The 72,089-nt window shown below is 36.6% G+C and overlaps 1 protein-coding gene across 1 annotated transcript; it reads right to left on the bottom strand.

The window, feature by feature from the left end:
- Positions 1–4,468: 4,468 nt before the first annotated feature.
- Positions 4,469–57,748, bottom strand: LOC113508835 (Kv channel-interacting protein 4-like). Its single transcript, XM_026891979.1, has 7 exons — positions 57,565–57,748; positions 16,657–16,787; positions 15,522–15,591; positions 12,870–12,940; positions 6,114–6,326; positions 5,027–5,166; positions 4,469–4,887 (listed from the first exon to the last, which is right to left on the bottom strand). Exons 1-6 carry the CDS (start codon positions 57,566–57,568, stop codon positions 5,056–5,058), a joined length of 600 nt encoding a protein of 199 aa, XP_026747780.1. The 5' UTR covers positions 57,569–57,748; the 3' UTR covers positions 4,469–4,887; positions 5,027–5,055.
- Between the last annotated feature and the right edge of the window lie 14,341 nt (positions 57,749–72,089).

The raw sequence follows: 72,089 nt of genomic DNA on the forward strand, positions 1-72,089 counted from the left end.
TTGGAAGTTGATCTAGAACTAGAAATTGTAAATATGTTATAGAGATAAATTTATTATCATGATTGTTCCAAGTTATCATTATCAATATTTAAGGGCCCTAATTCTGCTATTTACAATGGCCAATGAATTAATGAAATGGTACTTAAAATTACAATTTAGTGTTCGATTCAATTTTTCTACTCAATAATTTGAAATTCAGTGCGGGACGGTACACTCAAGGTCAATGCAATTAACTTAATATTATTGTATTGGCAACATGCTTGAGAGAATAGGAATAATTTCAAATTTAATCCAATTGTCATTCATTCATCGGCCATTGTAAAATAGCAGAATCGGGGCCAAGGACTCCCGAAATGATCGAACATTATTAATTTAAGTTTCAAAATAATAATTTGACATGATATTATATTCTTTTTTGCCAAATTTTCAATGTGAAATAGTTTGAAAGGTCACAAACAATTTCGAAAATATCTGATCATCTCGGTCCTTTACAATGCATTTTAAATCACTTATTTTTACTAGTGTTTGTCTAACAAAGCATTTTGTATCGAAATCACAAACTTACACATTTCCTCACAAGAAATAGGAAGAATAAGAAATTGTCTGATTAAAAATTGATCAACAATACTTAAAAAATATGTAGTTATGGAATATTTTGCACTTTGAGACGTCAAACTTGGTCGTGAAGTCATTACAGTTGTGACGCAGTCTTACTATGTGATACTGTGTTACAGTAACATGTGTTGTGTTGTCAGATAGACAGTCGCGAGGTCACATACTGGTGTTCAGCTGTCGGGGAGACTGGGAGCTAACACCGGCAAAGCCTCAAAGTGCATCATCATCATCGGCGTAGCCTTTTCCCAACTATGTTGGGGTCGGCTTCCAGTCTAACCGGTTTCAGCTAAGTACCAGTGTTTTACAAGGAGCGACTGCCTATCTGACCTCCTCAACCCAGTTACCTGGGCAACACGATACCCCTTGGTTAAACTGGTTGTCAGAGTTTCAAGCATAACCTCAAAGTGCATATAAGGAATATTTTTTCTTTTTGTTGGTGGAAAATTGTAATATTTATATTGATGTGTGTAAATACAGAATCTTGTTTATTTTGTGCAGTTATGTGCTATATAAATCTGTAGGAGAGACGATTTTAAACTTTCTTTTAAATTTTATTTCAAGTATCAAGAATTGTTGTGTTTTACTATACTTAAGGTATCAGTGCGAGTACAAACGAATTTGGACTTTGTGTCACAACGATTAAAGTTGAAAATCGCTTTCCCAATAAAGATAATATGAATAAGATATTTTTATCTACTTTAAATCTAGAAAATAGTTTATTTTGATAGAGTCGTAAGTTAGAAGCACATGCAGACTAAGTCGGAACCCTGTCACATTAACAATGGTCGACGATTGGACCTCGAGAACATCACTAGTCACACCTCACGAACTGAAACCCGGACAGTGGTCACCCATCCGTTTCCAAGCCGCGGGCAGCGCACCTTAACTTTATAAATCTTAAACGTAATAAACCTTAGGAGGTCCATTGGCGCTCATTCTGTAATCTCGAACTAAAATAATATCATTTTATCGCTCTATTTATCATTTTATTGGTCAAATAAGATTTTGTCTATTGCCGTCCTTATCCCACGCTGTATCTTAGAGAAAGATAACAATAGTTTAATATGAGTTTAGTTCGAGAAGTACACGCCCTACAACCTAAGGCAATACAAATAGAGTGACAAGGTTCTATCTCTCACAGAGTGAACAACATTATAGAATCGACGTAAGTTAATAGATAATACTTCATATTGCTTCTGTTTGGTTTGAGACTCGCCACTGTAGTGCTGATCACTGTAACATACTATGTTTGTATAGCTTTGCCCAGCAGTGGGAAACAATACCCTTCATCAGGACTATTGTAATTTGATTTTGTGTCGTGTAATAATCCTACTACTATTATAAAGGCGAAAGTTTGTAAGTATGGATGTATGGATGTTTGTTACTCTTTCACGTAAAAACTACTGAATGGATTTGAATGATACTTTACCACAATATAGCTTATGCATCAGAATAACACATAGGCTACAATTTTTCTAATGTGAGGTCGTAAAAAAACACATTTTTGCGCTTACATTGCAAACGCTGACTGAATCCTACAAGATAGATAGAAGGCAGATAGATAGATAGAAGGCAGGTATAAATTATAACTTATATCTTCTAACCACGCGGACGAAGTCGCGGGCAACAGCTAGTTAATTATATCCCATGTTTTATGTAAAATATTTTATCAAATTAAAATGTCAATTATTGTAAGAGTTTGTCAGAATATGTCAGATTTGACAGATGATAACAACTGCATTATTTTAGTTGAGTTTTTCTGAATACAGGTCACAACTTTAAAGTGCTACATTTTCAATTTACATGAAAACATATTTTTCTTTCGTGGGTCACGATTTTGATCCAACTTAATATTTGAAACGCGAAAGTTTATATGTATGGATGTTTGTTCCTCTTTCACGCAAAAACTACTGAACCGATTTAAACGAAACTTGTTACACAGATATTTTATAACCAGGATTAACACATAGGATATGTTTTTATCCCGATTTTATGTTCCCGTGGGACCATTTTCGATTTCTAGTCATAATGCAATATTGAAAGTCAAGGGCAAATTGAAAAGACGACCAGAACCGCAGGAAAAGTCTATGTTACAGTAATCAGTAGCACAGAGCTAAAGACAAGCCAAATATTATAATAATTAGATTTATAATAAAGTTCAAGCAATCACTCCAAACACACAGACAGACAGACAGACAGACAGTCGTAGACTCACAATAGTTATATATTTAATAATACTTATCGGTAATAATCTCACAAGTTTCACTTTTAAATATTAAGCATCGTTTATTTAAACGTCACTCTAAGTTGAGTAGTTCTTAAATCTGAGTATCTTTTGATGACAATCAGTTTTAAGTTGCTGAAGTATCAAGAGTATCTCAGTCATTTAAAGGTTTGATTAATAGGTATTTAAGAGCTTCTCAAAATTGAGTTCCGTTTGATTAAACGATTGTTTTAAGATTAAGTAAGATTTAATTGTAATTAGTAATAGGAATTAATTCTAAAATGTTTCTTTATTATCATAAAATTAACATATTTCGAATGGTTTATCTTATAAGCAGTATTGCAGTTTGAATATAGACCATTTTGCAGATCTAAAAAGTGGCAGATACATTGATGAAAATTTTATTTTACAAATATTCACTTTTGAAAATACAGTTGACATTTCTAGATGCTTTCTTAATGACAGTTCTCTCATTTGTATGGAAGTGACATTACTATTGAAAACTTACTGTTTCCCCACGTTTCTATACACTCACTTTTCTTGTTTGTTTGTCGTTCCGGTTGGGTTTTTGCAACTCAATTTTGAATCACTTCCCGCTAAGCTAGCAGGCTGAAATCAGGGTAGCTTCAAATCCGATGACAATGCAATTTACAACTATAAAGACGGCTTGACCGATTTTGATAAAATTTTAATGGACATTTAAAAACGTGAGTTTTTAGATTTTTTTAATCTATAAATTATTACATTAAAGCGATTCTAGAAATGTCATCATCGCATCAGGTATTGAAGGAAACTCATTAATATAAGTAATGTACTAAGAAATTAATAAAATTCAGCAAGACATATCATATTTCTCCTACCTTAGTCAAGTCATATTTAAAATCTAGATAATGACGTAATCTTTCTTAAGAGAGTTTCGTAAGGTACGTTAGAAGTATTTTCATAAGCACAATTTTCGAGGGATAATAAGCCTTATTTCGATAGACGTAGGGAGTGTTTTCGTTCACCGCGGCAGCTGGGGGGACGACGCGCGTCGCGAACGTCGCTTGGGCTTGCGCTGGACAGTCTCCTCCGTTATCTGGAGATGGAAATAATAAATAATAATAAATGCGGACAACATCACATACATTGTTCTGAAACCAAAGTAAGTTGCTAAAGCACTTGTGTTATGGAATCCAGATACAACGAAGGTACCACAAACAATGTAGAAACGTGAATTTTTACATTGACCCGACCGGGGATCGAACCCGGGACCTCAGAGCTAGCGACACCTTGAAACCGGTGCGTACGCCACTCGACCACGGTGGTCGTCAAGGTCGAAAAGCATGTTGGTATCGTGGTTAGTGGCCCTGACTGCGATATAGGAGATCGTAGGTTCGATTCCCAGTGTTTAAATAAACAATTAATCAATGTGCGAAATCAAACGTTTTGCTAGTCTTGTAGATGTGTTTATTTTCGTAAATGAATTATAAAGCAATTTCTTTAATTCTTCATACGTTTTTGTTGTTGTTCGTCTTCCGCCATTCTCCATTTACCCTTCTCTTTCACACTATCCCGCTCTCACTCAGTTTATTACCATGACACCTAGTCCTTTCATCCCCACATAAACGTGAAGATTCGTAGTTAAGAGTTCCTAATTTGCATGAAACCCACTACTCACACAGGCGATGACCCTGGCGGGCACGGGCGGCGGCTGCTTCTTCCTCTCGCCCCCCTCCACCCCCCCTATCCCGCTACTGACCGCACTCTTCACTCCGCTAGTGGACGAGCTCGCCGCGCCGCTATCTATCCCGCTCTCACTCTCACTCTCTCCAATACTCCTATCTTTGTTCTCATCGTGTGTCTCCACTGACGTGTAACTCTCGGCAGGTCGAGTCTTCTCCTTGTGCTGGTGTATCTGCGGGGCGTAGCTCTCGATGCTGGTTCTATCCTTGTCTATCTGTTGCGGCGGCGGGACGAAGCTGGAGGAGTGAGCGAGAGGTAGCGTGGTCGAAGAGGGAGAACAGTTATCTGCTGCTGTAGAGCAGGACGCACGCGCCGAGTCCGACCTGCGGACATGGCCCAAGTAGGTTATACATGAACATTTATGTATGTGAGTGTATAGATTGTGAGTACTGAGTGTATGTCTATAGGGTGTGTCTGTATTATTGTGAGAATATGAGTGAGTGTGTGTATGTGTGTGCGTACCTGTGCTCGGCGCTGCGTGTGTGCGTGGATCACAAGACGGTGTCCATGGTGTGCAGCGAGCTGAGCAGCGCGGGGTCGCGGCTGCACCAGCGCGCCAGCTCGTCCGGCGTCACTACGCCGTCGCAGTTTGTGTCCATCAGCTGAAATATAGCAGTAGAGGATAGGAGTACAATAAATGAGAGCAATAGCTTGTTGAGACATGAATTCGTGAATCACTTACACGCTTGTACTCAAGGAATCGAACTGCGCATAGGCAGAGGAGGATGTGGTGAGGTTCGGAATAAACTATTGACGAAACCTGAACGCCCTCCAAAGTTCATCAAGTTTGGTCTGTGCGTGGCTATGCTTAGCAAATCATCACGACGACCTACTTAAAATACTCATATAAAAATTAAATATTTAATGCATAATAACTATATGACAATAATTTCAAAATTATTAAAATACACTTCAATTAAATTGAGCTAACAAAAGTAGAATGATCATTTAGGAACCGCTTGGCTTTACACTTGAACAACGCCATCTCTCGAATACACATAAACCTTTAAAACCACCAACAGATGTCGCTTGTACCACTCTACGTAGCTCTCACCTATGATCATAGATGTCGCTACTATCATACATTTAACATCAAAGCTTTGTTGTTCTGAATGAGTATGGAGATGACAATGTGCAGTCGTGTCTCACCGTGCCCGGGTCGCACTAGACGGCGCACTCCAATTAGCGAAGCGATTGAGAACAACTCTGATACAGAACTGTTTGACTCCACAATGAATTGGATGGAAGATTTCACTTTTAAATATGGATCATGGTTTTTCACGCTTTTGAACCGGATTTTTAGCGTTAGGATTTGAGTTGACTTTTATGCAGGGATTTGAAGAAAAAGGGATTTGGAAAAAGTAATCTACTAGAAGGTTTTTTTTATGTCGGGGCGTCTTCACTATTTTGTTCCGATTGAATAGGATTGAGTGAGACTCAATCTAGTAATGTTTTAAAAGTAAGAGCCCTTCTGAATTCCTTCTAAATCAATCATTATTCCCACCCCATACCATCCCATCCTGAGCCTCCTCCACCACTACCAACTCACATGGAAGATCCTGTCCACGTGGTCCTTGGCGGCGGTGTTGTGCACGGGCGGGGCGGCGGCGCGGCCGAGCAGCTCGTAGATGGCCTGCACCACCGCCAGCATCTCCGCGCGGGAGATGCGCCCGTCGCCGTCCACGTCGTACAGCGTGAACACCCAGGACAGCTTCTCCTGGACCGAGCCGCGAGCCACGCGGGAGAGAATGTCCAGGAACTCCTGAAAGAGGAGGTAATTTATGAAATTATATGTGCAGTAAGGTTAGAAAGTAAATTGGGAAATATGGCCAAGATTCTGCTATTTATAATGGCCGATGAATGTACGCGAAATGTGTCAATGCCAATTTAATACAATTTCTATTAATTAATCGGATATTGTAAATAGAAGAATCGGGGCCCAGGGCAGTGAATAGGTTTTCCTGAATTTTGTTGTCAGTTGGAGTTTTGAGAATTAAGGTGATAAAGTTTTGTAAGTTAAGATGTATTTTGACGAAAATATGAGCGTGTATATTATTATATCTTATAAACTTCCTCAATATATCAACTATCTAACACTAAAAGACTTTTTCAAATCGGACCATTAATAAGGATGAGGACAATTTTTTTTTGCAGTGTAGGTCTTGTAGTTTTTTTATATAATAATGGATAATTGTCAATTCTAGTTTTCCTGAAAAAGGAAAAAATACGTGTCTCATACTTTTCAATTATCTAACTGAGGGACTAATGAGATTTTGTCTTTTCATACCCAGTCATCATCCCTATTCCTGAGATTAGCGCCTTCAAGTAAATAAACAAACACATAATCTCTACAGCTCTCCAGATAGATACGGACAAAAAGTTAACATATTATAAGAAATCACATATGTCCACATACACCCTACCTACACATAATATAGTTATATCTCATCTTGCAGGCTCTGACATACGAGCTCGACGTCGCAAACGTTTCATCTCGCCGTTAGGGTTCCGCAGGATATTAAGACCGCTAATATAAAATGCTTGGACGTTTCGAGTCGACCTGGCTAGTCGACGCGCGATTGCTTTTAAGGAAGTGCTTTTTAGACGAGATCTTGTATTGAGATCTGACTTCTATACAATTTTTAAAAAGGATGGTATTTTGTATTTTTGATTTTGCTGTATATTTAGATGATTTTATGTTAAAAAAAATAGTACAGTTTAAAGTCAACATAAATTAAGTTAAAAAAAAGTTCTAAGTTTTCTCGTTAAGTTCGGTGACAATAATTTATAATATTATTTATTATGATAGACGCTAAAAATATTAATTTGTTCAAAAATATCTACTCTGCATTTACAAGAAGTTTCAACATTATGTTGCATACATTCAAAACAAGAAATGCTGATCTTAGTTTTGATGTCCTCTAACGATTAAGCCCAAAAGTGGTTCGAAATCTGTTTTTGTGTTAAATAGACTATAATATATTTGACTGGTATATTGGTCTAGGGGTTAGTGCCCCTGACTGCTATACCGGAGGTTCTGGGTTCGATTCCCGCCCAGGACAAATGTTTGTGTGATGAGTACGATCATTTGTTCTGTGTCTGGGTGTAATTTATCTATATTATGTATGTATTTAGAAATATATAAGTATGTTTATCAGTTGTCTAGTACTCATAGTACAAGTTTTGCTTAGTTTGAGACTAGATGGCGTCGTGTGACAGTTGTGGAATATTATATTACAAATCTTTAAAGACTCATCCCGCTACGGTTTATAGCATCAAAAAGAACTCGGGTAAAATCGCGTGCCTCAGCAAGTATAACATCGTAAACCTCATTTCACAAATCCCTACTAATATTATAAATGTGAAAGTAACTCTGTATGTCTGTCTGTCTGTTACGCTTTCACGTCTAAACGACTGAACTGATTTTAATGAAATTTGGTACAGAGATAGAGTTGACCTTGAGAAAGAACATAGGATAGTTTTCATCCCGGACTTTTGAAGAGTTCTCTTGGAAACGCGATATAACCGACTTCGACGCGGGCGAAGCCGCGGGCGAAAAGCTAGTAGACTATAAAACTCGTCGCGAACGATAAGTATTATTAACAAGGTGTGAAGCGAGCGCGTCAGGCTCCGCGTCTAATCGCTGCGATTTATTTAACGAGCGCTGATCGCTGATACGACACAGCGCCATCTAGTGAACGAACACCGCAAACTTTCCTCAACCACCGACACTGTTAGAGGGAGATGGTGCAATACACGGCGTTTATATATCTCGCTCTAAAAACGACGGCAATAGTTCAAGAGCTGGTAGGTGGTGATGTTACAACAAATTGTATTAAGATTATAATCAGTTGATTTAAACAAGATTTCAGACGTGACTTAAGACGAAACTGAGAGCGGTAGATAAGAATTATAATGATCGAATCATAATTTTTTTGGTCCATATCTTTAGACATCATTACAGACAAACTTTCGCGTTTATAATATTAGTAGGAAGCTATACGTTATTGTTCCGAAGGAACTTGTGGCTAAGCTACTACAGCACAGATTATTTGATCACGGATTAAGCTACGCTTGATGCAGTCGGTACTTGGTTGGGTGATCATCCATGTCATAAAGAGTTCCTCCGTGATTCGGAAGTCACGTAATTGTGAGTCCCGGCTGTTATTCATATATCTTTGAAAGCCCGACAACCAGTCTAACTAGGGGATATCGTGTTGTCTGTAACTGGGTTGAGGAGGTCAGATAGGCAGTCGCTCCTTGTAAAACACTGGTACTTAGCTGAATCCGGGTAGACTGGAAGCCGAGCACAGCAACCATTTTTACCGTCGCCATGAGCTTCTCTGCAGGGACATGTATTAAAACGTGTATATTAGCGACATTTAAAGGCGTCTCAAATTTGAGCTATACTTAAATAACCATCGCATGTAAAATGCCTAACATTTTACGTCTAAATCAATAAAATGAAAGATCTTTTGTAGAATATATCTAGCAATAAATTGAAGCAAGCATAAAATTGTGTGAATAAGCTCTACCGTAAAACGATACTCAATTTGAAGTGGGGCTTAAACATCCGCGCAGAGTTATACTTTCCAGGTAAAGAAGGTATCTTTTTAATACACAAATGTTATCCAATCTTCGAAAGGACTAAACTGGTCTCTAACTGAACTGGGGAAGCTACGTTATCAACTTAAGAAAATTAACTGCAAATTATAATTAATAAACAAGTTTTAGGGAGTTTGTTGCTCTGTTTCTTCTCTCACAGCAAAAGCACTTAGGAAGCGGTGATAGTGGGCGAGACTAGGTGCTGTCCAATGTAATCTGACCTTCAGAAAGTGCTACTTACTAGCCTAATTTGAATAAATGACTTATGATTTTGTACGCTTTGCTAAATAAAGTGTCACGCGAAATGAAGCAAGACCTTGAACAATATCTTTATGTAAAAACAAGCATTTAAAACTTAAACAAAAAACATTACTTTAATTTTTTGGAATATTTAAGTAAAACCAGTTCTCTCAGTAGACTGCCGACTCTCCAACCACTGAGCCATCAGAACCATCTTAAACTAAACTTTTGCTCTTAAATAACAGTTAGTCCAATAACATCTATCCACTCTGTCACACACGCCATATATTGTATAGCACCGTCCCTCTCTACTCCGCATACTAATTTAATTAATTAGATTTTAGCTTTTGTTCAAAATTACTATTTGTATTAAGACTTAGATTTCATGAGACTAGGCATCGCCGATGGCTTCGTCTTTATTCGATCTCCGCGTAGGACAAGCATTTGTGTGATCCACGAATGCTTGTCCTGAGTCTGGGTGTCTTGTGCATGTGACGTGAATGTTTGTCAAACCCAAGAGACAAGGATTCAATTCCTTCCTGCGGGAGTCATATCTTTTTTTTAAAAATATAAAAATAAACATTGAGGTTAAGCAACGATTGCTAAGGTCATAAATATAACGGTGGTGGTGACCAATTTCCGGCAATTTTTTTTTTTGGATTTGTTTGATTTATTGACCGCTTTCTTTGTACACTTTGTAAAATGCGCTTAACCAAACCTCTCGAACTCGCTGTATCGCAAACAAAACCCCAACCTCGCAACCACTGCGCCACAGTACCTCCCCTACAACACAATTAACAATAATAATTAAAACTAACTTCCAAACTTGGACAGTTAACAACTAACTCCAAAGTTTAACTAATTACTTCAAAATTAAACTGATTTCAACCAATACACGGCTCAGCTTACAATGGTACCCATTATAAATGTATAGAAACCAGTGTATTTAGGACTGCTAACTATATTTTCAAAGGGAGAGGTCAGTTTGTACTGGTTTTAATGTAAGGTTTATGTTGAACTGGTGTTGTTAGACCTCCGTTATTGTTGATCGATCACAATAGCACTTGTAAGGGCTCAAGTTACCCTGGTTTGTTACATACAAGCTTATTTCGTTTACCGACTTTTCTAAAATAGGGTTTTCTCAAATCGTCTTATTTTTGTGGTGGTGGGATTGTCTGAAAGGGGTTTCGTGGCCCCGGTACACGACGGGCAAAGGAGATTTTAGTCAGTAGGAGTCTGCCACTGTCGAGTCTTCCTCTCAATCCTAAGTTGAAGGAGTCATTTTATGATTTCCCATCAGAAAAATGGGTTTTATTCGTCCAAAGAAAAAAAGAAAAAGAAGTAAGGTGTGATGTGATTTTGAATTAATTACACACAAGTTTTCAAATGTGATTCCCAAGTGTCTTGTATTCATTACGTAACGCGTTATTAGCGAATACTTAAAACTAAGTCCTCCTCAGAAAAGATAAAGCAAAAATAAATGCAAGAAATAATTGGTCACCAATAAATATAGTAACAAATGTTAATAAACTTAGATTTTTCTTTGTATCGTAAAGTTTTGGCAACAGAAAAGCGTAATATATGACAACTGTAACGGTCTAGCCACCAAGGTCCGCGAAATATAGCTTGGTGACCGTCGACTGTATTAATAGGCAAAACAGCAAAGTCTTAGTAATAAGGTCCGTTTTTAGGCCCTTGGTTACAAAACCCCAAAAAAAAAAAACTGAAAGACAGTTGAGAATGTTCTCCATTTTTACAATCGTTAATAACAAACTTATCTTAAAACCTAAAACTTTTCTATTCAAATGCCAGTGTACAACATTAATTTAACAATATTTCCAATTATCATTGATAATATACGCCTCACAGTCACTCGGTACACTCTATCGACCAGTATAAGTTGAGCCGCTTTCGCACAATGTATTGTGGGCGGCGCGTGTCTGATGACGTCACTCACATCGCGAACACTCGCCAATACCTGTGACTCTGTCTGTTTCACAATGTAAGGTTGAAACAGGTTGTGCTATAGAAAACATAATGGTTGACCATCGCAAGGAGGCAGCGGCCCATATTGCACCGAACTTTTAGAATTGGCTACTTAACAATAGAATATGAAACAGGTTTCATGTGATATCTTATAGGTAGACAGTCACTGTACACTACTTTTTTTCGTTTTGATATATAATCTGTGGATTACGAGAACCGAAACGCAGCGGAAATGATGAAAATCTATTAAATCAGTCAGAACAAAAAAAATTGAAAGAGATAAAGTTTAATAGATAGTAGAATAGATAGAAGTGATGTAACGAGTAAATTGTAATCATCCCTTCTGTAAGAATTTATGGAAAAATAAAAGATTTAAAAAATCTAAATACCCACGTTTTGAAATGTCATCCCATCAAAATTTTACCAAAATCGGCCGAACCATTTTTATAGTTGTAAATTGTCATCGGGTTTGAAGCTACCATGAAAATTTCATCCTGCTAGCTTATCGGGAAGTGCCTCAAAATCGAGTTGCAAAAATCCAACCGGAACGACAAACAAACAAGAAAAGTGAGTGTATAAAAACGTGAGAAAAACTAGCTATTACGCGCGGTTGCATAGCCCAACCGTCTTAGCAAAGTCACACTTCGACAATTGACAATTTTCCACGTTTCTTTAAATCATTATTGTCCCAAACATCCACAGTTAATTACATTTGAATCAGATCTCATTACTCCGCCCCTATAGTGAACCTTGAGGGCCTGTGAAGATATCGCTGAGCTCTCTATCTTGGGTCTCTCAACCCTCACTCAAAGCTGAGACATCTTTAACGTTTCTTGAAATTGAACTATATCTAGATAGCCGAGTGGCATAGAAAGGATTCAATAGGATATTTGACAAAATAATGTTGTTTTTTTTATCTCTTAAATTAAATGAAGGAGATGCAGTGATTTAAAATCTCCTGTGACGTCACTTACCAGTACATTTTTTAGTAGCAAGTGACGTTTTTAGCCCCCACTAACAAAATTAGGTGCTTTTTATATTCTTTATTTTTAAATAATGTGATGAAATAAAAAATAAGTTTTCAATAAATGTTAATCATTGTAACGGACTACACAGCTTCATATTACTAGATTTTGTGAAACCCAAGACACAAGGATCAAATTACTTACAGCGAGAGTTGCTAAAAAGGAAAGAAAAATGTATGGAACATGTATGGGGCATGTATGAGATATGTATAGGGCATGTTTGGGTTAAGAATGGGGCATTTATGTGATATGTATGGGGCATGTATGAGATATGTATGGGGTATGTATGTGATTAGTATGGGGCATGTATGGGATATGTATGGGGCATGTATGGGGCATGTATGTGATATGTATGGGGCATGTATGTGATATGTATGGGGCATGTATGAGATATGTATGGGACATGTATGTGATATGTATGGGGCATGTATGAGACACGTATGGCTCACCTCGAAGTTGACCTTCCCGCTCTGCTTGTGCTTGATGGTCTTGAACACGTAGTGAGCGTACTGCGTCGCGTCTGAACACACAAACAGATACATTGTTATTATTGTTATAGCAATATCGATCAGTTATATAAGAACAGAAGTGTGGAATTCCGAGATTAGCGAATATCATTAAAATTAATTCAATAGAAGTAGCAGCACATTTGACAAACGCGATATAACCGACCTCGACGCGGGCGAAGCCGCGGGTAGAAGCTAGTATTTCTATATGAAAGTATAATAATGTTATTACAATAATAGCGATATTCCGATAGTAAGTAATTGTTGTAACTATATTTATAACTACGTGTGTGCGACCAGGGACCGGCCGGATACTCATTGAAAGGGTTTTTGAAGGGGTTTTTTTAAGCGCTTCAAGAAAAAACCCTATGACATATGTTACACTTTCGAACGGATTACTGTAACCCTGTTCCGAACAGGTTACCCTTTACTACCCTGTAACACTGTAACAGGGTAACCCACTCCAACCTAAGACAATGCAATATGCACTCTTTATCATAGACATTAGTTTGAAAATAGTATAACCACGAGCGCACGTGACATCTTACCGCCCAGCGGCGCCATTGTTGCATTTACCGAGCGACTTGTAAACATGGAATAAAAATCATTGTGGATATGATCTTACAGTTTAATTTTGCTTGTCGCACTTTTCAAACGTTGTGATATATATTTTTCGTGTCTATACTTGTAGACCAGGGTCGATAATTTTTAAAACCAAAAAAAAAATAGTAGTATGAAACCCATTAGAAAAGGAGGGGAATATTATAAAAATGAAAGGAAAAATAATTTACGGGTGATCTGAGGTCGGGAAGGGGGTGGGAGTGACGTTTGAAGAGTAAAAAACGGTTTTTATCGATTTCCGGCAAAACTAAAATTCGTATCGAAAAAAGTCAAATGGCAAAGTTCTAAAAGAAAAAGATCTAAAACTTTTGTGTTTACATTTTTTTCACATAACCTCAAAATTTATGGGAAAAATCTAAAAAACCAAGATTGTGGTTTTTTATTTTTATTTAAATTTGGTGAAAACTTACTTTTTTGTGTCCCAAATACGCTGTAATTTATTTGATTAAAAATATTTATTTTTTCACCTTATTTTGAATTAATATAAAAAAACACTCTAATTTTCAATCGAAAATTCACCCGTCAAATCTTCTCAGAAAATGCAAAAAATGAAAAAAAACTTTTATTCGATTTTTTTTTAAATTATTATAAATAATTTCATCTAAAAAATTTGATCTCATTTTGTGTTCAATAGACCAATAATCGAGGAAGGTTTTAAGCTAGGTATATAAAATTACGCTGCAACTAATAGGAGCGAAGATTTAATGGAAAATGTGGCAAATACGGGGAAAAATATAAATCTTCGAGGGCTTTCGTTCAAAAATTCCTAACTTATATCTTCTAACCACGCGGACGAAGTCGCGGGCAACAGCTAGTTACCTATATGACGTTTCGCGCGTAGGTAGTTTGTCCGAGAGGCGCGAGTCGCGGCGCGACGCGTCGGCGATAGAAGAAAATCAGCTGTAGTCTTAGTAAAGCAATGAGGGGCCGCTAGGGTGCAAGTATGCAGCTCAAGTTTAGTGGGTAATTCAGGGTAACACGAATAAAAGCCTTTCGTGAAGGTAACCACTTCAAAGGGTTAAGTTATTGAAGGGGTTAACCCCTTCACGTGGTTACCATAATGAAGGTGTTAACCATTTCGCTGGGTTTCGAGGATGTAACTCGAACAAAAGGTAACACTGCGATATGAGTTACCCCGTGTACGGGTTACCCTGTCAAACGGCTTAACTCTAAAGTGGGGTTGTCCGGTCCCTGTGTGCGACCCTGACCGGCACGTGCAGGGCTAATATTAATATTATATCCGTAATAATCCAGTGTAAAAAACTATACCCTATAAGTAGAATTAATTGGTATGGATATAATGTTTGTTTAAATTAGGATTAACTAGCTGTTACCCGCGATTTCGTTCGCGTGGTATCATTGTCTGGTAAGTCAAATAAAAAGTGTGCTATGTGTTATTTCAAGCTATAGTCTATCTCTGTGACGAATTTCATCATAATAAGCTTAAGTTTTTGCGTGACAGAGTACAAACATCTATAGATTAGTATGCTAACAAACTTCATTGTGTGAGATATTAATAGCAAGGCTGGAGCACTTATTTTTAAACTGAGATATCCAATTTTGCGATCGAGATAGTTTGATGAAACTCCATACTATTATTATTATTATATGACCGAGTTCCACATCCTATAATGAAACGGTTATGAAGAGATACTTTCCTAGAAAGGAACTTTCTCTATTACAGGCAACTTCAAAACGATTGTACTCATTTTGATCAGATGATCATCATTTTATCTCTAAAGTAAATATTTTTTTTACGAGTACTGACTAATATGCAGGATACGTAAGCACTAGAACTACGAGTGGGACGTAGAGTCAGTAGAAATCTTATACTCACTGATGCTCAACCCAAAGCGAGAGGAGTCATTTAATGATTCCCCATCCGGGAAAAAAGATATGGCTTCTGGGACAAAACGTTCTGTAACCGAGACGCTGAAATCAAGTGTATCTAAAGTCAAGTGGGTGTTTACGTACCTCCGAGCGGGAAGAACTGGCAGAAGATGTTCTTGAAGGCTTCTTCATCCACCACGCCTGAGGGGCACTCCTGTAACAACACAACTATGTTAATTAACATTTTTTTTAATAATAATAATAATAAATCGTTTATTTGCATTAAACATGGTATACAAAGGTGTTAAATAGGTATATAGTAGGTACAAGCATGTTTAGCTAAGATGAACATAGCACGCAAATTTTTTAGGAAACTAAACTATTTATACATTAACATTTGTAATCCATAAATTCTTTTAAACTATAAAAATTACAATCACTTAACCATTTATATAATGCAATCTTTAATAATCTTATATTTTAATTACATTAAAATCAATACGTAGCAAAACATATTTAAAGACAGTAGGTTCCCCATATCACTCATTTTTTACCGCTTCCCAAGTACTCTAGTTGAGTAAAAATGGCGTACACTCCACAGCACTAAGTCATACGTTACGGGTAAAAAAACACAAACACAGCTTCCAGGCGAGCGTTCTAATACTTGTAGATTATCTGTGAATTGAATTTAAACTTTAAGGTATTCGGGCTTGATTTAACCCCCATTGATAATACGGAATGATATTTTGTCTGTATCCTGTAGCTTGTAGAGATCAGATATCCTCAACCAGTTATAAAAGATATATTTCTGCAGCTACGGAAGCGTGACAGAGCACAACATGTTGAATAGCTTCGTTCTTGCTAAAAGTTTTATTGCAAGAAGCGGTATTACCTCTGCCGAGGTTATAGTTCTGAACGCATCCCACACATAAAAACGAAATCTTTTCGTAGCAGGCAATTCTACAAAACATTTTTTTAACTAGCCGACTGTATCCCAATACTGGGCAAAGGCCTCCCCGAAATCCTTCCACGATTCTCTATTCTGGGCATCATGAAAACAGCCCGCGCGGTACGCGTCTCATTCTATTAATAATAATAATATTTCACGGCTTCCACACAACGCCATCTAGTCTCAAACTAAGCATAACTTGTATTATGAGTACTAGACAACTGATAAACATACTTATATCTAAATCCATACATAACATAGACGAACTATACAACTCATCACACTACCATCCAAGTCACATGCACATGTGTCTGGGTGGCCACACTGTACCTGCTTGAAGCCCCGGTACATGAGCTTGATCTCGTGCGCGGAGAAGCGCGTGGCCTGCGCGAGCGCGCCGGGCGGCTCGGGCCGGTGGCGCGCAGTGCCCGCGCTGTACACGGACTCCTCGCACTCCTCATCTGCAAGGCAAACAGACAGACAACGTTAGACAAGCATCAACATAATATATTTATCATGGTCATTAGATCTGAAGTAACAACTCGCTATGTCAAAGATGGTCACCCATCTGCGGTTGGTCCGTAGATGGGTGACCATCTTTGTCATAGCGAGTTCCTCCGTGTTTCGGAATGCACGTTAAATTGTGGGTCCCGGCTGTTATTCCTACATCTTTGACAGTCGTTACAGGTAGTCAGAAGCTAGAAAAGTCTGACATCCAGTCTAACCAAGAGGTGTCGTATTGCCCAGGGATAGGCAGTCGCTCCTTGTAAAACACTGGTACTCAGCTGAATCCGGTTAGACTGGGAGCCGACCCCAACATAGTTGGGAAAAGACTAGGGCGAAGAATTAAATAAATTATCAGCGATTTTTAATATTTTATACTATTTTTTTCTTAAGTTCCCCTATAACTCCCACCCATATGATTGCCTACACCAACATAATACTTTTTCCAAGAAGGTTGTATATTTCCATACACTACAAAATCACAATATAAGCCTCTAAGTGTCTGTCTTCACTATTCTATACCTACCTAGTCCACACTTACATACACAGAGAGACAAAGACGTGAAGTTGTAGCGAGTGAGCGCGTGACGTCACTCGTCGCTCACTTCACGACAGTGTGACACCCTTTGTGGTGTACACAGGTCTTGTTATAATGGACGCGTGAGGCGATGTGAATGAGTGACCGGTTTGGTAGAGCCGTGTGATTTGCTTTGTTTGGGAATATTTGAGGTTAGGATGATCGTTTTCTTAACAATGTAGTTTTTGCCAAAAATGTTTTGATTTTAGACCTAATTTTGTAGCTTAGATGTCATATGATAAACTTATGAACAATCAAGTATTTAGAAAGATAATTTTAAAAAGACGATCCAAAAAGGAAAGATCTTTTCTAAGGATTATTTGATATAATTAATTGCTTTATTAAAATCTATGCACTGATAGCCGAGTGGTATAGATCACCACGAAAACTCACTGTGCGTGCCATATCACAGGTTCGATCACCGCGTAAAACAGCTGGTTTTTCATGGCTTCCTCACCAACTCGGCCATCCGTGCAGACAAATTTATGAAAATGTATCTTTCTTTCTCTTTCACTCATAAACAACCGACAGGGATTTAGACAAAAGTTGGTACACTTGGTACACAGATAGTTTATAACCAGTAGTAATACGAATTATAGTTTTATCATAATTTTATGTTCCCGTTTGAATCATTTTCGACTTGTACCAGGCCTTCCACCCTCACACACAGTCTCCCAACACATCAGCGCTCTCAGCGTCTCGGAAGCTGCGCGGAGATGGACCCCTGAGAGATAAATGTGTTACTCGCTCGGCAAAGTGCACGCTGGTACTATGGACCTTAGAAGAACGTAGCTTTAAAGAAAACTAGCTTTTCGCCCGCGGCTTCACCCGCGTCGAGGTCGGTTATATCGCGTTTCCAAGAGAACTCTTCAAAAGTTTGGGATAAAAACTATCCTATGTTCTTTCTCAAGCTCAACTCTATCTCTGTACCAAATTTCATTAAAATTTGTTCAGTGGTTTAGACGTGAAAGCGTAACAGACAGACAGACAGACAGAGTTACTTCCGCATTTATAATATTAGTAAAGATAGTAGGTTGGTAGAGAAGAAAGGATTAGCTGTTGCCCGCGACTCCGTCCGCGTGGACCACAGTTTACAACGCGCAGTGGTTCAAGTTTAATATAATACTAGTATGAATTTTGTATATTTTAAGTAATGATTAATAGGTCTTTATTCACTCCCATTGGATACTCTTGACATTGAATTGTGACCAAACAGTTATTAAAAATATGTAGACGTTATAACAATTCATGAGCTATACAGCTTGGTGACAGACTTATGGACATGCCTTACAAATAAGGTTCCGTTTTTACTCTTTGGTTACGGAATCCTAAAAACTTAAAATAAAAATATATTTCATCGTCTGTCAATAAAAAAATAATATATCAATGTCAATTTATTTATAAGTATTGATTGTTTTAAAAGCAACTTTTACTCGCCCTTCAGTCAACTTTCAGCCTTATTAAAAGTACTTATTAAGTAAACACGGCTCCCCACACGTTAACAACTCCAACTTATTTATACTTTATATCAATAACTCTCTGAGAAGTTAGAAACCGCGATGACGTCACACACGCACACTCGTATACAAATAGGTGAAGGCTCACACACACACGCACATATAATTTTCTTCCCACGTTTTTATACACTCACTTTTCTTGTTTGTTTGTCGTTCCGGTTGGATTTTTGTAATTCAATTTTGAGGCACTTCCCGATAAGCTAGGAGGATGAAATATTCAGAGTAGCTTCAAACCCGATTGACCCGATACTGCAATTTGCAACTGTAAATACGGCTGGACCTATTTTGATTAAATTTGAATGGACATTTTTAAGGGGGGTTTTTCGTTTTTTTAAATCTATTAAAATAGTCTGCATTGTTAGAATGTAAAAATGTATCTACAAGAAAATTGAGAGTTTTCTCGAACGATATTTAGATTTCGTAGTGGCTCAGTGGCTCAAATACTGAAATTGTATGCACATAGTTGTAGGTTCATAATAAGTATAAACGTTGAAGTTATTTCTAATATGAATGTATTTCTTTTACAAAGTTAATTGTTATTGAAGTTAAATTCAAATTATAATTGAGAAGCGAAATTGAGAGGAAAACGGGCCTTTTAATGAGATGCTTGAAAATTTAAACTCAACTTCTGAGAGTTTTTAGCTTTTCTCATACAGATTCCTTTTTTTTGTAATATACCAGACCACTACAGATTACCCAATATATCTAATCCAATGTGAAAAGATATGCAACACAACATACAATTTTGTTCTCTTGCCATAAAAGGAAAGTTTGCCCAGCAGTGGGCACGTTAGTCTGCCATAAAAACTTATTTATTCGCAAAATCTATTTAAATAATTTTAGATAAAATCTCGTTCCGATGTTTAAGAAACCTTTGCCCGACAGTCAAGTACCAATCTTCAAAAAAAACTCATTAACTTACAAAATACCTCTTTACCAGACACCTCATAATTATAGAAACAGGAAAATATCCTAACAAAATGACAGTTCAGGCGAGACATCAAAAGAAAAAGCAAAACTCTTACAAAAAGATAAAATGTTTACCTTTTACAATAGCATGGTGTCAAATAAAAGATACTAGACACCTACCAGCATCTGTTAGAGTAAGATAGCACTGTGCGAAAGAGATGGCGCTATACGCAGTGCTATGCGCTGTCCTGCTTTATCAACTACATATCTATACTTGATACTAATATATAAAGCTGAAGAGTTTGTTTGTTTGTTTGAATGCGCTAATCTCAAGAACTACCAACTGAAAAATTATTTTTGTGTTGAATAGACCATTAATCGAGGAAGGTATAAGGCTATATACCATCACGCTGCGACCAATAGGAGCGGAGATACAATGGAAAATGTGGAAAAAACAGGGAAAATTATTCATCTTCGAGGGCTTCCGTTCAATTCCTTACTTATATCTTCAAACCACGCGGACGAAGTCGCGGGCAACAGCTAGTCTACGTACATACCTGTAGCAGGTACAGGCTCTGTGTCCAACATAGTGTGACATTGTGTAACGAGGGCGTCTCATTCAGTCATTCACTCGTTCTCCGTTCACTCCATTCACTTTCATTCATGGATGTCAATGTGACGGACCATTGGTTGTAAAAGGAATATAAATATACTAGCTTTTGCCCGCGACTTCGTCCACGTGATAGTAAAAAATCTTTGTGTTTATGATAAAACTGAAAAATATTGAATAAATAAACGACTGATATGTTTTAGTAAGTCGCATATTTGATTTGGTAATCTTTATTGTAGTTTTACATTTGTTTTTAGTCGCTTCAGATTTTTTTAAATGTAGATATGAAACTACAAAACCTTGCTTAAATGTAATCCCTGTAAAACTTGGCTAGCATTTTCATTATGTTTTGGAATAAAACAAAACATTTTTTTAGTCAAACGAAAATACTTTTATTAGTTTTATTCATTACACACAAATAGGTTTACTCGAACCGTTTTTTGTCTCATCCCCTTGTTAACGACTTATCAAACTATGAGTTTGTCTCACACCACCAAACCTCCTACTTTGAGTCAACCAGTTTGACTAAGTCCCTGCTCTAATATTTATGAGGTGTCATATATCTGGCATGTCTGGTAAAGCCTCTAATCTTCGCAGCCTCTCTCCGCGGACCTCACTAAGCTATGACTTATGAACAGGAGTTAGCGATAGGAGGAAACATTTTATGTTATAACTAGTTAGTTTCGCGGTTTCACCTGCGTTCTTTTGAAGTCATTATTCTTTTGGCGCGATGTAGGAAAATGATGGGAGTGATATTTTTTAGGAACGGTGGATTTATTCAAAATTATGTAGTATTTTTTTGAGGAAAAATAGAAAATGAAACTCTATTAATAAGCTTCCACGTGTCCGTCTTTCAACAGACTATATCTCATGAACTGTTAAATCCAAGCAGTTGAAACGAATTGAATCAAGAAGAAAATCGTTTTTATGAAACTCTATTTAAGGGTTTAAGAGAAATCGCTTATCAAAATAAGCAATCAGTTAATTCTTATCGCATTTATAACTCTAAAATGCATAACGTTAATGTTCTTAAAACACTTCAACATGCAAAATAATAGATTATAAAAATCTAAATACCCACGTTTTTAAATGTTTATGCATTGTCATCGGGTTTGAAGCTACCCTAAAAATGCCAGCCTGCAAGCTTATCAGGAAGTGCCTCAAAATTGAGTTGCAAAAATCCAACCGGAACGACAAACAAACAAGAAAAGTGAGTGTATAAAAACGTGGGAAAAATACAAGAACTGGAATCAAACTCCCAAACCACGAGACTGTCACTACTCCACACAACTCACACAACAACTTCATTTCCATTGTCTCAATGCAAAACACATTATTTGTTAAGAAGTTCTCCAAGCGAAGTAACTAGACGACTTCGTAAATACATGCACATAATATCTTGCTGAAACCAACAACTTGAAGTTGTGTGTGAGAGAGACAATGCTCTACGGTTTTGTAGTGCGCTGTCCCGCTTACACGAATGCAATTGTTTTACTTTAAGAGCTGTCATGGAGTTATAGAGAAAAAGATGGAAGTGAAAGTTGGGATGTATTTGTGTCACTATTAGGAGGTGATGATCAACCTTAATTTGAATACCTCTCTGATTCTCTTCGCATTTTATTGTCTGTCATATTTTAAAAATCTTTTTAAATGATGATTAGTTTTTCGGTTTTAGCAAGAAACATGTATATGGTTTACAAAATGGAACTCATTAAATTAAGTTACAAAAACATTTTATTTTCTGATCATACATACACAATAAGGCGGGCCAGTCTCGCTTTTTCCCTTTTATATTTAAAAATAATGATGAGAATAATGAAAAAAGAAAATACAACATATCAAAATAAATCCTTAACTATAAGCATTATAATAGTTATACCTAGGTCTCAACATCTAACACTAACAAAACCCTCCAAAGTCTTAAACCGACAAGCCAAACTCACGTAACTTTTCGAACAAATCATCATTCCCCTAAATTTCAAAATCAGATTCATTTCCTATTCTAATGCGTTGCTATTCTAGAGGCAGTTCCCTCTTCACCTCTGTTCCATGTTAAGCGGTAGTTTGTCAAAGGGAACAAGTCTGATTTGCAATGCAGCGGCCGCAGAGGATTGCGTTTGACTATTCAACAGATGGCGCTTTTAAAAATGGGTGGAATGACGTCACGTGACGACTTTCAGTAACATACCACTGCAGGTCTCTCAGTGAGAGTTTACTCAAAATTTTTAATACTAGACGACCTCCGTGGTCGAGTGGCGTACGCATCGGTTTCAAGGTGTCGCTAGCTCTGAGATACCGGGTTCGATCCCCGATCATCATCACGCAAATACGGCTGAACGGATGAAATTTGGCATGCATATAGCCATTGACATGGAAAAGAACATAGGCTACATTTTAACCCGATTTTTTTAAATATTTTAATAAGGAAAATTGAAAAGGTATTTAAAAGCTATAAAATCACTAAGGGGATGTATTTCGATGGAAAAGGGGACCAAAGAACGCTGTAAACTGAAGTCCACGCAGACGGAGTCGCGGGCAACAGCTAGTCATTTATATATCACCTATTGTAAGAGCATTCTTAGAAATAAAAAACATTCACCTTTATACAGCTATTATTTGTTCTAAATAACAAAATTAATGTCTAGAAACGAAATCTAATAATTAATAAACCAGTATCACAATAATAGATCGCGGTCGGCCTCGGCGCGACCTCCAGACTACACTAATTGATGCCCGGGAATAGAACTCGGGACCGCCTGTTGTTGTGAAACAAAAGCGACGTTAAGTGCCGCCGGGAAACGCCGCGGGGCACAACTAGTTGTACACATGAGGGTGGATACTGTCTTATACAGGAATACTGAGGTGTTTGAAACAAAGGACTTTTTTTGTAATCCCTACTAAAATTATAAATGCGAAAGTAACTCTGTCTGTCTGTCTGTTTGTTACGCTTTCACGTCTAAACCACTGAACAGATTTAAATCAAATTTGGTACAGAGATAGAGTTGACCTTGAGAAAGAACATAGGATAGTTTATATCCCGGACTTTTGAAGAGTTCTCTTGGAAACGCGATATAACCGACCTTGACGCGGGCGAAGCCGCGGGCGAAAAGCTAGTTTTGAATAAAATAGTATTTCATTTTTTTTCTTAATTCTTTTTTACGTGTTTAAATACGGAGGGAAACTGATTAAATAAACAATTCTTCAAAAAAAAATCAACGGAATACCAACTTTGTCATAGCGAGTTCCTCCGTGTTTCGGAAGGCACGTTAAACTGTGGATCCCGGCTGTTATTCCTACATCTTTGACAGTCGTTACAGGCTTGAAAAGTCTGACAACCAGTCTAACGTATAATCGTGTTGTCTATAACTGTGTTGAGGAGGTCAGAGAGACAGTCGCTCCTTGTAAAACACTGGTACTTAGCTGAATCCGGTTAGACTGGAAGCTGACACCAACATAGTTGGGAGAAGGCTAGGATGATGATGATTGTAGGAATATCATTCGCCTCGAGGCCCGGGTGCCTGGTCACCGATACGCTACAGTTTAATTCGGTCACGAGCGCGGCTGCCTTTGTCTTGTTTAAGCCGCTTGTAATTGGACAGTTAAATAACTGAAGCAGTTACTGTCTCCACTAGTTAGGGACACAGTTAATTTACTATTTACTTGTAATTTGTTGAGTGTACTTGTTAATTTAAGACGAAAATAAGTTCTATAACTTTTGGGAAATAGAACGAATTAATGCAAATACGATTTAGACCTAAATTGATTGTCTGTAATAAAAGTGACAGCTTTTTAAATGACAATGAACCATAAGAAAAGTGCATGATAAGCAGAACTTAAGCAGAGAACATGGATTAGTTTATTTCATTACTAGCTGTTGCAAGTCCGCTCGCTAAGAATACCTACTAATATTATAAATGCGAAAGTAACTCGTATCTGTCTATTTGTCTGTCTGTCTGTTACGCTTTCACGTCTAAACCACTGAACTGATTTTAATGAAATTCGGTACAGAGATAGAGTTGACCTTGAGAAAGAACATAGGATAGTTTTTATCCCGGACTTTTGAAGAGTTCTCTTGGAACGATGCGTTAATCGACCTCGACTTGCGGGCGAAGCCGCGGGCGAAAAGCTAGTTGGTTATAAACTATCTGTGTACCAAGTTTCGTCTGAATCCATTCATTAGTTTTTGCGTTAACGAGTAAAAAACATCCATACTCCATTCTATAATTAACCATAAATAAATATTGATTAACACAATCTCAAATAGCAAAAATATTCACAAATTCACATTAATAACCATAAAATTACAACTCGCTACTCAAACAGAATAATTAATGAAACTGATACAATTACTTGCTCCTACCAATAAGCAGGGCCGGATTCAGGGGTCCAGAGGCCTCGGGGCAACAAAGGAGTAGAGGCCCCCTTGCCCCAAATTATCTTCCAAATAAAATGATTAATTATGACGACCTCCGTGGTCGAGTGGCGTACGCACCGGTTTCAAGGTGTCGCTAGCTCTGAGGTCCCGGGTTCGATCCCCGGTCGGGTCAATGTAAAAATTCACATTTCTACATTGTCTCGGGTCTGGGTGTGTGTGGTACCTTCGTTGTATCTGAATTCCATAACACAAGTGCTTTAGCAAATTACTTTGGGTTCAGAACAATGTATGTGATGTTGTGTGCATTTATTTATTATTATTTTGTAGGTAAAAAATGGCTGTAGCTAAAAGCAAAAAAAAAATATCAAAGAACAGATGTTTTTTTTCGAAGTCTCTATTGTAGAGCCCCCCTGGTTGTGGAGGCTCCGGTTGCCCTCCCCTAAATCCAGCCCTGCCAATAAGGATTGCCAACATAAAGTGTCCGGACGAATGTTCTCATAAATTCCATTTACGAAGCACTAACTATACAATTACAAGAGAAACACAACAATACTGGAACTTGTAATTGTTTGAAAATAACAAATTTATGAACAATAAACATACTCTTATACGCTGACGCATCACTTTAACGTAATGACTGCACGGATAGTCGAGTGGCTGAGGTCAAAACGACAAAACTACTGAGCGCGATGTGTGGCGAGTTCGATCCCCCGCAGGACAAGCATTTGTGTGATCCACGAATGCTTGTCCTGAGTCTGGGTGTCTTTGTGTATGTGGCACTATGTGGGTTAAATATTTGTAGAGTTATTTTTAATATTTAGGATTAGCTTACTTAAGCATTCAAATTATATTTGGTCTGAAATCAGCTATATTTTAAATTTGCTATGTTGGGCCCTTAAGGCTAGCTTAGTATCCTTATAGATGACCTAAGCATGACAATAATGTATATAACTCGTCCATTCCCGACCTCAGTAACAAACGGTTGCCACAAGATTTCCATGTCGCGTGTTTTAAAAGTGTTTGAATAATAAAATTTTCAGTTTAATTAACTGCCTTTTTTAAAGACAAGTATGCGTGGCCGTATAACAGTACCCAAATGAGTAAAATCGGAACCCGATTCTGATTCCTGTTGATTCTTTCTGTCTACCAGTTTGTCCGTCCATCACTAGGCTGTATGTTAACAACTATGCTAGTCATATCTAAACAGTTGGAATTCGTACAAATGAAGTATTTCTGCCAACACAACAAGAAATAACAATACTCAAAATTGAGGTTAAGTAACGTTTGGTACAATAATAACTAAGATGGGTGACCAATTCTCTCTATAAATATATTTATCTTAAACTTTCTTGTACGGCATCATACGTATATTGAAATGAATATTTCTAAGTATCTGTTTCATGTAATAATCTTTGTTTCTTACCCTCAACAGCTTTCATACCCATACAGACTTTAATAAATCACATCCATGCGTAGCATATGCATGTATTCATGGGTTACTCGCACAGCATACTATATATGCGTCGCATATCATGGCAAATAACATTGAAAGCGAATGAACATGTTTTTTACAAAGATTCAGATCCGTGCTCCGAATGTAATAGGTTTAGTAGTGATGTGACACGCCGGGATCGCGGTGAGATACTGCGGGATTATACGGATTGATAGCCCGGGATCCCGGGAGACGGATGTGCGGTTTCATAAACCTATTTGCATGTTGAAAGTGAATTTGGTGCTGTAGGTTTGAATTTAAATAATATTTAATTTGAATGTAGTTTTTTGGATTTATAATAAGATACATTTAATCCAGGTTGAGTTATTTTGTAAACGAATTGAATCAAATTAATTTATCATCATTTGAAACTATTCAAATAGTTTGGTTAGTGTCGAATTTACATTCATTTTGGATCAAAAAATAACAACTTTTTGTTATTTTCGACCGATTATTTCAGTTATTTCATATTTGACCGAAATTTATTAAACTCTGAAGTTTTATTTAAAGTACTCTAGAATGCAATGTACATAGTATAAAATCATTTTGTGAATTCACACCTAGAGCAATATTGAAGTTTGGATATTGGCTGAACTAGTTGACTTGAGAAAATCACTTTTTTTTGTATCTAACACTGCTGGCACTCAGAAATTGAATCCTATTGTCGCGAGAGATTCAAGTTACACTTTCCAAAAACACTTTTAAAGCTTGCCTTTTCCCAACTATGTCGGGTCGGCTTCCAGTCTAACCGGATTCAGCTAAAAATCAGTGTTTTACAAGGAGCGACTGCCTATCTGACCTCCTCAACCCAGTTATAGACAACACGATACCGCGTTCGATTGGTTGTCCGACTTTGACAAACTCCTGACAACCTGTAACGACTGTCAAAGATGTATGAATAACAGCCGGGACCCACAATTTAACGTGCCTTCCGAAACATTCAACAACACATGATTAAACATGCATTCGTGAATCCCAAAAAATCTTATATTATTCGGGGTTGGAACGCGCGACCATCGCTCACTGCTTATGTGAAGTAATGACGTCTACCACTCGGCTAACCGTGCAGTCAGATTAGTTTTCAATTAGGGTATTGAATTCGACACCTACATACTATAATGTCAAACTAGTGTTAGTAAACTTAAACATATCGACTATCATCGGTCAAGTGCGATTCGGTTTCGACTCGCACTTGACCGGTGATAGTCGATACAAAGGATTTCGTGATAATAGGTTGTAGTGAAACCTGGCGGTTGAGTGAATAACAAATTTATTTATCACTCTCCAACAAATTTAATACCTAAATACGTTACAAACCTTTCTTAGCATCCATTTTTATTTTAATTTGTTGTGATAGTCGTAGCAAAAATAAATCATTTACGAAAATTTCTTCTTAATAGCTATCACCGTTCATGAGTTCAGCCTGGTGACGGACGGACAGAGAATGACCGTGGATCTTCCATTTTTAACCCTTCGGTTAATCCCAAATAATTGGTCAATTTTTTTATTTTTTTCATAATAATAATATGATATAAATGCGGACAACATCACATACATTGTTCTAAACCCAAAGTAAGTTGCTAAAGCACTTGTGTTATGGAATTCAGATACAGCGAAGGTACCACAAACACAAAGACCCGATACAATGTAGAAATGTGAATTTTTACATTGACCCGACCGGAGATTGAACCCGGGACCTCAGAGCTAGCGACATCTTGAAACCGGTGCGTACGCCACTCGACCACGGAGATCAACGTTCCAAAGTTACACAAAATAGGTTTTTGTGTAAGTTTTAAAATTGTGTTCTAAAGTAGGTCGTCAAGCCTTTAATATTATTTATTCTTGAGTTTTGCTCTTATCGGTAATAAAGTTGGAAATTCAATAAAGTTTAGAAGTTAGTTTCCATGATTTAAATATTTCTACAGTTTTTGTTGAAGAAACTTTAGCCCCAGGGGTTCTGTATACTATTTTTTTGTTCGTTTAAATACCTTAAGCAGATAGAGAGACATTGCCTGCGTTGGGATCGAAGCAACCCGTCTTGCATACAAATCCATGCATTGCAAGGCCATCACGATATTTTTTGTATAGATGACGAAATTCGACTAAATTAAATTTAAATTTACAAAAAAATCGATTATCAAAAACAATTAGCAATAAAATTACCATTTACATAGCTTTAACGAAAAAATCCTATCTAAACCTATTGAAAAACCATTAAAAAACTCGTTTGAAACTAGTCTAGAAACTAATTTGAAAACCAATGAATACCTAACGAGTGCAAGAACACATTCTTACAACGTTCCCGGGATAGTGCGGGGACAACGTGAGCTCATCACTAATCCCGGACTTTCGCCTTAAGCTTAGTGCCGAGAGCCGCACACCAAACGACTTTACATTTTTATTTTTTCCCCGGGTTAGTGTGGGGATTGATAATCCCGGAGTCTTTGCTTGGTTAACAGAATGTGTGCGGGTTTAGTGGATTAACTGGTTAAATTACATTTGTTAAATAGGTTTTAAAGGATTTTTGAATATTTCAGCAAACATTTTTGTCAAACCTTTCAAACCAGCTGCATAAAGCTTCAAGCATGTCTGAATGACCCCAAAGCTAAGATTTTCCCTCCCATGGTTTGAAAGCGTCACAAATTACCTTAATAATGGTTTTTACGTGTTTTCGTATTAAACGCGGCCCTTGTTTGATTGTTGTACAGTCACGAACAGAAGTTTATGAACAAGAAAATTGTACAAATATACTCTTATGTATGTACTAACCATACTAATATTAAAAATTTAAAAGTATCTCTTTCTATCTTGCTTTTTCTCTAAAACAACTGTACCTATTATGATGAAATTTAGCCTGAGAAATTACGTAGGCAAAACCTTTTATAAGGGGGGTCAAGTTATAGTTTAAGTTTATCTAAAAATTTCAACAATTTGATAATTTTGAGTGTTATCTAGATTTTAATAACTAGATTAGATTAAATTTTCACTTAGTTAGCCCTGCCACCTCCGCGTCAGCTCATGAGTGAGGACTCTAGTTGGCTCTAGTCGGGCACCCCCTATAAATACGTGTGAATGAACTGTTGCATCACTTAAAAATATTCTAGAATCATTCCATATAATTGTGATCTCAACGTGGAGTATAACTTTTGTCGCTGACTGTACTATTAATGACAATTTATAAATACAAGTGGATTTGTTTTTGTTTATGTGTTTGCTTTAATTTTTGTAATGGCTGTGTCCCGGGAGAGGGGGCGGGAGGGGGGGGGAGGGGGGGGGGTTATGGGGGTAAAATAAACAAGGAAATTGGACCATTTGTATGGTTTGTTTTAAAAACAAAAGCTGTTGAGTGTTGGTACTAAAAAGGCGCATGGAAAATATCTGAAGGTAGCTTGGCACGTATAGAGTCATTATGATGTATATTCATAGCTAGTAGCTGTTATTAATGTTTGGAAAACAAAACATAGGGATTAAATTTGTTACCGACTTATCAAAGTCATTTTTACGATACTGTTTACAAAGAATAAAAATGAAAACTTTGTCTACCTATCTATTACCATGATATATCTCTTAAACTGTAACCGCTATAAACAGTTGCAAATTTTACGGAGGACTGACTTAGATGTGAGGTTAAGCAACAGTTGCTACGGTCATAAATTTGATAGGAGACTGTGTTATTTTGTAAATTTCTCCTTTTAGCATAATTCGCATTTCACAGTTTCATATTCAACTACAAAAAAATTTCAATATTTCACATAAAATTCACTCACAACTCAGGTAATAAATATTAATTTATTCACATACAGCAATCAGTGATAAAACAGTAACAGCCTCGCAATCACGATACATGCCTATAGCCACGTAGTGTTGTACAGAGCGCGGGATTCGGAGCTTTTCAATCAAGTCACACATTTTAATTTTCCATTTCAATAATTTGAGAGATGAATATTACGGGATCGTGAGTTCCCGGGGGTGTGCATCACTGTGCAAGTCAGAGGGGTGAAAAGTAATTTAATTATGTTGATGTTTTTAAACAACTGAGTATGATGATTACTACTAAACTGTCTATGTAGGTATTCTACTTTTTAATATTATAATTTAATGTATTTGTATTTTTAAAGATTTTTTCTTAAGCTCACCTGTTAAGTCTACGACGCATTTTTTTCCATTATAATTAATAGATTTCATGAATCTAATAGAAATACCCATGTTTGTAAAATGTCAGCCCATCCAAATTTTATCATGATCGGTCGAGCCGTTTTTAGTTGTAAATAGCATTTTCATCGGGTTTGAAGCTACCCTGAATATTTCAGCCTGCTAGCTTATCGGGAAGTGCCTCAAAATTGAGTTGCAAAAATCCAACCGGAACGACAAATAAACAAGAAAGGTGAGTGTATAGAAACGTGGGAAACAAAACTTTGCCTTAACTCCTTCGTGTACTAAAAAAAAAGAAATTCCTCGCAAAATCCCGGCATTGCCCATCACTATTACCCCAGAGGGGGTTAGAGGGTTACTCCGTACATCACTTAGGGCAAATTAGTAAGGACGGCTGCAGAACGCGCCGCGCTGCATTACGATATTAAACCGGGCACTCAAATACAACGGCAACTTAAATTTAAGACGGTGTTAAATTTTAATCTGTCAATACTTAAAATGATCAAGCTTATTGATGATTTAAGGTGTCTATAAGCAGATATTTACATTTTTTTTAGTACGGTTTACTTTCGCGTACTTGTCGAGATAGCCCGAGTAGTTTCCAATCCAGATTTTAAATGAATAATTGTAAATCTGCGTAAAGGAAGTTGGAACATTTATTTATTTTAATAACAGTATTTCAATTTTTGTATGAAGAATATTTTCCATGAAATATACTTTTTTAGTATGTATTTTTAAATTGTTCAACAAAAATATTTCGTTTACAAGTTATTGTTGAATGTAGTGACAATGTAAAACAGCAATATCTGTGTGTCGTGTGTCGCCGCGTATACTGCAGTAGATTACTAAGTGTTAGTCAGTAATATAGACATATTATTATTGTTCAATTGTGTGTTATTATTTGTGATAGTAGAGGCTGCGTTTGTGTGTTTAAAGTGTGGTTAAAAGTCATTGTAGTTTACAACATGTTTAAACAGAGCTTAGGTTTATTTGAAACACATGAAATATGAGTTGAAGTAAATTAATTCCGTAATTTTAAATAAATTGGTCTCTCTCTATATAATTTGACATTCAATAAACAGACTTTGTAGGAGTGAACATTTATTTTAAGATTAGCTTAAGGTTTTCTTAAAGCAAGTTGTTGAGATCCATTAATTATTTATATGTTCATAGAGATAATGATTGGGTGTAAAAAGTAAAAACTTATTTAATCTGTTATTTATCTACACTAATATTATAAAGAGGAAAACTTTGTTTGTTTGATTGTAATGAATAGGCTCATAAACTACTGGACCGATTTTAAAAATTCTTTCACCATTCGAAAGCTACATTATCTACGAGTGATATAGGCTATATTTAATTTTGAACAGAAATAGGGTTCCGTAAGATATTAGGGTTTTTCTGACACAAGGTGTAAAAAATCAACCAAAAAAGTTACTTATTTTGCGTACCCTGCCTAAGCTATTAAAGATAGAACCATAAAATGTTCTAAGTAATTGTAGATATTATAAATATCTACAAAAAAGTCCGTAACACACGATACCTATCTATGTCAAGTGAGGCACAATAACCATTTTTTTATTGAAAAATCTTGATTTTTTTGGACTACTTTTAAACGCGTTTATTTTACTTATGCTATTAATCCTCATCAAAATAAATTATTTCATCACTAAGTACAGTTAATGTAGATAATATTTGGTCTTTGAATGATTAAAATTGGACGTTGGACAATTAAAATATATCGATTTCCATTATTACCAAGGCCTGGTGAGCGTGTATATTTTGTTACCAGAAAATAATATAACGTCAAATGTCGTGTATAGAGAAGCTCTACAATAATAGCTTAAGTTTTCTATCCTAAAACAACGGGTTGCACTCCGGGGCTTAACAACTAACATCCACAGAAAGAAAATCTGTTCAGCCTGCGGATAGTGACTGCTTCGTTGATGTTAGTGTCGGTGTCTGTGAATTGACCTGGGAATCATTTTGTTTGCTGACCGTGTCTTTCCTGGGTAGGCTTTTTGCAGCGGTAACCGACATCTACGCGGGCGGAGCCGCGGGCGGCCGCTAGTTGTTTCATAAAACAAATATTAGATTTCTTTTGTACCTATTTTTTCATACTAAAAATCTGTTTAATTTTTTTGCCGAATTATGATGTAAGAATTCGCAAATTGTTAAAATAGAAGAGCGTGCAGCGCATTTAATATAATTTTATATATTTAAAATTGCGGCACAAAATAAAAAAATCATCATACCTATTCTAAATTCCACTCTACCTCACATTCACATTATACTAAAACTGCATCCATTACAGTTACCACCAATATACATACAACCCTCTCTAAAGTGTAAACTCCAACGCAAGCTATAATATATAATATGTTACCGCGTCGCTAGGTAAGGATGTTAGCTTTAAATCTCAGCTATTCATTATTTATGAGTTACTAGCTTTTCGCCGCTGCTTCGCCCGATCGATGTCGGTTATATAGCGTTTCCAAGAGAACGCTTCAAAAGTCCGGGATAAAAACTATCCTATGTTCTTTCTCAAGGTCAACTCTATCTCTGTACCAAATTTCATTAAAATTAGTTTAGTGGTTTAGATGTGAAAGCGTAACAGACAGACAGACAGAGTTACTTTCGCATTTATAATATTAGTAGGGAAGTAGGGATGTTACCGACTCGCTGGGGAAGGACATTAGCTTTAAATCTCAGCTATTCACAATTTATGAGCTATCTCATAGCTTGTGAAAATACCCAGCGATAGTTTACGAAGCGACTGTCCTTGTAACTGTAGGTTACATAAATGGGTATATTATATGAGGTCGCAGGTTCGAAAGCTTTCGCTAAAGTTTGGTTATTTCAAAGTTTTAGAACCCTGTTGGCGATGGTGACTGTATTTTATATTTCTTAATGATTCCCCCATTGAGGAGTTTAATTTTTGTGTTGTGCGGAGTTTAGCAGACATTCGAGTCACATGCACGAATAAAACTAAACTCAGGACTAGCACTTGTAAGCGGGGATCGAACCGGTACTGTACGGTGAGTTTGTCGTGGTGACCTCAACCACCTATATGGTGTATTTTTATTCGCGTTTATTTTTTGAATAAATTACTAATAATACAACCAGCATGTAAATATTTCTATTCTGAAAATAAATTTCCCAGTACAAAAAACTTTAAATATTTACAAAAACCGATCTAACCTCATCTCAAATTCTAAACTGCTTCCCGAGTCAAATAACAGTGAAAGCCTCTTAATCTGTGGCATCTGTACACAGCCTCCCTCACTAACAGCTGTAACATCGAGAACAATTCACTGAAACCCGTTGTAATGTCTTCACAAACGGAGCAATAAAGACCCTCGTAGCCTCGTAGCGTCGTAGAACGTAGATAGCCGCTACGTGCGTAGCCCGTAGCTCGTAGCTCTTAGACCGTGGCGATGGGAGTATATTATGCTATAAAGTTTTTCTTTGGTGTTTTAGTGTAGGGTTGGCGAGTCTAACAAACAATAATAATGAGTGGTGGAAATATATTTTTATTTTGATTGAAAGGAAGTCTGCGTGATACAGTTCTCATTCATTTGATGGTACGAACGATTTTCAAAAATAATTAAATGATACATAAATGCTCAACCTAGAATACATCATAGATTATCACAAGACAACGAGTAAAACCGAGGTCTTGGTTGAGCTATAGTGTTCTGTTTCCCCTTAGTAAAAGTAATTATCACCACCAAAACACAAAAAAAAGGTATGAAATTGTAAAGTTATATTATATATGTTTAAACTTTTAAACTATACAATTTTATTTTCTCGAGTGATCTAGCCACAATCTTTAAATTATGATTCTAAGACATTTGTCAGCATCCCAACAAATACCAAATGTAATATATTCCAGTATTCGTGTCACCCCACAACCACAACGCGACACTAATTCCTGCGAACACTCTCACTACTTAACTACGGTTTAGAAGGCTCTACACATTGCTACGACGCTACGACGCTACGGTGCTACGGTGCGTAGCCGGAGGCTGTTACTGTAGGCTGTAAGTGTCGGCTGTTTGCTTAATTACACAGCATTACAGTCGGAGTAAAATAAAAGGAAAGTTTCTTCTTACATATTTAATTTACTTCTTAAAAGATGAGATTTTTTAAATTCTAGCAAAAGTTTTCTTGCTTTTTGTTCCAAAGACAATTTTGCGGTTAAACAACCTTTTGTTTATTGCTAAGTTATTGCTTTCAGCGTCACATTTGACACAAAAGGAAAGATTTATTTTGGACAAGGTAGAGACGATTGGGTAGGATTTTGCCCATATATATGAATCATTTATTTAATAATTTATGCAAACAATACAAGAAAAAAGTCGTAACATAACAAAATAACATGTGTAAGAGTACCTACTGGCATATTTCTGGCGAAAACTCTACAAGTAGAACCGCGATTAGAGAAGTGCTTGATATTGTAAGACAGTGGTGTGCGGTATAATAAATGCGAATGAGAAATTAAAATAACTATAACATGTACCTAAATACAAGTATATAAATAAACACATACAGATAGTTAATTAATTCAGTGTTTCGGAAGGCACGTCAAATTGTGGGTCCCGGCTGTTACTCTACAACTTTGACAGTCGTTACAGGTAGTCAGAAGCTTGAAAGTCTGACAACCAGTCAACTGTGTTGCCCAGATAACTAGGTAGAGGAGGTCAGATAGGCAGTCGCTCCTTGTAAAACACTGGTACTCAGCGGAAACCGGTTAGACTGGACGCCGACCACAACATAGTTGGGAATATGCTACGATGATGAGATAATTAATGTAATTAAATAATAAATATTTTTACGCTTATTACACATGAACAATGTACACTGGCGGTCTACATAATTAACCACTATATTAAGGAATAAATTAATAATTAAATTATTATTAATAATAATTTATTTGACTCTATGTAATGAAGCTTGTATCATTTTAACACTAAGTATATATTTTTCATTTAAGTTTTAATTGACTATCATGAAAACCTTTCCAATAATCATGAATTCCTTTCAGTAAGACTTAGTTGAACAGGTTGCCTTAGTCCTAAAGTTATCTCCTTAGTTATTGTGACGAGGGTTAACGTATCGTGACCGCTGTAACAGTGAGGTATTGTGAAAGGTCCCGGGTTCAAACCCAGAGGAAATCAAGATAGACCCGCGTTGGTCTGGGTGTGAGGCAGACTGTGTACAGTGAATGCTAAGTTACGGTTAAAGATATTTTATTTCTCAAAAGAATTACAAATTCACTTATAGAGAAAACATATGTTAGTGCAAGGCAATTTATCCACCAGCAAGCGTAGATAAAAACTATAACAAAAAAAAAATGTATCTTAAAACTAACATCACAAAGTACTTTCACATAATATAAATACATTTAGCACGACAATTAAATAAAACAGCAAACAAATTAGAAGAAGGTAGGTTACATTCAAGAAATACCACAAAAGTTGAGGGGAATTGATTTGATTATGATTTAATACGACTTCTGTATGGAATATAAGGCTTATGTCGAGAAGTATACACAAACATTCAAGACAGTCGAGACTCAGGATAAGCATTCGTGGATCACACAAATGCTTGTCCTACGCGGAGATCGAACTTAGAGGGTTAAGTGTGATGACCAATATAGCAGTCAGGGTCACTGATCACTAGACCAGCAGGCCAGTCAAATGTTTTCTTGATTGCATGATATTTTTTTCGTATAAACGTGAAATAACTATTTTACGATAATACTTGCAAAAACAACCCGTACCTATATCACTGTGAAGAACATACGTCATTAACAGTTTGCATTGTACGTCATGCCCACAGCTGGACTACTCCTTTACCCCAGCAGAAAGAACCAAGGATACTCCAATGGCACATAAATATATCAGTTAAACCAACTACAGTTATAGTAAGAACTGCAAGCTCCCGCTGCGGTTTATTTTAACTTCTCAAGGTTTAACTCACCCAGAGGCTACTAACTACTAAGCTACATCCATCTTAACCCCGTTTACATATAACTTGCATTAACTTATACAACTCCTAAACAAACGGAGCTGTGCCACAACTAGTTAAACAGTCTCGCGTGGCTACAGTGCTACGCGCTACGTCACGTAGCCCACGTCTACGTGCTACGAGACTCGTAGACACAGATGCTACGAGTAGTAAATGGTAATATTAACGAGAAAAGGTTTCATAATCGTGAGGATTTGGGCATTATTTCATACTAGCTGTTGCCCGCGACTTCGTCCGCGTGGTTAGAAGATATAAGTTATAATTTATACCTGCTTTCTATATATCTATCTGCCTTCTATCTATCTTGTAGGATTCAGTCAGCGTTTGCAATGTAAGCGCAAAAATGTGTTTTTTTACGACCTCATATTAGAAACCTCAAAAATTGTAGCCTATGTGTTATTCTGATGTATAAGCTATATTGTGGTAAAGTTTCATTCGAATCCATTCAGTAGTTTTTACGTGATAGAGTAACAAACATCCATACATCCATACTTACAAACTTTCGCCTTTATAATGGTAGTAGGATAAGCTTCTAAATACAGTACTTTTGCTATTGATGTGCGACTGAGCTGTGGTGATTGCCTTCTATTTTAATAGGTGGCAACACATTTGTCGAAATTACTAGAAACCGTCACTGGTCATCATCATCTTCAATTCAATCGAATTTCGGTCTGGTTTGATTACTCTGAGCATAAATAAGGATATTTCGATAATTTCCATTTAAAATTAGATAATTATGAATGTTTTTTTTCCTATCCAAAGAAAAGAAACGGAACCCTGTTATTACGTCTCTAAGGCTCCTCTTTTAGGCTAAAAATAATTTTAAAAGGAAAAATGCTAAAACATGGTCTTAGATGTGATGAATAACTTTTTCCTTCAGCCTATTTTTAAGATCAACAGTCACTCTCTCGTTACAAGATAATTACTTCCATGCTTTTTATAATATGTTAGGATCCTAGTTAAACATATAAAGCCTCCCGTTATAACGGCAGTTAACGTAACCGCGCAGTTAATTAACAGTCAGCCATCGCCCGAACAAGGTAAACATACCGAACTAGGATAATGTTTGTCTAGGTACGTCACTGTACAGGTCAAACAGAAGTACAAGTGTCAACAAATGTTGTAACTGACTCTGTTCTGAGGTGTCATGAACATTTTCGTAATTTAATTCTCGTTTTGATCGATTCGAAAGAGACCTTTCAAATGTTATGAATCTAATTTTAATGTCGTTTCAATATATATTTTGTTGTAGAGACGAATAGGTAGGAAAACTTTTAAATAAGTCAGGCTTCTAAAAATTGAGATTTAAAATAAAAATGTCTTAAGTAGAAATACGTAAAGATTTTTAAGTAGTCTTCAATAAAGATACTGTTTTAAAAAAAACGAATGACAAACAAAAATAAATGGCATAAGTATGTGTAATAGGCCCAAAATTATTCTACAAAACAGTTTAAAACTCAATTAACAATCAATCTGAAATGACTCAATTTCTTCTATCCCACAGTTGTCAAACCCTGTTCCTAATTCCATATTTATTTGACGGCCTCCGTGGTCGAGTGGCGTACGCACCGGTTTCAAGGTGTCGCTAACTCTGAGGTCCCGGGTTCGATCCCCACTCGAGTCAGTGTAAAAATTCACATTTCTACATTGTCTCGGGCCTGGGTGTTTGTGGTACCTTCGTTGTATCTGAATCCCATAACACAAGTGCTTTAGCAACTTACCTTGGGTTCAGAACAATGTATGTGATGTTGTCCGCATTTATTTATTATTATTATTTACATTCCTACTGCTTTCTCTACACTATGTCAGTAAGGGTGTTTACACACTATACCACATAACATGTGTCGGTGTGCGCGGGGGTTAATGTTGACGGTCTGGTCTTATATGCAATAAGTTACTGAGAATATTGTCTTAACTTGTCTTAGATATTATAAGAAACAGAGAAGGGAACTACTAGAGAAAAGAGAAGAGGAGAGAAAGGACATAGGCTATCTGTTACTTGATAAATAAGGTTGTATCTGGGGGCAATAGGAATCATAGTGTGTATGAAACTTATGTTCGGGTTGAACTTTTTTTTTTTCTCTAGCCTACTGTGTCCCACTGCTGGGCAAAGGCCTTCCCCAAATCTTCCCACGATTCTCTGTCCCGGGCTTCATGGAACCAGCCCGTGCGGTAAACGTTAAGATCATCTCGCCACCGCTTCCTAGGACTCCCCTGGCGACTAGGTTTGGACTATGGCTTCGAAGGGTGAATGGATTTTGAGGAAACTTTGCTTTAATCTAGGCTATATTTTATCCCAGCATTCTCCAGAAAACGGGAAAACGCTATAAACTGAAGTCCACACAGGCAGATTCGAGAGCAACACAATAATTAATTATAAAAATACAATTATAATTATAATAAAAAATCATACTCAACAATTTATCTGAAAATTCCTAATTTTATTATTATCATAAATTCAGTCAGGGTTCGTAGTCGCGTGTCACGTGACAACAGAGACCGGGCGTGACGCGTGACGCGGGACGTGCTGGCTGTCCCGCCGCCGAGATTAAACGGAAAATATAGGAGCATCCGAGTATTGGAGGGGAGTGATGGATAGCTGATAGCAATAGTTATAATATTGTTGATAAATATGGAAAATAAAAAGGCAAACGATTTTTTTTTTCACTTGTAATGAATTGCTAAAATAAAGTTATGGAAGAAGAAGACATGTTGCGCCGACCCCAAATAAAAATAACTGGGATAAGGGCAGGGGAACGATGATGATGAATAATAAATTGCTGAAAATTTGTGAGGATAAACGTTTATATGTTATTTGTAAATGCGCGTCATTTGAAAAACTGAATACAATAGAATAGAATATTCTCTATCGCACGTCACATAAATACAGGATTGGATCAAATAAATAGTTACATGGTGCCACTATGGGCGGTCTTACAAAATACGTGGATAAAGATTATGAGATCTTTTTAGTGACCCTCTGGAAAATTTCATCGTGTTCATTCAGTTCATTGTTTAGGGCAGTCAGAAGGAGCATGCCGGAGTTCTAGCGGATGCAAGGGATCAACAAAACATCTATTTGCGAAAGCGTTCGCAATTACGATTAGCGATTAATTTTACAAGGTGTTTTGCGCGATTATCCGTATTTTGTAGGTCAACACTTCAAACCCACTGAGCATCCCGTGTCCCGGGTTCAAGCCCCGCGTAGGACAAGACTAATGTGATCCACAAATTACTGTCCTTAGTCGGTGCGGTAACCGTCTAAAAATCTCATTAATAGCTATGTTTTTGAGGTCTGGAAAATAATTGTCGTATTATGATCAAAAATCTTAAAAAATATATCAACAATGAAGTAACGTCATCTAGAAGACTCTGGTATGCTTATCCTGCTCCGGGACAGTTACAATATGTAGTTATCTCTGTAAACACTAACTTGTACAAGTCACAGTACACAACTATCTTCATTACGAGCGAGAGCAAATGACCTGGTTTAGGGTGACCATTAATGTAACATCACTGTAGGACAGGTTTTACCAGTGTGTGAACGATTGCAACGCATTGCCATACACCGACACAAAAACGCGGATGACGTAGCACGGCGGTTCAGGTTTAGTCAGTAAGAGTCTGACACTACCCGTTCCTTAACCCTAGGGGGCGCGTTCCACGTTTTACAAAAAAAACCTGCTTTATTGAGAGAGTCACATTGGTACTTTGCCTGAGTTGGGATTGAACCCGTACCTCGTGCATACAAATCAGAAACAACTCCACCAACTATCCTACTTACATAATATATGACTTATTTTCAATTCATAACAAAAAAAAACCCTCCACATCTTTAAAACAGAAATATCCCACATTATCACCCACACATGGTCACCCTACCGCAGTTACACAGCGGTTACAACATAACCTTACCCCCACAGTTAAGCGGAGCAGTTAACTACAGCTATTTAACACATAGTTGAAATGTTAAACTTTCACATGACTGACGTTATTCGACAAGTTTCAGTAAGTGCGGGTTTGATTCCGGGTTGAGATATTAACACGACAGTGTAAAGTGTAATGATTTTGGGACTAAACTGAGTTTAATTAATGTATATTTAGGATTGACACAACATTACATGAGATACGATTTTTTTTGCAGAACCACACGCAAAGACAGTAAAACAAGCAATTGTATGACCCACGGATGGCCTTAGCATGTCTATGCAGTCCCAAGACACAAATTTAAAATTCCTTAATGCGGGTGATTACTATTTATTTAAGTGGCATTTTATTAATAATTCTAAAAATATGATTTGGGGTAACTGTAAAACACAAAAGCTTTGATAGAAATAGGTTTAAATGTCTATACACAAACACGCTTATTTATATCACACAGAAATACGATCAAAATTTACCATAATTTAATTAATTTTGAATTATTAGCACGAAAATAAAATAAAACAATCGTTACAAAATATAAAATAATAATTCTCTAACAAAAAAAATACAAAACCGCCTTCAAATAAAAAACTATTTAACCACACTTGATAAAATGATGTCACCAATTGACATCTCTTTCACGATCAACATTAAAAAAAAGCAGCAAAATAACTTATCCAGACCAAAGTTCTTAAAACACAAAAAAAACGACGAATTGACAACCTCCGTCTTTTAAAAGTCGGTTGTAAGACTGCAAATACTCACACGAACCTCTAGGGACACAGCGCATCTGAAATTAACATTTAGACTAGTTTTCCAGCGATACCCTCAAGTATTCTAGATACATTGTCTAAACCTAGACAAACTATCCCTACTATATCTATACTCGATACTAATATATAAAGCTGAAGAATTGGTTTGTTTGTTTGTTTGAACGCGCTAATCTCAGGTACTACTGGTCCAAATTGAAAAATTATTTCTGTGTTGAATAGACTATTCATCGAGGAAGGGTTTAGGATATAAACCATCACGCTGCGACTAATAGGAGCGAAGATACAATGGAAAATGTGAAAAAACAGGGCAGGTATAAATCATAACTTAGATCTTCTACCCAAGAGGACGAAGTCGCGAGCAACAGCTAGTGTATTATATATTAATATTATAAATGCGAAAGTAACTCTGTCTATCTGTCTGTCTGTTACGCTTTCACTTCTTAACCACTGAACCGATTGTAATGAAATTTGGTACAGAGCTAGAGATGACCTTGAGAAAGAACATAGGATAGTTTTTACCCCGGACTTTTGAAGAGTTCTCTTGGAAACGCGATATAACCGACCTCGACGCGGGTGAAGACACGGGCGAGAAGCTAGTGTAGTTATATAGTCCCAGACAAGACAAATGCTTTTAAAATCCTTCTCGCATCTAAACCCGGTTACATTCGGACGATGTATCTTAAGATAAATGTATCGTGGGACTGTCGGCACTGTAGCAAGATATATGTATGAGCGGAGAGCTATCTGTATGTATTTCTGTTTTCGTTGCAACGAAACAGTTTTATTTTGTAATTGTGCTGTGTTTTCCCTGCAATTTTTTTCGTTAAATGATAATGATATGATATGTTTTTTCTTGCTCTACCCTTTTTGTATAGAGTGACAATGCTTAGGAACTATTTAAATTATCTTAGTTTTTAAGGTTATACACCCAAAGGGTTAAAACGGTTTGTCCGTCTATCGCCAGTTACCAGACTGTATCTCATGAAACGTGAAAGTTTTACAGTCGACATCTAAAAATTAAAAACGGTGTTAAGTAACGGTTGTTACTGAATTAATATGTATTTATTAGATATTTGTACGGAACCCTCAATGTCGCGAGTCCGACTCGTACTTGACCGCTTATTTCCTCGTGTTTTGCCCAACTATAGGACATTCATAGGCTAATAATAGTACTACACGAATATAACAACACAAAAACCAGTAAATAAAAAACAAAACACATTCGTATTGATTAGTCAATTATGACCTATCCACACACCAACCTCAACGAGCGCCGCTTAACTTTATAGATCTACACTTTTAGTAAGCTACTAAATCAAGCAATCACTTTCACTATGCAAATATATGACAGAAGTACAACTCTACCGCGGGTGTAGTGTGGTTTAAACCACTCCCGCATAAATTAATTTCATCCTTGTGTCGCGAGGGGTTAATAAAATTGGGCAACACGATATCCCTTATTTAGACTTGCTAGTAACGACTGTCAAAGATGTATGAATAACAGCCGGGACCCACAATTTAACGTGCCTTCCGAAACACGGAGGTACTCGTTATGACAAATATGGTCACCCATCTACGGACCGACCGCGTCAATCGTAGCTTAACCTGTGCTCGATCAACTTGTGCAGTTATAGCTTAGCCACGAGCTCCACCAATGTCGGTTTCAAGGTGTCGCTAGCTCTGAGGTCCCGAGTTCGATCCCCGGTCGGGTCAATGTAAAAATTCACATTTCTACATTGTCTCGGGTCTGGGTGTTTGTGGTACCTTCGTTGTATCTGAATTCCATAACACAAGTGCTCTAGCAACTTACTTTGGGTTCAGAACAATGTATGTGATGTTGTCCGCAACAAAATAAATAACATAAATCCAACTCTCTCTCCAACTGATCCTTCTGTTATTTACATTGTATATTGTCCTCGCTGGGGGTGGGAGGGGTGGGAGTGGGGTTGTACTAATGGTAGACGTCGGAAGCAATTGCCTGATTGCCCGCTGTACGAGCTATAGCTGTGTGGCCACGAAACCAGCGGGGAACTGGTGAAGCTAATTTTATGTTTAGATAATCTATACTTCTATACTAATATATAAAGCTGAAGAGTTTGTTTGTTTGTTTGTTTGAACGCGCTAATCTCAGGAACTACTGGTCCAAATTGAAAAATTATTTTTGTGTTGAATAGACGATTTATCGAGGAAGGCTTTAGGCTATAAACCATCACGCTGCGACTAATAGGAGCAAAGATACAATGGAAAATGTGAAAAAAGCAGGGCAGGTATAAATCATAACTTATATCTTCTACCCACGGGGACGAAGTGGCGGGCAACAGCTAGTTTTATTAATATACCACAATTTGCGCACAACGCCATCTAGTTTCAAAATATGAAAAAGCAGAAAGGTAAAATACTAAGGCCTGGCTGTATGTCCGTCTGTCACCAGGCTGTATCTCACAACGATGATAGCCAGACAGTTGAAATAAAAAGGAAGTATTTTATTTTAATTTTAGTCTAATAGATTTAAGGGTCCAGAGCCCTCGGTGGAGGCCCAGGCAAATTATTTTCCAAACAAAATGAACAATTTTGTAGGCAAAGGTAATAGCGAAAAAAGTATTATATCAATGGAAAAGATGTTTACTAGGTTTACAAGTTGAAATTTTAAAGATGTTATTTTTCCGATGTCTCTATTGTAGAGGCTCCCTGCTTGTGGGGGGCCCCGGTTGCCCTCCCCTAAATCCGGCACTGATAGGAGGTCATACAGATTGCATTCAATCGCCATTTTTTTAATTAATCCGATTGGTTGATACCTTCGTGGTTACCACAACAAACCCACAGTTATGGGTCGCGGGTTTGGCGATCCACGAATGCTTGTCCTGAGTTTGGATGTCTTGTGCATGTGACTTGAATGTTTGTGAAGGCACTAAACGATTTTATCCTTGTGTCGTGGGAGGTTTCACAAACATACAATTCACATGCCCAAGGACACCCAGACTCAGAACAAGCATTCGTGGACCACACAAATGCTTGTCCTACGCGGGTATCGAACCGGCGATACGTTGCGCTCAGTGAGTTTGGCGTGGTGACCTCAACCACTCGGCTATCCGTGCAGTCGTATTTATTTAGCCGTAGTTATCAATATCTTATATCAGATACAATCTTGTCATAATATATTTAAACTATTCAGTTCCCTCTTATTTCGTGGCCCCACAATAAATTCAATCGATACGTCAAAAATAGAGCTGTATTAATAGATAGTGACACCTTGACACTAGCTGTCGGCTTAGTGCCGGATAGCGGCACTAATAGTGTCCGGAGTACCGGCTTAGTGGCGCAGTACACAAATACAGGTGCATTTTCAGACGAACATGCTTTGAAATAAAAGAGAGATTTTTGAAAAATACATTTTCAAAATTAAACGTTACTTTGTGATTTATATCGAACTTCAACCGACTCGTAACCCAACCCCTATTAATACTGAGGTTCCTGAAAAGTATGTATGTCCGTCTGTTACTAGATAGTTTCTCATGAACCGTGATAGTAGGCAGTAGACATTTTCACACTTATTGCTTATATGGTTACTATCTAATAACAAAGCAGCAACAGAAACACAACATTTATAAAAATACAAACTACGAATCAGAATCATGAGACACAGTCTAGTGACAGTCAAACATACAGCAGACCTCAATATTACATTTTTAAATATTAGATACATGATCATAAAATCTAATCTTTTCATCCTCGTTTTCTCGACATTACCTGCAAGTACCTACTTGTATACGCTAAATACAGCCTAGTTCCTGAAAACTCTACTGAAAACACATTTATTTTCTTTTAAAGCCGCCCAAAGAAAACAGGCATGAATGGGGTGAAAAGGCGTTTTGAATGGACCTTGTATGAGTCGTGTGTTGTGTGTGTATGAGACCATGAATGTATAGCATAGCATTTGTGTGTATGGATAGTGAAGAGGAGCTCGTGGCTAAGCTATAACCGCATAAGTGAACCGATCACAGGTTAAGCTACGAAGCGGTTGGTCCGTAGATGGGTGACCATCTTTGTCATAACGAGTTCCTCCGTGTTTCGGAAGGTATGTTAAGTTGTGGGTCCCGGCTGTTATTCCTACATCTTTGACAGTCGTTACAGGTAGTCAGAAGCTTGAAAAGTCTGACTGCCAGTCTAACCAAGGGGTATCGTGTTGCCCAGGTAACTGGGTTGAGGAGGTCAGATAGGCAGTTGCTCCTTGTAAAACACTGGTACTTAGCTGAAACCGATTGGACTGGTAACCGACCCCAACATAGTTGGGAAAAGGCCAATGAGTGAAATAGGTTTGTACGGTGATTTTGAATATAATGTGTGTGTAACTTGAAAACAGTGAAGAAAAAAGGGAATTTTTATATTTTATGTCTAGTTTCGTCTTAGTTTAGTATGTTTAACTGTTTTGCCATATTTACGTGTTGAAGGAGCCAAAACCACAGTTTATTTAAGATTTTGTCTGTGAAGTATTGGTGAAAGATCGTTTTTATGTATTGGTATAACATTGGAAGTAACTAATTCTAAATTTTCCAGCCAAATAGTAGCAAGTAAAAAGAAAACTTAAATCTATAACGAATTAGATAATTAAAATGAAAAACACATTAGAAACCGCAGAGCATACCTAGTACCTAACTTCAACACAAACATCTTAACAAAACATTTTAATATCTTCCTCCCCTCGCTTACCTGCCAATAAAGATTATATTCATTGAATCCAGTATAATACGTTACACTCCCCCATTTATAAGTTGGCACACTCTGTGTAAACATATCAATAGTTTAGGTTTTAATTCTTTGAGAACCGGTATTGTTTGCGATTGGCAAGGTACAGGGATCGATTCCCGGTTAATACTAGTCTATATAATATTAATAAATAAATGCGGACAACATCACATACATTGTTCTGAACCCAAAGTAAGTTGCTAAAGCACTTGTGTTATGGAATTCAGATACAACGAAGGTACCACAAACACCCAGACCCGAGACAATGTAGGAATGTGAATTTTTACATTGACCCGACCGGGGATCGAACTCGGGACCTCAGAGCTAGCGACACCTTGAAACTGGTGCGAACGCCACTCGACCACGGAGGTCGTCATAATGGTTTACTCACGCGTATTTAAAACTTGCCCGACTAGTTTCGGACTCAACCGAAGTTTAAACGAATCGTGAGCGGTTGCCGCATCAGCTCATTAAGGACTCCGGTTGGGTCTGAAACTAGTCGTTCGATCCATAGCCCATGATTACAACTAGTTTTAAGCTTATTATAAGATCTGCAAAAACTTCGGCCTAGCTTTTTTCCAACTATGTTGGGGTCGGCTTCCAGCCGTCTAGATTCAGCTAAGTACCAGTGTTTTACAAGGAGCGACTGCCTATCTGACCTCCTCAACCCAGTAACCTGGGCAACACGATACCCCTTGGTTAGACTGGTTGTCAGACTTTCAAGCTTCTGACTACCTGTAACGAATGTCAAAGATGTAGGAATAACAGCCGCGACCCACAATTTAACGTGCCTACCGAAACACGGAGGAATTCCTTATGACAAAGATGGTCACCCATCTACGGACCAACCGCGTCAAGCATAGCTTAACCTGTGATCGTTTCACTTATGCGGTTATAGCTTTGTCGCATTTGTAACACTCATTATGGAGTGCAAATAAATATAATATGAATATAAATAAATTTGTAGGTGAACCCGCATGACACAGCTAGTATGAGCTCCACCCATTTCACCGCAAACAGTACTTTCTATAAATCAGAATAAAACCTCTTTTTATTGAAATCGAAGCTTAAACCGATAAAATATCGAGAGATTAAACGGTGCAATATATTATACGCAGCTATCTCTCTCGCACGTATGTATGATTTGGTGTGTGTAAGCAAGATAGAAATATTTGTGTTGGTATGCGAATTTCAAATTGAATTTAATTTATTTTTATTCGTGTTTAGCGTTATGTATGGGCTCTGTTAGAGCAAGATAAAGTTATATTACTGCTAGCTTTTCGCCCGCGGCTTTGCCCGCGTCGAGGTCGGTTACATCGCGTTTCCAAGAGAACTCTTCAAAAGTCCGGGATAAAAAACTATCCTATGTTCTTTCTCAAGGAGATTGACTCTGTACCAAATTTCATTAAAATCAGTTCAGTGGTTTAGACGTGAAAGCGTAACAGACAAACAGACAGACAGCTGGAGATACTTTCGCATTTATAATATTAGTAGGGATATCTATACTAATATTATAAAGGGGAAACCTTTGTATTTTTGTATGTTTGTATTGAATAGGCTCAAAAACTACTGGACCGAGTTCTCTTGGAAACGCGATATAACCCACCTCGACGCGGGCGAAGCCGCGGCCGAAAAGCTAGTATACATATATTTCATATAGGTACTATATATTTATCAAACGGGACAATATTTTGCGTCGCGCGCGTGACACGTGACCGTTTGTGATTGACGTCACGTCACCGACACACCGCCTGAATAATATACTGGCGGGAAAGTTGGAATGTGGGGTGACACTAGCCCACTGTTGGGCAAACATTTGTGTAGAGAAGGAACAAGTATTAATGGTCTAGTTTGGGAAAACGTTCTGTCTAAGTTCTGAATAGTTTTATAAGGTCAATACAATGACTTTTCACTTTTCGTGTTGGCATAATGCTTAAGAGAGTAGGAATGGTTTCAAATTTAATTCATCGGCCATTGCAAATAGCAGAACAGGGGCCCTGGAGGCGTGGTTCAGACTTGTGTTCAGAGAGAAGTTATATCTGCATGTTACGAAGTTATATAATTTAGAGAAATTTAGAGGAGGGAATGATATTGTTGGATAGTTAGAATCATTTTGGTTTAGTACTTATAGATTTTACTAGCTGTTGCCCCCGACTTCGTCCGCGTGGTTAGAACAAATAAGTTAGGATATTTGAACGGAAGCCCTCGAAGATGAATATACCTGTTTTTTCCACATTTTCCATTGTATCTTCGCTCCTATTAGTCGCAGCGTGATGGTATATAGCCTAAAACCTTCCTCGATGAAGGGTCTATTCAACACAAAAAAAAATCAATTTGGACCAGTAGTTCCTAAGATTAGCGCGTTCAAACAAACAAACAAACTCTTCAGCTTTATATATTAGTATAGATATATAGATTTCTAGTTAAAACTTTAAATAGATGGGTTATATTCATTTAATATTAATTTATACTGGAAATAATATAATATTCCACATCTTGCACACAACGCCATCTAGTCTCAAACTAAGCAAAGCTTGTATTATGAGTAGTAGACAACTGATAAACATACTTATAAACATCAACGACTAAATAGATTTTTCCCACGTTTTTATAAACTCACTTTCTTGTTTGTTTGTCGTTCCGGTGATATTTTCTAACTAAATTTTGAGGCAACTCCCGATAAGCTAGCAGGCTGAAATTTTCAGGGTAGCTTCAAACCCGATTACAATGCAATTTACAACTATAAAAACGGCTGGACCTATATCGATAAAATTTTAATGGAGTGACATTTAAAAACATGCGTATTTAGATTTGTTTAATCTATTTTTACTTTTTATACCCATTCGTTAACCTTGTCGTAAACATTTCGTGGTATGGGGTCTCGTGGTAGGGGGTCTGACCCAAGAGAGCCAAGTTAGAATTGTCTCATGTTTAACATAAAAGTAATATTTTTTGTTTTCATATTGTTTTTGTTCAAAAGTTTTCAGTAATGTTGTTCGAGGGTCCATTTTTCAGGAAAATATCGTGAGGTCGTATTGAGGGTGTTTTCAGGTTTTTATAGCATTATAGTATACTAGCTGTTGCCCGCGACTTCGCCCGCGCGGGCTTCAGTTTGCAGTACAGCTAATACTATTGTCAATTGGATTTGATATTGACGTGACCGTCGGTAAAACAGTGCACAGGAACTTTATAACTGATCCGCTAGATGGCGCTGAAACATTTTTTAAATTTTTCGTAAATACTTTTTTTCTTTTTAATAAAAACCATCCTATGTTACTTCTAATATATCCAAGAATATGTGTACATAATTTTATGATGGTCGGTAGACAGTTTTTGCGTGAAAGCGTAACAAACTTGCTTTCATATTTATATACTAGCTGTTACCCGCGATGTCGTCCTCGTGGTTAGGAAATAAAATATTTTCTCGTAATTAATGGTAGCCTATGTGTTAATCCAGGGTGTCAGCTAACTCCATACTAAATGAAGAAGTTTAAAGCAGTTTTTGCAATCAGAGATATGCGATGAGTGTCAGAAATGTAGCTCTAAAGTATACCTGCAGGCGCCTACCATTGATATAGATCCTGAGAAGATTACCGTCGAAAAACTGTTAATAGATATGAACAAGAAGCTGGAGATTATCTATAATCTAGAGAAAAAACTTGACGATCTCACGGATACTGTAGATTTTTATGCCGAACAATACCAGCAAATGCTGGAATTCAAAAAGACTGCAGAAAATAAAATAAAGGCTATAGAACAACGGAATGTATATCTTGAAAAGTGCAATGCGGCTCTAGAAGAAAGGGTAGTTAGCTTGGAGAAGAAAGAAAAAGAAAAAAGCATAGAAATAGCGTGCCTGGAGAAAAATAAAGAAGACGAAAACATACAAGACATAGTCAAGGACGTTGCCGCAAAGTTAAGTTTGAATCCAGAAGATATAGAAAGTGTTGAGAGGATGAGCTCACCAACTACACCAAAATCGGGGGTAGATCGACCTCGCCCGGTTGTGGTGAAGCTGCGGTCGAAACAGGCTCGCGACCAGTGGTTGCAAAAACGAAAATATCGCATCACGAATGGAGACTTATATGGCAACAACAATAACAACAGAATTTACATAAATGAAGACTTAACTAAGGCCACGAGATTGTTATTTTGGGAGACCAGAAACCAATTAAAACACCTATATAAGTACATATGGACACAAAACTCCAACATACTTGTTAAGAAGAGCGAGAACGAAAAGATTATTCGTATTAAATCAGAAAACGACATAAAGCAGCTATGCGACAATAACAAAAATGTCCTTGAACATTTCTAGGAACTTGACGACAACGAAACACTCTGCGCACACTACGTGATTTCCAAAATTATAAAATTCGATACTTTAAACTTGGATACAACCGATATTGAATATAATAGATATGATGATATTAATACTTGGTCTAAACAATTCTCAAATAAATATATTAACATAATACACCTGAACATAAGATCTATGCGAAAACAATTTAACCAATTGCTTGTCTTATTAAGTCATTGTATAGTCAACAGAACAATAAGTGTCATAGTTCTTACAGAAGTGAACATAAAAAGTGAAGAAGTTTCATTGTATAAAATTCCGGGATATATAGTATTTCCTAACACCAGGGAGGCAAGAAGAGGAGGTGGGATACTGGTGTATGTAAGAGAAGACTTGACTTTTACTACAGTAATGCCACAAATAGCACTAAAAGCAACAGAATTGACATATGGAAAACTTACAAATGGAACAGAACTACACACATAATGGCTATATACCGACCACCAAACAAAAACAAGCTAATATTCATTGCGGAATTGGAAGCCATACTGAAACAAATTCCATTTTCAGAAGAATTATTATTAATCGGAGATGTCAACATTAATATAAGTCAACATACAGACACGAGTCTAAATGCTTATAAAATCATGTTGTGTGAAAGCGGCCTGCAAAGTGCAATACCTACGACCGAGGCGACGCGCGAAGCGATCGTGGACGGCCGGCTGAATTCCTCGAATATTGACCATGTGTGCGTGCGCGCGGGCCGCGGCCGGCCGCTCGATGCGCGCGCGCACTTGCTAACTTGTACCCTATCCGATCACTATATGGTTGGAATTAGCTTGGCAAAAATCGGTGAGGTATCCAATAATAATTTTAAAATACAAACAATTTTAAACGAAAAAATGGTTCGCGCTAGTTTAGAAGCAGTTGATTGGTCAGAATTATTGCAAATTAATTGTCCTAATTTAATGTATGAAAAACTACACAAGATTTTTGATGAAACATACAATACATGTAAAATAGAAATAATAAAAAAGGAAAAGAGAATTACGCAACCTTGGGTAGATAGTGAACTCAAAAAAAAGTTAGAATATAGGGATTTGCTTTTCAGGGCTTGGAAATCTTCACCGAATAACATGAATAATAGATTAATATATACAAGATACAGAAATAAAGTAAATAAATTAATAGACATCGCTAAAAATAGATACAGACAGCTTGAGATAAAGAATTGTAATAAGAATTCTAGAAAAATATGGTCTAATATAAATAAATGGATAGGTAACCCTAAAACTAGCTTAGATAGTGTTATTTTAAAATACTTAGGGCCAACAAATACTGTTTATAATATATGTAATAAGTTCTCTCAAACCTTCACTGGAGAAATATTAAAAATTAAGCATAATTGCAATAACAATTTTCTAGATAGGAGCTCATATGTGAAGCCAATTAATATGTCTTTTTATTTTAGAAAGGTAGATGCAAGCACTATAGAAAAATATATAAATAAACTAGATTTTAATAAAGCACCTGGAATAGATAGAATTAGAGTACAGGATATTAAACAAGTCAAAAAACAAATAAGCCCAGTATTAGCGAAATTTATAAACATGTGTGTAGATAAAGGAATGTACCCGGATATTTTAAAGAAATCTATCATACGTCCTATATATAAACAGGGGAGCCACATAGACTATGGCAACTATAGGCCAGTCGCGATATTATCTGTATTAAATAAAATAACAGAAAAAGTAATTGTTAATGAAATAAGTAGTTACTTAGAACAAAATAATATAATATCAGAAGCACAGCACGGGTTCCGGCGCGGACGCAGCACCGCCACCGCGCTCACGCAGTTCACAGACTACGTCAACAACAGTCTCAACGAGGGTAAGTTTGTTGCTGCTCTGTTTATTGATTATAAAAAGGCCTTCGACACTCTGGACCACGAGGTGCTGCTACGAGCAATGGATGAATGTGGCATCAGAGGCCCCGTCAGCAGGTGGTTCAAGTGTTATCTGGAGAATAGGAGTATCCGCACCTCGATAGACGGAACCACAGGAGAAGAGGTAAGCGTGAGTCTCGGTGTGCCGACCGGCTCCGTGTACGGCCCCGTTGGCTATATTATGCATGTCAATAGTGTCACTAACGTAATAAAGCATTGTAAGATGTTCATGTACGCGGATGACATGTGTTTAATGTATTCGTCCAATAACACAAGAGATGCACAAATGCATATACAGGAAGATTTTGAAAATATCATTAAATGGGCACATGATAACGGCATAATAATTAATTTCGCTAAGACAAAGGTAATGTACATCAGTTCCCCGTATAGTCACTACAATAAACAAGGTAAGTTAAGTATACCTATCTACGGACATACTTACGAATGTCTGCACCACAACAAAATAGGATGCCAGTGCGTAGCTATAGACGTAGTAGATAAATTCCGGTACCTAGGTTTGACAGTGGATAGTGAACTTAACTGGAAACTTCACGTTAATGAGGTATGCAATAGACTGCAATCAATCCTAAGCAAATTCTTTCATTTGAGTAGCTTTGTGAATAGAAAAGTTTTATATGTAGTATACTATGCACTCGTCGACTCAATAATTAGTTATGGACTAAGTAGTTATGGCCTCACGTTCAAAACGCAATTAGATCGCATTAAACAGTTACAAATAAGAATAATTAAATATTTAGTTAGGAAAAAAGTTAAACTAAAGTGCAAACAAAACTACGACGAATTATTTAAAATATGTAAAATACTACCAGTGCATGCAAAAGTAGATTACCTTATAGCATTAGAACAATGTAAGCTAAATATGTACAAAAATCCAATAGCACATAATTATCGCACTAGGCGGGTTGAACAGGGTAAATATGTAATACCATCTGTAAGAAATTATTATGGTAAAAGAACAAGGAAATATATAACTCCTGTAATATTTAATAAACTAGACTTTATAAGAAATATGTCCAAAGAAGTAAGCAAAGTAACTATTAAGAAAAGACTAAAAGAAGTATTAATATTATAAATAAACATAGGAGTAAGAACAGATCTCATTACAATTGTTAACCAAATAGAAATTTCAATAAGAATTAGTTGTAATAAATAATGGTAGATATAAACAGGTTGATGTTCCTAGAATATAAATTTAATTTTTATATTGTAATAGTTGCAAGATAAAGTATATATAATGTGATTATTGTTTATATATAAGAATAATAAATGCTACTACACTCATTGTAAAATATAAAAACACAATAAAGAAAAATGTATAATGAAGAGCGCTATTATCGCCAACAAACTGCTTTGCAGTTTGGCGATTTTTTATGTAATTTCCTATTTTCTATTTTTTAATAAATAAATAAATAAAAAAAAATAAAAAAAATCTCAATAAATAAATAAATGCGGACAACATCACATACATTGTTCTGAACCCAAAGTAAGTTGCCAAAGCACTTGTGTTATGGAATTCAGATACAACGAAGGTACCACAAACACCCAGACCCGAGACAATGTAGAAGTGTGATTTTGAAATTGACCCGACCGGGGATCGAACCCGGGACCTCAGAGCTAGCGACACCTTGAAACCGGTGCGTACGCCACTCGACCACGGAGGTCGTCAATATAATCGGTTCAGCCGTTTTGACGTGAAGAAGTAACAAACATACACACTCACAAACTTTCGCCTTTATAATATTAGTGGGATAGTAAGTACTGTAAGCCTTATGTCCAACCCTGAGGTACTATCTAGAAAAATGATAAGTCATAATATACATATATACAGCGACACACAATCGATCCCTAATAAATTCTGTCCTTTAGCGTTTTTGATAGAACTTTGGAATGGACGAACCAATTTTGTTGAGTTTTTTTTTCATTAAACTAGAAATAACTCGCTTATTTTCGTAAAAATTTCGTCAATTTTGGTTCAGTAATGTTATTAGAAATCGTATGTATGTTAGCACGGAACAACAACAAGTGGTTACAAGTTACCAGTGTTAGTATCCTACAGCTTCGCAATAATGCCTTAAATCCTTATTACTGTCGCACAAAGACTTCCAGACTTCTTTTCTATACTTTAATAAATAAAGCTGAAGAGTTTGTTTGTTTGAACGCGCTAATCTCATGAACTACTGGTCGAAATTAAAAAAAAAATGTGTTGAATAGACCATTCATCGAGGAAGACTTTAGGCTATAAACCATCACGCTGCGACTAATAAGAGCCAAGATACAATGGAAAATGTGAAAAAAACCGGGCAGGTATACCTAAATCATAACTTATATCTTCTACCTACGGGGACGAAGTCGCGGGCAACAGCTAGTTGTTTTATATTTTTCTTAGCTTTATTTATAAAAACGACTCCCTTACAAAGAAATTTTGTCACAAAAACACCTAGACTCAGAACAAGCATTCGTGGATCACAGAAATGCTTGTCCTACGCGGGGATCGAAATAATACCTCACGCATAGCCATAGCCGTGATAACCTCTACTACCAGCTATCAATGCAGTCAAAAATAGGCCTATAGGCCAAACAGATAGGCTATAGGCGCAGTAATAATGTATTTAATCCGGTGGGAGCGATTACACAGTGGTTCGGGAGTTAATTACTATTTGTTAACCGAGAATATAACAGGTCAGAGATTATAATAGTGGGGTGTCTAACTACTGGATTTAAAACAATGTGAAAATAGGAAAGCTGTGTTTTAAATGACACGTATACTAAGGTGTTTCTAAGCTATTTTTTATGGGACTACCCCACCACACATGCCCATGTGTCATTGCAACTCCTGTGAGCCAGGATCTACAACAAAACCAACGAAAACCATCGAAACACTTAAGTTCGGTGTGTCCCAGGAAACAATTAACTGCCTTGGAACCCGCAACGAAATTAATCAGAAATAGTAACAAGGAAAAGTAAGAAAAAATATTCCACTTCCCTCCATAAGTTTCTAAGTTGTAACTGCACAAGTTGATCGATCACAGGTTAAGCTACGCTTGACGCGGTTAGTCCGTAGATGGGTGACCATCTTTGTCGTAACGAGTTCTTCCGTGTTTCGGAAGGCACGTTAAATTGTGAAATGTGTGATTTATAAGAAGAATGAACCAGGTCATTTGTCACTTGGTTGAACTGATAATTTGATAGAAAAAAGCTAAAGAAAAAAATATCACTCATCACATTTATAAACATATCGTTCGTACAAAAACAACTTTCTAGCTCTGATAGATAAAGATATAAAGTTCTCCGATAGACCGTCGGACAGATGGACAGACTGCGACTTATTAATAAGATACCGGTTTTATGCTTCGGACGGAATCCCGAAAAATCTACATTATACATGGCGCCCAACATGGGGCAGCTGAATAATGAATGTTCTTTCAAAAAATAAGTTAAAACATTGCTCCATACAACTTTAACGAGTTAAATATTCCAGTTAAAATAACATTCAATTAAACTTTAACCATTGTTCTTAACTATTCAGTGAAACATCTGAAACAGAGGAATTTTGTGAATATTTCAAGCCGATTTTACTTTTGTATTAACTTGTTCAGTTAAAATTAACTTTTAGTTAAAAACACAGTTCTTTAATAATGTATTCTTGTTTGGGACTTTGTTTTGTTTTGACGTTTATCTTTTACAATGCTAATGAGAACACAGATTGTAATTTTTAAGAGAAAATAACCAAGTTTAATACACTAACTCAGGCTCGCGGTTTCGCTCGCATTTTGAACTAAATCACCAATCTGCTATACCAAGCGAGGTCAATGCTTAATCTTTTCTATTCTACATGGATCCTATGCCCAACAGTGGGATATGGACACGCTGGTCTTACGACTGCCCGGATAGCCGAGTGGTTGAGGTAACCACGCCAGTTCGATCCCCGCGTAGGACAAGCATTTGTGTGATCCACGAATGCTTGTCCTGCGTCTGGGTGTCTTGTGCATGTGACTTGTATATTTGTGAAACTCAAGACACAAGGATTAAATTGCTTTTTGCTATTATTGAACCCACAAACAACACATTTTGACAAAAAAATCCTCTGGTTACATAAACGAAATTTCATTTAACGTTTTTAAATAAACTTCCAACGAATTTTAAATTCTCTCTGTGCATATTATTCGGTACATACTAGCCCTCACGCCTGGCGTCGCTTGCTGTATATTGGTTTTCGATCCTGCAGTTTGCTGATAATAAATAAACCTTGTTTGTTTGTTTGTCAATGCGGGCTTTTAAAACGCTTTTTAAATTCTGTTTGAGATATGTTCCATTTAAAAGCACGGTTAAGCTTATAAGTGGGAGGAGTATATCCGATTGTGGGAGCAGGACATACATAGTGTAACGGCTCCGATGATGAAAGTTAAGCTCCGCTTGATGAGGTTGATGTTTGGATGGGTGACCATTTGTAAATATACCGAGTCTCTTTGAAAGTATATTAATTTGCATTAATCGTGGTCTGTCATCCTAACTGAAAAATAGAAAATTATCACTACTTGACCTTTATGCGATTAATTCTAATTGTTTGTCTAGATGTTTTTAAAACTTTCACCTTAACCTAGACTTAGAAACAATTTTATAAACTTCAAATACTTTTTTAAAACATTAAATCGATTTTAGTTTTAACTAACAATTCAACGTTGTTTTAACAATTCAACAGAAATTTACAAATGACAATCAACCGTATTACTAAAGCAGTTAGGTCGATATTCAAATGCATTTCAATATTGTTTTTCTTGGCTTAACACCAAATCTGTCTCAATAAGTTTCTCCAAGTTACCTACCAGTACTTGTTAAAGTGAAATTTAGCATTAGTGTGAGAGGGACACCGCTATACGGGATGTATTGCGGTCTCTTTCACACATAGCAGTCTTTTTAAAAATATGTTGAATAGGCTTTTGAATAAGAGTAAATTTTATTTGAAATTAGTTTGGTTAAATTGAATGGCGACCCATTTGGCTAAGACTTGCTTTCAATATATACATTTCTTAAAGAAACTGCGTTAGTTCTGAAGTGCATTAGAGAGATTGATTTTTATGTGATTTAAAATTGTTTTAGTTAAAGATCTGATAAAGTGGGAAAGTGGGGACTGTTGCCCAGCTGTGGGATGTCGGTGGTTAAAACAACTGATTCAAACGGTATGAGAAATATTGTGTTGGTTGAGAATTGTGATAAATTGGATAAAATTGATTGTTGCATAGAAATTGTTTTCAGGAACTTCTGGTTATTAACACCAGAAATTGCCTACAAATAATTTCTGTGCGATATGCTAATACAATGAGTTATATTCGCTTCAACTACTATAATTAATTAATACTCACCCATGTCTCCGCTCGCCACTTTGCCGATTTACGTAGTAACTGGTGGAAACTGGTGGAAGCTTGCTTCAGCACTTCACCACACACACTGACTCTATAATAACTGTTACAAGTAAAGATGATACAGTTTTAGGTTTCTTATACTCTATACTAATATATAAAGCTGAAGAGTTTGTTTGAACGCGCTAATCTCAGGAACTACTGGTTCAGATTGAAAAAATATTTTTGTGTTGAGTAGAGCATTTAACGAGGAAGGTTTTAGGCTATATACCATCACGCTGCGACTAATAGGAGCGAAGATACAATGGAAAATGTGGAAAGAAAAATAAGTATGGCCTTTTGTTCTATAATTAGACACAGGCCTCTTATATTGAAAAAGAATGACCATTGATCATTTTCTTTTCCCCACGTTTCTATACACTCACTTTTCTTGTTTGTTTGTCGTTCCGGTTGGATTTTTGCAACTCAATTTTGAGGCACTTCCCGATAAGCTAGCAGGCTGAAATTTTCAGGGTAGCTTCAAACCCGATGACAACGCAATTTACAACTATAATAACGGCTGGACCGATTTTGATAAAATTTGAATGGACACAAAAAACGTGGTTTTATTATATTCTAATTATAAGCGTTCATATTATTATTTAATGTCCGTTTCTTTTTCACAACCAGAGCACTTAGAAAACGAAGGGTGGGCGTAACGGATAACTCTCTATAGGATTTTTGACGTTCAAGCAAAGCTACTTCGTAAATTAACTTACATAAATAAAGACTAGAATTTTCAAAAACCAACTTTTGTAAAATACCTTATACACGGTGATTTTTTAGTCGTCTTACAAAAGGAGCCCAGTTCATGTATCCGACGTAAAACACCCCTAGGCGCGATTATTATTTTTTATTATCTACTAGTATAATAAGTACGAAGAAAAATTAAACAAGAAAAATCTGAAAATACTCTTAAAAATGATAAAAACGCTGCCGCCCGCGCCCCTCACCATTGTTACAAGGCTCGGACCGCGCTCGCAACAGAGCTGTGTTTCTAAAAAACTACGAATTGCATCATAATATTGAATATAAATTGCATTTTAAATTTATTCAAATCTCATAAATACCTATTTTTTTATCATGAACGTGTTCTAGTCATTGGATACATGAACTGCGCTGCTTTTGTAAGACGACTAAAAAATCACGGTGTATATAACGGCCGTAGCTTTCAAGTTAAAAATAAACCTTTTCAGTTAACTCTCCGGCGATGATAAAGACCGTCCAGTAACTATCAGTTAAAGCAAATATAAAATGGTTCAAGTCGTCGGGGCAGCTGTTAACCTCTGCTAAGCTAAGCTCAAACGAGAAGATTTAAATGCAGAGATAAAGAATACTTGAGGGTACCGTTGGAAAATTGGAAAACCATGTTTTTTATGATATTTTTGTGCTGTTACTTTATTTTATAACTATGTTCTACGACGGGTCTAAGTTTCTATTTATTGATTTGAGTATGAATGCTCTCGTTAAACCTCTCAGTGCGATGTGGTGTGGGTTCGATTCTGGCGTTCGAACTTTCGTCTCATTATTAACCTGGGCTTCTGAAGCATGTAACTTGAATTTCATTATAATCGAACTTACTGTCATACGAAGAGATCATTTGTTTTGCGTGTGAATCGAACCCACGACCTCCGGTATAGAAGTCAGGGTCATTAACAACTAGACCAACAGTATGTAGTTAGTTTTCTTTCAACTTTCCACTCTAATATCGACGTCTCTTTGTCACATACCGAAAACAATTACATTTCACCTATTCGTGGATCACACAAACGCTTGTCCTACGCGGGGAGCGAACTTACACGTCGCGCATAGTGGGTTTTGGTGTGGTGACCTCAACCACTCGGCTATCCGTTGTTGTGTTGAATACCAAACCAAACTCAGAAAAAATCCACGTATACAGAACCCAGTACCGAGCCACAACAGAACATCACTACAAAGCAACAGTTTGCTCTCTCGATGCACTTTTTTCCATTGATCCCGTAACTGTAATAGTGTTAAAGGTTTTCGCTTGGAGAGCAATATTTTTTTACTCGTGAGCTTTTAGTAACAAGCGATGAAATTATAATTGATTTTCTATTGTTTGGGATGTTTGTAAATAGTTTTTTGATTGGAAAATGCTTTTTTAGTTTTGGCGTTTTAGGAAAATGTGTTGAAAATGATTTTTAAATATGGTTTTAATGTTTTTTAGTGCACTTAAGGGTATTAGGAAAGGGTAGCCATCTTGGATAGTCTAGTTTTTCGCTTGATTTTAATCTATACTAATATATAAAGCTGAAGAGTTTGTTTGTATGTTTGTTTGTTTAGTTTTGTTTGAACGCGCTAATCTCAGGAACTACTGGTTCAAATTGAAAAAGTATTTTTGTGTTAAATAGAACATTCATTGAGGAAGGTTTGAGGCTATAAACCATCACGCTGCGACTAATACGAGCGAAGATACAATGGAAAATGTGAAAGAAACAGAGCATATATAAATCATAACTTATATCTTCTAACCACGCGGACGAAATCGCGAGCAACAGCTAGTATCTATATAAAATCGATGCCAGTCGAATTCGCAAAACTCAGAACTCCTTACAAATAAGCTAAAAAACGATGCTTAAACATTGGTCGACCATCAAATTTAGGTGGTGTTGGGGGAAGCCTACGTTCAGCAGTGGACGGCGATAGGCTGAGATGATGACCATCAAATTTATGACCGTATCACTGATTAATAAACTAATTCGTAGCTATGGTAGCTTTTAAAATACTATTCTTAAAAAACTATTATCTATCTATCACAGTTCATGAGATACTGTTTGGTAACAAACAAACGGACAGACAGTAAAGCCTTAGCAATAAGGGCCGGGCATTCCCTTTCAGCAGCAGAACTCTAATTAATGAACTCAATCAATTTAATCCCAAATCAATTAAATATTATCATCATACTGTAACACGAGGAGCTCGTGGCTAAGCTATAACCGCATAAGTGATTCGATCACAGGTTAAGCTATGCTTGACGTGGTTGGTTCGTGGATGGGTGACCATCTTTGTCATAACGAGTTCCTCCGTGTTTCGGAAGGCACGTTAAATTGTGGGTCCCGGCTGTTATTCATACATCATTACAGGACAGTCGTTACAGGTAGTCAGAAGCTTGAAAGTCTGACAGCCAGTCTAACGTATAATCGTTTTGTCTGTTACTGGGTTGAGGAGGTCAGATAGGCAGTCGCTCCTTGTGAAACACTGGTACTTAGCTGAATCCGGTTAGACTGGAAGCCGACCACAACATAGTTGGGAAAAGGCTAGGCCGATATATATTACATCATATTTACGTCAAATTATTGAGCCGTGCCGGACGCCCGCCGGACACGGCACAACGGATATTGGTCCCGGATTTGCTTCGCTTCGGACTGCAATATTACTATTTGTAGTATTGATGGTAAGCTGCGGTTATCGAGGATTGGAAATTGATGGGTTATTAAGATATTGGTTTTTGATTTGTTTTAGTTTTAGTTATGTTATTGTTGTTATATGGGAGAAGAGGAGGTCGTATGATTTAACGGAGATTATTTTACTTTACTTTAAATAAGCGACTGCCATTAAGAAATTTAATTCTTGTGATTGTATGTCTTCTTTACGTGGGAGGTGATTATGTGATTTACTTATTATAAATTTAGTATTTAGTATTCATTATTAGTTATTAAATATTTCTCTACCATCTTCCTAATTTTCACGTAACAGCAAGTCTATAACGCCATCAATTTATTCGATACATAAATGCTAATAAAAACAAAAACATTTCAATTAAAATAAACAATCAAATATCAAAATAGCTACAGCCGTTTTGTAGATGAACATATACATATGTTACAAACACACACTCTCCTCTCCTCCCCATTCTGCAAAATTCCGCGTAAATAAGAACCCAGCCTTAAAGTGCACAAGACCACAGATAGCTAAAGATTATTTATTTATTAACATTTGCGACGACGTCCATAATATATGAAGAGATATCTCAATAATATGGAAACATGATCGGTTGTGGACCACATTATATATTAATAACACACCCGAACTGTGTTACGTGAAAGCAATATGATAGCAACAGAAAATGCTGTCGTTTGTCCAGCCGTTTTTAAACACTTGTAAATTTCATTATCATCGGGATTGAAGCTACCCTGAAAATTTCAGCCTGCTAGCTTAGCGGGAAGTGCCTCAAAATTGAGTTGCAAAAGTCCAACCGGAACGACAAACAAACAAGAAAAGTGAGTGTATAGAAACATGGGAAAAATCATTGAGGATGTAATAGTCATTATTACACAATGCACCAAGTCGCATTTTTAAGACGACTCCCGTATCCACGAATTTAATGCTTGTGTCCGCGTGAGGTTTCACAAAAATTCAATGAAAGTCACATGTACAAGACACTCACGACTCAGGACAAGCATTCGTGGATCACACAAATGCTTGTATGTATTTAGTTGGTTTTTAACTATTAGGCGTGGATATTCAAATCGACATATCTTAATCTAAAAATTTTTCTTAATTGCCACTTAGATAATACTTGGACGCATCGCTAAAATAAAGCTACTTACGGTAAATTAACTCAATGCCAAATTAACATTTTGTGCAAATTTGTCTGATTGTTTCGACTAATCTCTGTAATGTCTGGATCAATTTTGACGGGAATTTTATTGGCTGATATAACTTAGGCTACGTTTAAAAAATAATAATAAGGGAAATATGTAAAAATTAAACACTACATTAGATTATTTTCGTCCCTGCTGGCAATCTTTTATTGGAATTAATTATTGACAAATTGTTAAAGTGGAATCCAATGCGAAGGAAGTCATAGTTACAACTAGTCAATTATAAAAATGGACCTGAGGTCCCCGAATCTTATATTCCCATATAACTGAATTCCCTCTCTGCCTACAACATGCTGTGGCAGAAAGATTATGAGAGAAACAAAGTATTAAATATGCATGTCGTGTGACGTCACGGACCCCAAGATATATTATTATTGTATCTTTATGATATAGCTTGCTTTTACACGCGACTTCACTTGCTTCAATATTAGTGTTATAGACAAGATAGAGTATTATGTTTTGTTTCTTGTTCTGTACGAAACGGGTTAAAATTTGATTATATTTCTTAGGCTAATCTATCTGTCTGTAAGTGTCTTTTACGGAGATGTATCTCATGAACTGTTATAACCATTTGTGTATGTTGATTACCTAGAAAGTTGACATTTTTATAAGTTGGGAGTTCTAATTTTTATATACCAAATTTTATCAAAGTTTTTTGGTAAGTTAATTGTGAAGACATGACTTATAAAGTTCGTTGACTATTGGTAAGTATAGACTAGCTGTATCCAGCGGGTCCGCTCACTTCAAATCGAAAATGATCCAGGAACATACAAACGGGATAAAAAAACTATCCATGTGTTAATCCTGGTTATAAACTATCTGTGTACCAAGTTTCATCCAAATCCAATCAGTGGTTTTTGCGTGAAAGAGTAACAAACATCCATGCTTACAAACTTTCGCGATTATAGAATTAGTAGAATAGTGTTGGCCTTGCTATGTCACCGTAGTTCAGGTTTGTATATATATTGATTTACTAACTAAAAATACTTACATACAGAATCCAATTTCTATGTATAATCTCTTAAAAACTATGGTTTCGATCAAATTGTTTGACGTATACACGGTTTAAAAAAAAAAACGACGTGTGTGCCGGCAGAAGTGACAACTAGACTTAGATAATAATGTTGTGTATTTTTGATATTTTAGATTGATTATTGAATGATTTTGCGTGACTCTATCGTTCTCTAAAGAAACATGTAAAAGTAATGATATATCCTATTTGCTAAATAAATGATTTCAATTCACGAATTGACTTAATTATCAGTATAAAAGTGCTATTGTTTACGTGTTAGAATACAATAAAGGTATATTTATTGTGCTATCGATGCAGTATTGCGCTAAAGAAGTTGTTTTTTCGAAATTTTCAACGATAATCCTAATCTCCTACCATAATGCAGTGCCCTACGGGGTCCATAATTGTTCAGTGTACCTAAAATTACCACTTGCAACTACATTATGGAAGCAATAAAGTATTGAGTATTGAGAGTTAAAAGGTTTTTACCTATTGGTGGTAAGGAAGGCGTTAAGCATGGATATGGATGGATATAGGGGAAGAGGACGACCAACGAAACGAAGGATTGATTGTGTGAAAGACGATATGGCTGTAAAGAGTGTTTCTTGTGAGATGACGGCCGATAGGAAGGTATGGAAGAAAATGACATGTTGCGCCGACCCCAAATAAAATAATTGGGGTAAGGGCAGGGGAATGAGGACCAATTCCAGCCATTTTTACCCACAAAACAAATGTACAACGTCGTTAAATGGTTTACACATCAAAACAATCCTTTCTTTCTTGCTATCCATTTTTAAGTTTGACTAAAACCAATCGCCTTTTAATCAAACGGTTTTATATCTTTCAAACCCTTGATAGGCAAGAGAAAACATTACAACATTGACAAACGACACTGGCAAACACATTTACCGGCTGGAGTATATTAATAATATTGTGATCGATGTCTCTCCCCCCCCCACTGCGGGAGGAGACAGGGGGGGGGGTGTCACGTGACAACCCCGAGTGGATTTATTATTTATACGATAATATATAAATAATTGTTGTTACACTCGTGTGAGGTTGGGTGTGAATGTTGAGTGTTCGATAATTTGAGGGATTTTAAAATGGCTTTTATTGAATTGTAGTGTTTGATTTTTATTATTTGAGTAGGATACCCTTAAAATATGATTGGGTATTTGAGTGAAAAATCTAATAAGCCAAAAGAAAATTAATGTTACTTCTAAAGAATATCGAAATTATTATGCTTACTAGCCTACAACGTCCCACTGCTGGGCAAAGGCCTCCCCACTCTTCTTCCACTCGTCTCTGTCATGAGCCGCGAAAACATGTTTATGTCAAAAATATCAAAAGCAATAAAAAAATTAATAGATCTATTTTTAATTAATTTATTAATTAATTAATAGATAATCTAAAATCAGACGTTTTTTAATGTCACTCCATGCAAATTTTATAAAAATTGGTCCGACCGGTTTTTAATAGTAAATTGCATTGTCATCGAGTTTGAAGCTACCCTGAAATCTTCAGCCTGCTAGCTTATCGGGAAGTGCCTCAAAATTGCGTTGCGGAAATCTAACCGGAACGACAAACTAACAAGAAAATTTATTAAAAGGGGGAAAAAACCGAGTAATATCGGCTACAACAAAATCTGTACTCACTTATGGACAAACAGACAAGTGAAGTTATTAACCCTCACTTTCATACACAATCTTTGATGCATTTTATTTTCATCAATAACAAAAAATATGTTTCATTATGATTTAGAATCAGAATCAGAATCAGATATTTATTTGTATAGAATGTAGGTATTACAAAAAGCTGGTAACATAAGTTTGAGGGTCCTTGTACATTCTACCTTTCGGCATACAAACGTTAGTTATGTAGACACGATGACATGGTACGTGTTACATTTTTACATCTTAAAATTATACAACAACAAAAATAAAAATAAAAGACGAAACATTAATACAACTTAACTAAACAGAATAGAAAAAGAAATCTTATAAAACTATCGAAAATCGTTTACAGAATAATAACATTTATGAAACAATAAATCGGTGAGTTCTTTTTTAAATATTTTCCTTGGTTGCTGTTTTAAACTACTGGGTAACTTAGAAATCCACCTTATTTCTTATCTTTTTTTGCCAAATACCGTTTTAATGGTTTATGAAAGGCGTCAATATATTGATCTCATGAATCCGAAGTACTTACTGTAATGTTAAGAAAACAAGAAATATTCACATTTTGGGCTTTTATGCTGCTTCTTATTCTTATTCTTATTCTTGTTTTGATAAGTGTATATCTATACTAATATATAAAGCTGAAGAGTTTGTTTGTTTGTTTGAACGTGCTAATCTCAGGAACTACTGGTCCAAATTGAAAAAATACTTTTTGTGTTGAATAGACCATTCATCGAGGAAGGCTTTAGGCTATAAACCATCACGCTGCGACCAATAGGAGCGAAGATACAATGGAAAATGTGAAAAACAAGGCAGGTATAAATCATAACTTATATCTTCTACCCACGGGGACGGAGTCGCGGGCAACAGCTAGTCTAGAATATAAGTAATAAACAGTAACTTTAAAGTAAATAAAATATAATCCCTCATCAACGCATGAAAAATGCCGTTAAGCTGAACTTCAATTATATGTATTCAACCTTAACATGCAAATAAATATTTTGAAATCGACTATACTATTTAATAATCTATTAATTAAACAGTAAGTTAAGCAAGCACGGTCTATCCCTCGTTAAATAAACCTATGTTCATTCAAATCATATCTCTTTCTCGCTCCCTCTTATACCAGTATTACAAGATATCGGAGTAGAGCGAGTTCCTCCCAACTCAGGTCGGTGAGACATCTATCATGTAAGTGACGTCGGTCAGCTTCTGGTACATCCAGTCGATCGACTTGAATCCGAGTCGATAGATTATCGACTGAGGTTGGAACAAGAGGACTATTAATCCTTTATCTGTGGTCTTGTGGGTTATCGTCATAGTGTATAAACACTTAGGTCTTACCAAATGAAAATGATCCCGCGGCAACTTAACATCGGAATATAAACTACTAGCTCCTCCCCGCCGCTTCGCCCGTGTCGAGGTCGGTTATATCGCGTTTCCAAGAGAACTCTTCAGAAGTCCGGGATAAAAACTATCCTATGTTCTTTCTCAAGGTCAACTGTATCTCTGTACCAAATTTCATTGAAATCAGTTCAGTGGTTTAGACGTGAAAGTGTAACAGACAGACAGACAGACAGAGATACTTTCGCATTTATAATATTAGTAGGGATTCTGTGTATTTTTCCACGTTTTTATACACTCACTTTTCTTGTTTGTTGGTTTGTCGTTCCGGTTAGATTTTTGTAACTCAATTTTGAGGCACTTCCCGATAAGCTAGCAGGCTGAAATTTTCAGGTTAGCTTCAAACCCGATGACAATGCAATTTACAACTATCAAAACGGCTGGACCGATATTGATAAAATTTTAATGCGAGGGTATATTGTATTTTCAAACACGTTTAATTGTTAGTTGAACTCAAAGGGTTACAAGTCATATTTGTAACATTCTTAATATGTTATATTTTACATGTACACGGTGATTTTTTAGTCGTCTTACAAAAGAAGCCCAGTTCATGTATCCGACGTAAAATACCCCTAGGCGCGATTATTATTTTTTTATCATCAACTGAGATAATAAGTACGAAGAAAAATTGAAATATTCGTTTAAGGATTTCATAACTTCCTTGGACTTAAAAAAAAAACCTCTGCCCTGTAATCAAATATATACAAAACAAAGTATTGTTTAATTTATAGGTAATTTTTGGAACAAACATGTCTGATTATTCGCAAGACAAATAATATTTATTTCTCAAATTCATTCTGGCCCCAAGGTCCCCTGTATCCCTTATTAAAGGTCTGTATCACTCGTTATTTGAGGGTCAAACTTTGCTCCATAAAAGTCTGGTATATTTTGTCCTTCGCCTAAAATTGTCGCATTAAAAAGTTTTCATTTTTTTTTTTGAAACTTTACATCAGGGCGTAGGGCTGTCAAGATGATGGCTATTGTGTTGAAAAAGATTTTGGAAAAGGAAAAAATACTGTGTAATAAATTAAAAGAGTTCTTGGTTTTCGTAAAATAATATTAATAGTGTTTTAAATTTATTTGTTCTGACTATTTCATATCAAAACCTATTTTTTAGCTAAATGCAATATTAACCGATAAAAAAATATCTTTAAAATCTAGTTAGTAACCGGGTTATGAAACAATAATTTCCCAACAAAAACGTCAACCCATCTGAACTCCACTAATCTCCTAAACCGATCACGAAACATAACCGTTACTAAGCCGAGTGCGATCAACTCTCGCGGGACGAATAACTACTGTCCCACTCCAATGTCCCAATGTCCCACAGCTGCTATAAACTGCGGCCCACAAAACTTAACGCCAATCTTTAGGGGATAATACTTTATTTTATTGAGATATTATTTATTTATCGCTAACGTTAAGCTCCGAATTTACTGAGAAAAATGTGTATTTTTGCAGCGTTTCGTTATGTTCTACAATTTTCACACAACGCCATCTAGTGTCAAAGTAAGTGAAGATTGTACTGGACAACTGATTTCATATCACCTTACTATTAACTTCAATTTTTATTTCTATTATTTTTTATTAGTTAGTAGTTACATAAAATATAATTCGTGCGGTATATGAGATATAGCCCGGTGGCAAATGGGCAGACAATGAGGCTTTTGCCTCTGCCTCTGCCTGAACATTTTTTCCAAAAAAACAGAATCTTGGTACACAGATAGTTTATAAGCAGAACCAACACATAGGATAGTTTTAACTCATCTATACTAATCAATAAAGCCGAAGAGTTTGTTTGTTTGAACGCGCTAATCTCAGGAACTACTGGTTCAAATTGAAAAAATATTTTTGTGTTCAACAGATCATTCATTAAGGAAGGTATTAGGCTATAAACCATCACGCTGCGGCTAATAGGAGCGAAGATACAATGGAAAATATGGAAAAACAAGGCAGGTATAAATCATAACTTATATCTTCTACCCACGGGGACGAAGTCGCGGGCAACACCTAGTCTTATATAGAGGGATAATTTTCGATTAACACCAGGATATTTTGAACAGCCAATATTAACTAAAATTTAAGCTAAAATAAACCAGCCGAATCCATAGTTGGCAAAAGGCTAACCCAATAACCAAGCCCCTAAATAACATTTCGCGACAACCCTACAACTTATGAATAAGTAACAAGCTTGATATGCATTCGAAGTCTTCTCTCATTTGTACACCGAGCTCTCTGTAGCCGGGGGGGGGGGGGTAGACCACGTGACACGGCAACTGGAAGACAGGTCAGTTTGAAAGACATGTTATAGTGACTGTCTACCATGATCGGCCGAGCTTTGTCCCAACTATGTTGGGATCGGCTTCCAGTCTAACCGGATTCAGCTAAGTACCAGTGTTTCACAAGGAGCGACTGCCTATCTGATAATATAGTACAATGTTACTGGGTAAGACAGTAAGTAAATGGTTGATTTCAGAGATTTTTGTGAAAGTGGATTTTGTTTTTTGGAAAGTGTTAATTGTAATGTATGTTAAACTTTACACGGACTCTTTAAGGACTCCGGTTGGGTATGAAACTAGTTGAGCGAACCCGAATAATACGAGTGATAGCATCGCTACCTATTGAAAATAGCCCATCATCAACAATTTTCACTAAAATAGTCCTTTAATTAATTTTTAATTCGTTTAAAATAAAAGCGACTACGCACTAACGAATTTAACCCTTTAACCAGGACAAGCATTCGTAGATCAAAAAACGCTTTTCAATGCGATACACTTGAAAACTTTCAAACTAATTCCATTTAAAGACCGCACATCAAAATTGATCTATCCGATTAAGAGCTAAGATATTATAAACAGACATAAAAACACCTCTCCAATCGCATCCGTAGTTAAAACTACAAAAGAAATTAGCAGACAAAACCGCGGTTATCAACTACTATACATAAATATAAAATAACATAAGAAAACATGGCATTATTGACATCTACCACAAAACTCATATCAACCACGCTAATGAGTAAAAGAGACGACGCTCTATACTCTATATAGCTGTATCTCTCTCACACAATATACTTATTACAGGAGTTTAGAAAGTGAAGTGATCAATCTAGAGAACTGTCGCCATGTTTGATTGATAGCTTGTGTTATTGTTCGTAACTTGATATTACAGTCATAAATGTATTTCTCAAGGGGCGAAACGATAGTAATAATATATTCAACAACGTTAGACAGCGCCATCTAGTGACAATTACTAACTATTTTTAACTTATTTATTTTAATTCATATGCTTATGACCATGTGAGAATAGGCACCTTTTCCCAACTATATTTGTCTCAACTTCCAGTCTAACCAGATTCAGCTAAGTAGCAGTTTTACAAGGAGCGACTGCCTATCTGACCTCCTCAACCCAGTTACAGACAACACGATACCCCTTAGTTGGACTGGTTGTCAGATATTCCAACTTTTGACCGTAGGTACCACATCAATGGTGAATTTCCACCTTTATTTCTTCCTCTACATTCAAATCCTAAGTACCATATGCCTCACAATACTAGCTATCCTATTTCTATCCGCATCATATACTTCCCTCTCGTCTTTACCTCTCCCCCTTGGAGCGGGAGGACGGTGGAAGGGGGGATAAGAGTCATTATTTTAATTTTATTGCAAGTGAATGTGCTTCGGTTCCCGTTACAAGTGCGCTCACAGGAAAAATGCCAGATGATAGGGATGGGACACGGGTGGGGAATGTATCGATAGATTTGTTACTATTGAGATAAGTTTGAAAAAAAAGAAGTAAGCAGTTATTAAAAAAAATGAGACCAAAAAAGTGTGACTTGAAATAAAATGAAATGATTTTTTTTTTCTGCAAATAGAACATCATCACTTTTACATGTCTTTTTTTTAAGCTAGCTGGAGTCGACATTTTCTAGCTGGCTACCCTGAGAAGACACGTCGAAATAAACTCAGAGACTGGCGGACTGGCTCAGGAATTGGACTGGCAACATTGAGGGATTCATATGAATAAGCTAGGGAAAAACAAATTTGGGAGGAATACTTGAAAGCTATCGTATTTTTGGCCGTCGCAATCGTTGCTTAATTTAAGTTTCATTATTTGCTGTAGTGGTAATAGAAATACAGGATCTTCGATTTACATTATTACGGTTAATGATATACAAGAAGATGACAGACGTACAGATAGACTGACATCCTTGAGAGCATTAATAATAGGGTTCGCTGTTAACCCTTTGGGTCCAAAACCTCCGACACACCACTAACACAAAGACAACTCTGGTACATTATATCTATTTGTTTTGTAATCCTAAAAATAAATACAATTTACAACAAAAAACGGGACAAATATTGTCATCATGTCAAAAAATAACTTAAACTCAACGCAAATTATTTTAAGTATAAATAATTTCGAGGGATTTAATTGAATTACTCAACAAAGGTTTCGAGGCGAATGTTTATTTTACATACGAATGAATTTTTGCTGTTTATAAATGTTCAATTTCTGGGCAAAGTCCTCCTCCCGAATACTGAAATTAAACCATTAAAGTATTTGAAACACGTTGCTAAAAAATACCACTTTCAAACAAAACGTATCCTATAAAAACACAAGTTTAAAAAACTACAAATTCATAACAACAAAATATTTCAAAAATAAAACCATCGATAAATTAAATAATTTCTATCGACACTTTCCCCTGCCTACTCTCAAATGATCCTCGCCGCTTCGCCAACTATTAAATAAGTCTTGAACTGACTGAATATTTGTTTAAACTTTATTCTCGACAAATAACTTTGCTTAATATACTGCGACTTGTATATGTATACGAGCAGTCCCAGAAATAACTAATAAATAAATGCGGACAACATCACATACATTGTTCTGAACCCAAAGTAAGTTGCTAAAGCACTTGTGTTATGGAATTCAGATACAACGAAGGTACCACAAACACCCAGACCCGAGACAATGTAGAAATGTGAATTTTTACATACGACAGGGGATCGACCCCGGGACCTCAGAGCTAGCGACACCTTGAAACCGGTGCGTACGCCACTCGACCACGGAGGTCGTCATCGGAAAGAAAAATAAGTGGGGATGTGATTCTCAGACCTTTTTTCTCTCGGGGGAGGAAATGATTAGTGACAGACTCTTACTGACTGAACCTGAACCGCCGTGCTACGTCATCCGCGTTCTAATCCTTCATACACCGACCGCGGGGCGCGGTGTAATTCTCAGACCTACCCAATAAGCACAAAATTTCATTAGAATCAATCGAGCAGTTTCAGAGTTCAATTACTTCAAGTACATCCATGACACGAGAATTTTATATATTAGAAAATATATAAAATGTTAAAACAGAGACAAACGGATCTTGCATACGCAACTTATGTAAGGATTTTGTCGCTTACGAAGTGACATTTCTACGAAAGGGGATTTGACTAAATATAATAATATAAATCTGTTTATTCCGTCGGACAAATTTCCAAAAAATATTGAGTTCCTATTTTTGATGAAAACAATTCCTTGATCAAAGAATTTAGCCCTGGTATCGTGTGAGGTTTCACAAACATTCAAGTCACATGCACAAGACACCCAGACTCAGGACAAGCATTCGTGGATCACACAAATTCTTGTCCTACGCGGGGATCGAACCAACACGCCGCTTAGCTTTGGTTGTAACCTCAACCAAACTCATACAAATAGCCAACCAGAGGCACTGTTTTTAATTAATGTGTATTCCAGAGCGACTAATTAAAACGG

This window comes from Trichoplusia ni, chromosome 3 (genome assembly GCF_003590095.1).
Source record: "Trichoplusia ni isolate ovarian cell line Hi5 chromosome 3, tn1, whole genome shotgun sequence".
Taxonomy (NCBI): Eukaryota; Metazoa; Arthropoda; class Insecta; order Lepidoptera; family Noctuidae; genus Trichoplusia; species Trichoplusia ni.

Excerpts from the sequence above, each read along its gene's own strand:
- LOC113508835 (XM_026891979.1), bottom strand. Across the intron at positions 6,327-12,869 it reads GCGGGAAGGTCAACTTCGAG|GAGTTCCTGGACATTCTCTC; the intron begins GTGAGCCATACG and ends CTCCTCTTTCAG. Across the intron at positions 5,167-6,113 it reads ACGTGGACAGGATCTTCCAT|CTGATGGACACAAACTGCGA; the intron begins GTGAGTTGGTAG and ends GCTATATTTCAG.